The sequence below is a fragment of the Zingiber officinale genome, chromosome 3A, assembly GCF_018446385.1.
Source record: "Zingiber officinale cultivar Zhangliang chromosome 3A, Zo_v1.1, whole genome shotgun sequence".
Taxonomy (NCBI): Eukaryota; Viridiplantae; Streptophyta; class Magnoliopsida; order Zingiberales; family Zingiberaceae; genus Zingiber; species Zingiber officinale.
This window is the reverse complement of record NC_055990.1, coordinates 76,638,674-76,710,762: the sequence shown is the minus strand read 5'-3', so window position 1 is coordinate 76,710,762 and position 72,089 is coordinate 76,638,674. Positions and strand designations below refer to the sequence as shown.

The following is a 72,089-nucleotide window of genomic DNA, read 5'->3' as shown; positions in this document are numbered from 1 at the left end:
CAAGGGGTCGTGACGTTACAATAAAAAGGCGCGTCACGCCCCGAGGAAGTCCCTGTCCGAAGAAATTTCAGCAGCACCTCCCCTGTACGGGTGACAATCTGAAACATTTCTATAGACACAATATACATCAGCCATAGGCGGCTGGAACATACACACAACCATGCAGTTTATATGTAGCCTACACTGATGATACCACAAAAAAATACAACCACGCAGTTATATGTAAATCTAACTGCCCACTCGGCTGTACCAAAACAAATCACAGTGGAAATCCAATTGACAACACATACAATTATAAACGAAGACTGCTAGCCAGCTAGGCTTACACCACACAACAACACAACACTCCGGAAACAAAACTGGAACACAAAACCAAATACACACATATCATATACCAAGATAAAAATAAACAAAAATACGGAGACTAGTCTTCTAATGTGACGTGGGGACTGGCAGGTAGGATACTCCAAGCAACTCCATAAACAACCAGGTACCTGAAAAAGATAGTGTCCACGGGGGTGAGTTCAATAACTCAGCAGATACCAGTTGATATGTATAGTAAGATATAACAAATAGAAATAACTATGGAGTATAGTCTCCTTGATAAAAATTGGAAATGCACAATAGGAAAGGGCTGAAGAGAACTGTACTCACCAGGGCCTCCTATCAGAATGGTTAGGTCGTTAGACCGAGAGTATCATAAATCCTGTATGCATGTCAAACATATGCATCCATCCAAATGTAGCATATAAGTGCAACAAACACAATCAATATATGCATCAATGCATTGATGCCAATGACATGGTCACCCCTGACGCCAGTCAGCCATCTCACACACAATGGTGAGACCGAGTGGGTAGGGCTGTGACAACCGTGCACTCTGACGTCACTACTCCTGATGAGTGACCGAGTGGACGGGATGTTGTCGGAGTACACCTATCCTCCTACCCTAAATCATAAATGGGGGAGCGCAATGCTCTCATCTCCCGGTGCATAATGACGGGGAGGGATCCCGACGTGCTACCACGCTGTAGTACACTACCCATGAGCGTCTCAGCGGAGCACCACCGAGCAAACTGACGTGCTACTATGTTGCGTCACACTACCCATGAGCATACCAACAGAGCACCGACAGTGATGAAACTGGCGATGTGCTCAGTAATAATGGAGCAGACTATCGCGCAGCATGCAATCATGATAATGGTGCATGGCACTAAGCATGGCAATATCCTGAACCAATCCATATATATAAAAATGTGTACCCTAGTATCAATAAGTCAAATCCATAAATCTAGGGTATACAGGTCCGCTATGGTATAAATAAAAACCTAGGTCCTGAACATCATAAGGCAGGGTATGTCACTACCTCTATGAACAAATATATAATCATGTGAGTACTAACATAAAATGCATAATAGGTGAGCTAACAAGCATATAACAGGTATCCGGTAGCGACATATTAAAACAAGGACAAACATAATTATTACTAAAGGCTATAACCTACTAAACATATCAACATGACATTATCAAAGATAAGTCAAGGTACCCGCCTCCAATAGATCGAATCGAACAAATCTGATGTCGAGACGCCTGTCTCGAATCACAGTCCTGTAACAACATGATATACAGATTTAGCTAATTACATACAAATAAATTAGCTAAATCAAATCCTCGAGAAGCTAACATAAATCCAGATCCAATTATAAACCCTAATTGGATCATCTAACTCCTCAATTGATTCTAACAAATCCATTCGAATTAGGACTTACAATATGCATAATCAATCACAACAACTTATCCAATATACTAAATCAACAATATATCAAATCTTATGTCTTACCTCAAATCACAGCCTTATAGTAGTCGGGTCCAAAGCTGGAACCAAGCAACCGCACTCAACCCTCCACAACCATTTGCAAAACGATCCCAAATCCAACTAGTTAGGAATTCTAACAATAATTTACCTAAATCCACATCGCTATTGAAGTTAGTAAGGATCTTTACCTAACTTTCCTTTTCTTCAGTGATGGCAGCAGATCCGATCATATACTAGTTGCTAGCTCAAAGTTTTCGCCAAACTTGTAGCCGACACTATCCAGAACCAATCAGCCAGCAAAGAAATCAAGTCCGTCCTCTCATCTCCAACTGATCCAGTGCTCCAAAGCACTGATGACAATGGTGCCACCAATCTAAACACCAAGTAAGTGTTGGAGTATATACTAAAAGTCTAGCTTTTGTATAAACATTTATAAGAATCACATTGGTCAAGTGTCTACATTTATATATACCAAATGTAGATGTTCAATTAATTTATATTGTAGATAACATAGTGTGTGGTATCACACACAGAAGATTGTGTTATCGGTTCTTTATAAATTATAAACAGTAGCTCACGACTAAGATGGAAAGGAACAAACCATTGGAATAGTCGTAGTGTAATTAGGCATTAGTTTATTTTGACTAATAAATTACACTAGTACACTTTAAGTGTATTGAGCATGACCATTTAAGGTAAGTTCTTTTTATACTGATTTAATAAAAGAACTAGACCTTAGTTATTATGGAAGTGTGTGATCTTAATCCTAATATAATAACAAGCACATATATTTAATATTTATTTCTTTGACTTATCAAAGGGTGAGATTTAGTTCGATAAATCAAAATGCCCGATAAGTTGGGAAATGATGTTACTTATAGTGTGACTGTTGGATCGAGATCGCGCTAGAGGGGGGTGAATAGCGCTCGTGGCTATTTCGTTCGATTATCGGAAAACTATCGGAGTAATTAAAACGTAGTGGAATAAAATAAATAAACACAGAGACACAATGGGATTTACTTCATTCGGAGCCTAAGGCGACTCCTACTCGAAGGCCCGCAATCCTTGATCGCTTTCCGTGGGCAACAACTATAAGCTCGAAGAATATTACAAACTTAGAACAATTTGCTAATTAAAGAAATACAATACCGACAACAGAATCTAAGGAAATCGAAGTATCGGGTCGTCGAGTCGAGTTGAAGCTTTCTCGGGATGTCGCGTTTAGCAGCCAATTGAAGCACGATCACTTGTAATCAGATATCTTGAGGTGCTACTCGAAGCCCCCTTATAAAGGGTGTCCAAGGCGCCTTGGAAGCCTCCGAAGGCGCCTTCATTGCTCCGAGTCCACCGTGCAGATGAGCGCTGACCATTCTGCGCTTATCACCTTGAAGGCGCCTTCATAGGTCTTCAAGGCGCCTTCCAAGGCGCCTCCATAGCCAACCGAGGCGCCTTCAGCCCTGCTTCGCAGCCAGGTCAGCTTTTGCACCCGAGGCGCCTCCAAGCCCCATGGAGGCGCCTCGGACACTGTTCATCCGAGGGAAAACATCATTATTTTGTACCTGCAAAGCATGTTAGTCCCAAACAATATCCTACAACACAAAGTTAGCATAAAACAACAGTATAAATATGATAAAGCATATTATGACAGTCTCCGGACTATCCGGGTCTGACTTCGGATTTCCATCCGGAAATCCTAGGTCGACCCGACGCCTACTATTCCCTCTACGGGGAATGCGTCCTCACCTACTCCACTCAGGAGATTTACCTGCTGCCAGTGCGATCCTCCAGATCGACTGGACTTTTGCTCAGCACTCAACACGTCCGGACTTTCTACTGGACATCCGCTTCCCGGCTAGTCCAGTCTTTCACCTAGTTCACGACACCAGGACTTTCCACCTAGGGTTATCACCCCCTAGGACTTTTGCCTGAAGTCATCGACCTGCCAAGACTTTCCGCATAGGGTTACCACCTCCTATGACCTAGGGTTACCGCCCCCTAGGGTTTTCCCTTTGCCTAACCGCAGCTAGGACTTTTCTCCACCTAGGGTTACTGCCCCCTAGGACCTAGGGTTACCATCCCCTAGGGTTTTCACCTGCCTAACCGCAGTTAGGACTTTCCTGAAAACACTCATTCAACATGTTAGATAACAACACGACTTAACTTTGAACCCTTTACCATTATCAAAACTTGGGTTCGATTGTCGGATGCTTCCCGCACTAACAGTGACTTGTTGATTATAGAAGGAAACTGTGTCCTAGTAATCTAGGTTGATAATGTCCCCAAGAGGAGCTCATAAAAATTGTCATGTTAAACCCTGCAGGTGGACTTAGTCCAACATGACGATAAGGTTGAGTGGTACTACTCTTGGACTAAGATATTAATTAAATGAGTTGTCAGTAACTCACTTAATTAGTGGGCATTCGACATCTTAAACACAGGGAGACTAACACACTCATAATAAGAAGGAGCCCAAAAAATATAATTTGGGATTGGTGCAGTAGTTCAATAATAATTCTTTAGTGGTATGAATTATTATTGATGAAGTTAAGTTGTGTGTTCGGGGCGAACACGGGAAGCTTAATTTCATCGGGAGACCAAAACCAATTCCTCCTCTCGGTCCCTATCGTAGCCTCTTGTATATCAAGATTTATACCCACCACATACCCAACTTCTTACCCATCCTAATGGGACCGGCCAAGCTAGCTTATAACCCAAGCTAGGGCCTGCCAAGACCAAGTGGATGAGCCAAGTTGGTGGTCGGCCAAAGCTTGCGTCCAAAGCTTAGGTGGCCGACCACTAGAAAATTAAAAGGAATTTTTATTAAAATTATTTCTTATGTGGATATCATGGGTTTAAAAGAGAGTTTAAAATTTAAATATTTTCTTTTATAGCTTTCTACAAAAGATTAAGAAAAGATTTGAAATTTTCCTTATTTGTAGATTAAAAGAAGATTTTAATTTTGAGAAAACTTTCCTTTTTAACCATGTTCATGATTTAAAAGAAAGTTTAAAAATTAAATATTCTTTTTTATTAGTTTCTACAAAAAGATTAAGAAAAGATTTGATATCTTTCCTTATTTGTAGATTGAAAAGAGATTTTAATTTTTAGAGATAACTTTCCTTTTTAGAAATTATCCACATGTTTAAAAGAAAGATTTTAATTTATAAAATTTCCTTTTTACTAACCAATCATGAAGGGATTAAAATTATTGAAATTTTTATAAATTTCTGTAAACAAATTAGGAAGTTTTAATTCTTATTTTAATTAAAACTTTCCTTATTTTGGGGAGAAAGTGGTCGGCCATTGAAATTGAGAAAAGAAATTTGATTTTAATTAATTAAATTTTTCCTTTTCATGGCAAAAGAATTAAGGAAGTTATTATTTAAATTTCCTTATTTGCCAAGACCAAGGATTATAAAAGAGGGGGTAGAGGTGCCTTCATGGTGAACGACTCTATTCTTTTCTTCCTCTCTTTTCCTCCTTGGTGTGGCCGACCCTAGGGTCTCCTCTTCTCCTTCTTTTCTCTTCCTCCTTTGTGGTCGGCGGCATCAACTTAAGGGAAGTCCATGGTGGCCGGTTCTAGCTAGGAGAAGAAGGAGAGAAAGAAGGCTTCGTTTCTAGCATCCCTTGGAGCTTGGTGGTGGTGGCCGGATCTTTACTTCTCATGGAGAATTAATGGTGGCTGAATCTAGCTTGGAGAAGAAGGAGCTTGGTGGTTCTTATCTCGGAAGATCGTTGCCCACACAACGTCCGAGATAAGAAGAGGAATACGATAGAAGATCAAGAGGTTATTTTTGCTTACAAAGAAAGGTATAACTAGTAATTGTTTTCCGCATCATACTAGATTTTCTTTATATAGTTATTTTTGGAAATACCAAACACAAGAGGCATATGATTCAAGAGTTTTTCAGATTTGTTTTGAATTTGTGTTTCTTTTGTTTTATTTTTTGAATTTGTGATTCGATTGTTCTTTTTGGTTAAACCTAGAGTTATTTATGGAAATTAAATATTAGCTTTCCTTAAAAGGATTTGTCTAGGCGGTGGTGGTTGCTCCCATATCCAAGAAGGCCATGTGTCTCGTCATGCAGTCCTGGAATCCAATTTTGGAAATTAATATTTAATGGAATTAATAACATAGGTGGATTTGAATCAATAGTGTTAAGTTCCGCTTGCGATTCAAATCTAAACCATTAAGAACAGATAAGTTAAATTTGGAATCAATGATGTTAAGTTCCGTCTGCGATTCCTAATTTAACTTCTAAATAACACAATAGGTTATTTAAGGAAAGGTTCGACACTTGTACAAAAATTTTGTACAGTAGAACCGGTACGTTTTCCTAGGACTAACCAACAATTGGTATCAGAGCTAGGGTTTGCCTCTGTGTGTTTGGTTTTTAAATTAGGTTATGCACATGTCATACATAATTTAGGTAGGATAATAGTAGGATGTGCTAACTTTGTGGTTGTAGACTCCAACTATTATGGTTTATAGATGTTGTGTGTGATTGGACCCTTGGACATGTCAAGGGCATTATTTTGTGTGTGCATGATTGTATGTAACTAATACAACAGGAGCTATATTAGCCCTAGGATTTTAGAATTTTATTTTCAATCTAGATTACATGTACATTCCCTCATGGAATATAGGATCGATATATGTAAAATTCTATTTTTATCGCGGATCGGATTCTTGCGAGGCGTGGTACTTTTGGAGCACCAGAGGCGCAACGGAATAAGAAGCAAGATGGATGCGACGACTCGACCCGATGGCAGTGGCTAAAGATGGCAGCAGCTAGGGTTGGAGCACATTGAAGACGGTGACAGAAAAAGGCCATAATAGTTGGAAAAATAATATCCATATTTATTGCTTTTATTTACTGTGGTGTGTGTGTGTGCATGTAATGTATGCTAGCATAGGTTAAAATTCCTCACCATATATAACTAAGTGGGAGAGGGATTAGTATATAAATCCCACGGTCTCCATTACTGGTTTGTAAGTGATGCAACAAACTTGCGTGTTGGCTCTAAGTGTCTCCCTCCACAATGGATGGGTTTGTTTGCGGATCACTAGATCAAACTTCCTTAATGGATGATTATAGGAAGTTATTTAGGATGTGTGTGATCTTCTCCAACTGAAGGGGCACAATCTTATTTAATGGACTAAGTATCAAGTAATGGTATACACTTAGACACATTTAATAGTATCCTCCCCAACGGAGTCACTGCTATCACTTGTGTGACCAAAAGGGAAACCAACTATTAATTTGTCATAAAACTAAGGTGACAAGATAATAAAATTAATGGGTTGAAACCCCTCTTACAAATGATTGATTTTGTATACGTCCACACTAACGTGGCATACAAAATTAACGGTGTTTGAGATAATTTTATTTGTCATAAAGTTAGGTTGACAAGATAGTTAATGGGTAAAACCCTCCTCTTACAAATGTTGATTTTGTATATGTCCACACTAACGTGGCATGCAAAATTCACGGTTTTTTGAGATGTTGGTAAATTTAAATAGTATTGTTAAAGGAATCAATATTATTTTAAATTTAGAATCTTGACCAAATATTTGATCAAAGACAGACCAACTATTAATTTTATTTGTCATAAGTTGACAAGATAATAAAATTAATGGATAAAATCTCCTTTTAGAATTTGTATATGTCCACACTATCGTGGGATACAAAATTCACAGGGATTTTGAGATGTTGGTCTTGACCAAATATTTTTGTGATTCTTAGTATTTCAAATGTTAGTCAATCCCCTAGCTGTTATACTATAAGATAGACTTAGTGGTCCCAATTATAATGATTGGAAATAGGACTTGGACATTAAGGTAGACTGTCCTCTTAAAACTAAGAACAATATAGGTGTATTTTATTCATTAGTTGATATATGTTTAGTGGTATTATCTACCGGTACCTGGTGTGTAGATACGAGAGCCACTGATCATGTCTGCAAGTCATTGCAGGGGTTCCAGGAAACCCGACAACTATATGAAGGGGAAATCACCGTCTACATGGGCACTACTGCAAAAGTAGCAGCTGTTGCAGTGGGAGATGGTTATCCTCTGATAGGGATTAAAAATGGATTTCGAGAAAATTGTCTTTACATACCAAGTTTAGAAAGAACTTGATTTCTGTTTCTAAACTATCAAAGAATAGATATTCTGTCTATTTTGATAACAAACTTATTATCAAGAAAATAGGAAGGATATCTGTTCTGGTATGTTGGTTAGCAATTTATAAATCCAATGACTCCCACGATGCAATAAATAGAAATTAATAACACATCTTCTAACTTTAAAAGAAAGCAACCTTCAGAAATGAACCAATCATATTTTTGGCATCTAAGGCTAGGTTATATTAACTTGAGTAGGATTCAAAGGATAATAACCAATGAACTCTTGGGTTCATTGGTGGTAGAAATCTTTCCAACCTGCGAGTCTTACTTGGAAGAAAAAATAACCAAGAAGCTTTTAAGTCTAAGGGGTATGGAGCCAAAGATATGCTGGAATTGGTTCATTCTGATTTGTGTAGACCTTTGACTATCCAGGTAAGAGGTTGTTTCAAATATTTCATCTCTTTTATAGATGACTATTCGAGATAAGGATACATTTACTTGACACGCCACAAGTCTAAGTATTTTGATTAGTTCAAAGAGAACTAGGCTGATGTAGAGTAACGTCAAAGTAAAAGTATCAAGACACTACGATGAAATCGTAGTGAAGAGTACCTCTTAGGAGAGTTTAGGAGTCACTTATCAAAAGTCGGGATTTAATCCCAACTGCACCTGGTACACCCCAAGAGAATAGTGTAGTAGAAAGAAGGTATAAGGCTCTTATAGAATAATTAGATCGATGATGAGTTATTCATAAAATTATCAAATTCATTTTAAGGATATACTCTGAAAACGAAAGTGAGCATAGTACCTTCCAAATCAGAACTCTTTACTCATATAGAATTGCTGAATAGGTGTAAGCCTATTTTGAAGCATATTCAAATTCGGGTAGTCCAGCACATATGTTGAAGAGAGACAATGATAAGTTGGACAAGAGTTCACTTGTTTATGGGTTATCCTAGATAAACGAAAGTAGGTTTATAGTCTTAAAAATCAAAAGGTCATTGTTATCATCAATGACCGATTTTTAGAAGAGGACTATATAATGAACCACAAGCCCATAAGTAAATTTGTTCTTAAGAAAATAATAAAGGACACGTCTAATCTAGTAACAACTGTACAAGATGAAATATCACAAGAAACTGCAACACGTATCACAAATGATACACAATTGCAGAAAGTGTCTTGTCATAGTGGCAGGGTTGTTAGGTAACCTAAAAGATTCATGTTTTGGGAGAGTCTTTGGACTTGATCCCTGGTAGACGGACATATGACGAAGCACTCCAAGATAAAGAGGAAGTATCTTTGCAAAGAGCAATAAATACAAAATTAGAATATATGTATTCTAATAGATTTTGGGAGCTTATAGAATCACCAAATAGGTGTAAAAGCCATTGGATGAAAATAAGTCTACAATAGAAAAAAGGGATAGATGGGAAAGTGAAAAATTTCAAAGCAAGGCTTGCTGAAAAAGGGAAACCTTTTATCGGTAGTCATGCTTAAGTCTATCCGGATTATTTTATCTATTGCTGCTCATATAGACTATAAGATTAGGCAAATGGATGTCAAGACAGCTTTCCTTTATGGAAGTCTTGAAGAATGCATCCATATAAAGCAACCAGAGAGGTTCATTACAAAGGGCAAAGAGCATCTAGTATGTAAGCTCAATCAGTCTATGGACTGAAGTAAAGCTTCAAGGTCTTGGAACATTTGATTTAATAAAGTAATCCAGACCTATGGATTTATTTAATAATCGAATGAGTCTTGTGTATACAAGAAGTGTGATGGAAACGTGATGATATTTCTTGTACTATACGTAGATAACATTTTTGGTAGTTGGAAATGATATCAAAGTGTTGTCAGAAGTAAGGGTATGGTTGTCCAAACAATTTGATATGAAGAACTTAGGAGAATGTGCACACATTCTTGGGATCAAAGACATAAGGGATCGCAAGAAAAGAATGTTGTGCTTATCCCGAGCTTCATACAATCCTTGCTCGTTTAGCATGCAGAACTCCAAGAAAGGTTTCTAACCTTTTAGGTATGGAGTAGCTTTATCTAAAGAGATGTCTTCGAAGACATCAAAGGAGATAGAGGACATGAAGGCAGTTCATTATGCTTCAGCTATGGGAAGTCTAATGTATGCAATGCTGTGTACGAGACTGGATATCTATTTTTCCGTGGGCATGGTTAGCAGACATCAAAGTAACCCTGGTCAAGGACATTGGTCTGCAGTAAAGCATATATTGAAGTACCTTAGAGGCACAAGAGATTATATGCTAGCTTACAAGGCAGATGATTTGATCCCTGTGGATAACAAGGATTTTGACATCTAATCAGAGAGGGACAGTAGTAAATCAACCTCGGGGTTTTGTGTTTACTTTAGGAGGTAAAGCCATAACTATGGAGGAGTGTTAAGCATAGGTTCTTTTCAAATTCTACTATGGAAGTTAAGTATGTGGCAGCCTCAGAGGCAGCCATAGAAGCTGAGTAACTCAGTAACCTCAAGATGGACTTAGATATAATTTCTGGGTTGTCCAAAGATTATTACAATTTATTGTAATAATAATGGTGCAGTAGCAAACTCGAAGAAACCATGAGTCCATAAGGCAAGTGAACACAATAGAGCGCAAGTACCACATAATACGAGACATCGTATAACGAGGAGAAGTTATTGCCGCCTATATTGCATCAAGTAATAACCTGTAGATCTTTTCACTAAAGTCCTTAAGGCAAGAGTTTTTGATGGACATGTTGAATGGATGGGAATCAGATGTATGGCAGCATTTAATGGCAACATAGTCTTTTAGTATAAGTGGGAGATTGTTGGAGTATATACTAAACGCCTAGCTTTTGTATAAACATTTATAAGAATCACATTGGTCAAGTGTCTACATTTATATATACCAAATGTAGATGTTCAATTAATTTATATTATAGATAACATAGTGTGTGGTGTCACACACAGAAGATTGTGTTATCAGTCCTTTATAAATTATAAACAGTAGCTCACGACTAAGATGGAAAGGAACAAACCATTAGAATAGTCGTAGTGTAATTAGGCATTAGTTTATTTTGACTAATAAATTACACTAGTACACTTTAAGTGTATTGAGCAGGACCATTTAAGGTAAGTTCTTTTTATACTGATTTAATAAAAGAACTAAACCTTAGTTATTATGGAAGTGTGTGCTCTTAATCCTAATATAATAACAAGCACATATATTTAATATTTATTTCTTTGACTTATCAAAGGGTGAGATTTAGTTCGATAAATCAAAATGCCCGATAAGTTGGGAAATGATGTTACTTATAGTGTGACTTGTTGATTATAGAAGGAAACTATGTCCTAGTAATCTAGATTGATAATGTCCCCAAGAGGAGCTCATAAAGATTGTCATGTTAAACCCTGCAGGTGGACTTAGTCCGACATGACGATAAGATTGAGTGGTACTACTCTTGGACTAAGATATTAATTAAATGAGTTGTCAGTAACTCACTTAATTAGTGGACATTCGACATCTTAAACACAGGGAGACTAACACACTCATAATAAGAAGGAGCCCAAAAAATGTAATTTGGGATTGGTGCGGTAGTTCAATAATAATTCTTTAGTGGTATGAATTATTATTGATGAAGTTAAGTTGTGTATTCGGGGTGAACACGGGAAGCTTAATTTCATCGGGAGACCAAAACCAATTCCTCCTCTCGGTCCCTATCCTAGCCTCTTGTATATCGAGATTTATACCCACCACATACCCATCTTCTTACCCATCCTAATGGGGCCGACCAAGCTAGCTTGGAACCCAACCTAGGGCCGGCCAAGACCAAGTGGATGAGCCAAGTTGGTGGCCGGCCAAAGCTTGGGTCCCAAGCTTAGGTGGCCAACCACTAGAAAATTAAAAGGAATTTTTATTAAAAGTATTTCTTATGTGGATATCATGGTTTTAAAAGAGAGTTTAAAATTTAAATATTTCCTTTTATAGCTTTCTACAAAGGATTAGGAAAAGATTTGAAATTTTTCCTTATTTGTAGATTGAAAGGAGATTTTAATTTTGAGAAAACTTTCCTTTTTAACCATGTTCATGATTTAAAAGAAAGTTTAAAAATTAAATATTCTCTTTTAATTGTTTCTACAAAAAGATTAAGAAAATATTTGATATCTTTCCTTATTTGTAAATTGAAAAGAGATTTTAATTTTTAGAGATAACTTTCCTTTTTAGAAATTATCCACATGTTTAAAAGAAAGATTTTAATTTATAAAATTTTATTTTTACTAACCAATCATGAAGGGATTAAAATTATTGAAATTTTTATAAATTTTTTGAAACAAATTAGGAAGTTTTAATTCTTGTTTTAATTAAAACTTTCCTTGTTTTGGGGAGAAAGTGGCCGGCCATTGAAATTGAGAAAAGAAATTTGATTTTAATTAATTAAATTTTTCCTTTTCATGGAAAAAGAATTAAGGAAGTTATTATTTAAATTTCCTTATTTGCCAAGACCAAGGATTATAAAAGAGGGGGTAGAGGTGCCTTCATGGTGAACGACTCTATTCGTTTCTTCCTCTCTTTTCCTCCTTGGTGTGGCCGGCCCTAGGGTCTCCTCTTCTCCTTCTTTTCTCTTCCTCCTTTGTGGCCGGCGGCATCAAATTAAGGGAAGTCCATGGTGTCCGGTTCTAGCTAGGAGAAGAAGGAGAGAAAGAAGGCTTTGTTTCTAGCATCCCTTGGAGCTTGGTGGTGGTGGCCGGATCTTTACTTCTCATGGAGAATTAATGGTGGCCAAATCTAGATTGGAGAAGAAGGAGCTTGGTGGTTCTCATCCTGGAAGATCGTTGCCCACACAACGTCCGAGATAAGAAGAGAAATACGGTAGAAGATCAAGAGGTTATTTTTTCTTACAAAGAAAGGTATAATTAGTAATTGTTTTCCGCATCATACTAGATTTTCTTTGTATAGTTATTTTTGGAAATACCAAACACAAGAGGCATATGATTCTAGAGTTTTTTGGATTTGTTTTGAATTTGTGTTTCTTTTGTTTTATTTTTCGAATTTGTGATTCGATTGTTATTTTTGGTTAAACCTAGAGTTATTTATGGAAATTAAATATTAGCTTTCCTTAAAAGGCTTTGTCTAGGCGGTGGTGGCTGCTCCCATATCCAAGAAGGCCATGTGCCTCGCCATGCAGTCCTGGAAGCCAATTTTAGAAATTAATATTTAATGGAATTCATAACATAGGTGGATTTGAATCAATAGTGTTAAGTTCCGCTTGCGATTCAAATCTAAACCATTAAGAACAGATAAGTTAAATTTGGAATCAATGATGTTAAGTTCCGTCTACGATTCCTAATTTAATTTCTAAAGAACACAATAGGTTATTTAAGGAAAGGTTCGACACTTGTATAAAAATTTTGTATAGTAGAACCGGTACGTTTTCCTAGGACTAACCAACAGTAAGACACCGAATAGGGATCCGACGCGGTCTTGCAACAATAAGTAGAGGAGGAAAAGGTCGATCGGAGTAGTGAAACCTGAAGATCCAAGATGCGATGCATAAAGATATAGCAAGGAAAGATTAACGCTAGGGCTCACCCTTACCCTCTCTTGGCCGAACAGAGACCGTCAATGACTCCCACAAAATCATCAGTCGTTACATCAAGAAGCTAGGGCATGGATGAAGAAAAACTAGGGCCTGTAGGTGGCTCGGCAGAACCTGGTGCTAGAGCACAGGGTAGGCGATCGTCTATCGGCGCTAGGGCAGAGGACAATCGGAGTGGCGTCAGGCAATGAAGTCGGCGTCGGACTGGGTAGTCGGTGGCAGCACAAAAGAGACCAGAGAGGGCGTCGGCGGCTGTGGCGACCGAGGGCGACGGCAGAGGGGGAAGTTCAAAGGGTTCGTTGGCCGCAGCGCGATGAATTTCACGGTGCTAGCGTGAGGCGCCGGCACTCAGATCAGAAGAGGGGGAAGAAATTCGGGAGAAGAAGGAGAAGAATAAATCATGCGGCGCCGGTTGGTAGAGCAGTTAGGGCATGGAGAAGATGAAGAGGAGGGGAAGGAGATGAGGAAATCGGGAGAAGTAAGGGATCGGCGCCAATGAGGGCTCGGGTGAGGGCACGGGGGAGGAGAAGAAAAATAAAAGTAAAGGGAAAATGCAACTTTTCCTTGTTTAAATGGAGTAGCCTAAACAGGCTTTCCAGGGCCCCGTTTTTATCCCCGTAATCGAAGTCATACGGTCTTCGAAAAATTCCCAGAAAATTTCTAAAAATTCCAAAAAATTTCCTTATCATTATTCGCCATTTTTTGATATTTTATAGATCCTATATTCCACAAGGGAATGTACATGTAATCTAGATCGAATAGAATGTAAAATCCTAAAACTAAACAGATCCTGCTGTATTTAATAATTACAATCATGCACACACATAAAATGCCCTCAACATGCCAAAGGGTCCAAATCACACACAAACACAATAGGGCCATAATAGTTGGAACTAGGATGCCTGCAACCACAGAGTTGTAAGGAAATAGGTTGCTAAACACTCAAACACATAGCGAAAAAACCTATTTCCTCCAGAAGATCCATGCGAAGGGAGAAGAAAAATATACTAAGTTTACATAGGATAACATGAGAGATTATACCTTTGTAGCGTGCTCACGGACTCCCGACAGCTTGGATCACAGCACGATCTCGCATTCGTGCCTCTACGGTATCCACACGAACAAGCGTTTGTTTGTCTCACAAACTCACAAGATGGAGAAAGGTTGTGCTAGAAACCTATAGAATGGATTTTTGGCCAAGAGAGGAGAAGAGCAAGGAGAATGAAGAACTAAGCCAAAATGAAGAGAAACACACTTAAGTATTTTCATCCAATGAAAACACTTAATTAGCATTAATAGCCTTAATGAGCATTTACACTCCATTAAGGACCACACACTTATAACTCCTCATTTCAAATTCAATTTCAAAAATTGAATCAAATGAATCATTGAATTTCAAAATTCAATGAATATCTCATTAATCCTCACTTGAGTCTAACTCAAGTCTCCTCACTTGAGTCTAACTCAAGTCTAATTCACTTAAGTCTAACTCAAGTCTAATTCAATCGAGTCTTACTCAATTAATCTCATACATTCAAATTCAATGAATCACATTTCATTAATTTGAATTAACTCCTTGAGTCTAGTTTGAATTGGACTTAATCCAACAATTAGATCCAATTGAGTCTAACTCAATAAGTCCCATTTGGATAAGACTTAATCCAATGATTCATCATATGAACCCATCTCCAAATCTACTTATTCTTTGTGTATGACCCAATAGGTTCTCGTAACGTTGGCAATGTACCCAAATCAACATTTAGATACATAAGCAATGAGTGACATCTAGCAAGGCATCATTGCTACCCAAGTGACGAGAAGGTCAAGATCCGACCTAACCTATCCGTGGCTATTATCTTGTATGACTTGGTCCCTCTATCCTTGATATCTAGATTGATCAATGAGGCATAGACCATGTCATCCTCTTATCAACCTTTGTGTTTCTTGATCTCTAAGTAGACACACTCAATCAAATAAGCTCAATATCTCATATTGACTCATTTGAGCATGGTCATGCTTTCTTTGTATCCTACTAATTAAGGGGTCCATAGATATCACTTCCATCATATGGAAGGGATAAATTCTATATACATCACTCACATCCCTCCGCATAATTCATTGCATACCTAATGATCGACTTTATTGTCCACCTTATTACAGGTGACGTTTGCCGATAGTAAAGTACACAACTCCTTATGTAGGGAACCGTAGTGACTTCAGGTCTAAGGACTATTCATACCAATAGTCACATGAGAATGTTTATGACACTCATATAACGATCCATGAAACATTCTCATGGCGGGTCATTCAGTATATATTCTCTAATATATACCCATGTGTCAACCTGATATCTTATATCCATGACTTGTGAGATCAAGTCATCCATTGGCCTACATGCTAGTCTCAACGCATTAATATTGTCCTTGTATATTAATGTTCGACTAGGAATAGTTAAGAGTAGTGTTCTCTATAATATCTCACTATCAATTCAACCAATTGATATACTATAGATAAGAACCTACTACCCAAGGACATTATTATACTTATTCAATTGGTGCTAAACTGAAATAAATATAATAAACAACTTTACCTTTTATTAATAATAATATATGATACAAAATGAGCCCTTTACAATCATCTCATAATTGATACTAGGGCTAATACTAATAAGAGTTATCTATTTGCACATCCTACTATTATCCTGCCTAAATTTATGTATGAAAAGTGCATAATTTAACTAAAAACCAAACACACAGAGGCAAAAAAACTAGCTCTAATACCAATTGTTGGCGCTACTCGGAATTCCATTTTGTTTCTTCTGTACAAAAATTTATACAAGCACAGAACTTTTCCTAACAACACATGTGCTTTTCAAAAGTTAAACTTGGATTGGAAACGAAACTTAACATTATTAATCCAAGTTCAACCCATGTGTTCATCAGAAGTTAAACCATATTACAGAAGTTGATTAAATATATATTTCAAGGATTGGCTTCCAGGTCGTTGGCGAGGCACTCGGCTTTCTTGGGTATGGGATCATCCACCACTTCCTAGTCAAAGTCTTTCAAAGAAATTAAATATTTAAACTCCTTATAGTAAACTCAAGGTTAAACTATAGAGACCTCAATCAAAGCACAAGATCACTAGCCTTTTGTGTTGGTACTTCAGGATCCATACAAAGGAAAAAAAATAAACTAGTACACAGCGGAAACAATTAACTAGCTATACCTTTCTTTGTAACTTAAAGACCTCTTAATCTTCTGCTGTATTCCTCTTCTCCTCTTGGACGTTGTGTGGGTGACGATCTACCAAGATGCAAAAACCACCCAAGTCCTTCTTTCTTCCAAGACTTTCAGCCACCAATGGATCAAAGCTAGGAACACCACCTCTTGTTCTTCTTTCTTCCTTGCAACCCGCCGGCCACAAGATGGCTGAAGCCTCATGATGTCGCCGACCTTAGGTGAGAAAGCAAGGGGAGAATAAGAATATGAGGGGGTCGGCCATAAGGAGAATAGAAGAGGAATAGAAATTGTGTAGATGATTATTACCTCTAAGGCACCATCTATTCTCTTTTATAATCCTTGGTAATGGCTAAAAAGGAAAGGTTTTAACAACAATTAAAATCTCTCTTTTAAATTTCCTATTGTGGATGGCTACAAAAGGAAAGTTTTAAAATTAGAAACCCCTCTTTTAAACATTGTAGATGGCTATAAAAAGGAAAGATTTTTAAAATTAAAACCACTCTTTTAAATCATGGTTACAAAAAAGGAAAGTTTTAACAAAAATAAAATCTCTCTTTTAAACCATTGTAGATGGCTACAAAAGGAAAGATTTTTTAAATTTAAAATTCTCTTTTAAAACCATGTGGATGGCTTCAAAAAAGGAAAGTTTTTAAAATTTAAAATCTCTCTTTTAAAAAATTGTAGATGACTACAAAAAGAAAGATTTAAAAAATTAAAAACTCACTTTTAAACCCATCTTGGTCGGCTCCTTGCTTGGGCACCAAGCAAGGATGTGGCCGGCCATAAGGATGACTTGGGTGGATGCGAGGCTTTATACATAGAGGCTACAACATGGACCTAGAGGAGGAATTGGTTTTGGCCTTCTGATGAGCTTGAGCTTCCTGTGTTCGACCCGAACACCCAACTCAAGTTTATCAATAATAACTCATACCACTAAAGAGTTATTATTGAACTACCACACCAATCTCATATTACATTATAGGCTCCTTCTTATCATAAGTGCAAAAATCTCCCTGTGTTTAAGATATCGAATGTCCATTAATTAAATGAGTTACTGATAACTCACTTAATTAACATCTAGCTCCAAGAGTAGTACCACTCAACTTCATTGTCATGTCGAAACTATGTCCACCTGCAGAGTTTACATGACAATCCTTATGAGCTCCTCAAGGGGGCATCACCATCCTTATAAATAGGGCACAATTTCCTTCTATAATCAACAATACACCATATAAATAATATTATTTCCCAACTTATCGGGTCTATTGATTTAGTGAATAAATCTTACCCTTTGATAAATTAAAGAAATAAATACTAAGTACATGTGCTTGTTATTATATCGGGATTAAGAGTATGCACATCCATAATAACAGAGGTTCTGTTCTTTTATGCAGTCAATATAAAAGTAATAACCTCAAATGATCCTGCTCTATACACATATAGTGTACTAGTGTAATTTTATAGTCAAGTTAAATTAATACCAAATTACACTGCAATCATTTTGATGGTTTGTCCCAATCCATCTTGGTTATAAGCTTCTATTTATAATTTATAAGGAACTGATAACATAATCTTCTGTGTGACATCACACACCATGTTATCTACAATATAATTTAAATGGACAACTGTATTTAACTAAATGCGGACATTTGACCAATGTGATTCTCATTTCAAAATAAATATTTATATAAAAAGCTAGGCTTTTAGTAATCATTCTAACACCAACTTGATTTAATTGTGAACCAAATCAAGGGATTAATGAGCTAATTTTTTGTTAAGGCATAATGGATTGGATTTGGGCTTTATAATCCAACTCATTAAAAAAGCCTATATATTGATATGGTTAAGAGAGAATTAATACACAATTTATTATTGGCTTGATTAGGTTTTGGAAGCCTAAAACCAATACCTCTCTCTCCCTCTCCCTCTCCCTCTCTCTTGTCGCCAACCACAACAGAAGGATCTTCTCTTGTTGTTGTGAGCCACCCAAAGGAAGAAGATCTTCCTTTTGCTTCTTCTTCCTCTTCTTGATTCTTCTCCTTCGCTCGTGGCTAGTACCTGCCAAAGGCGAAGTTTGTTCTCTTGGAGTTGTCTTGAAAAGCTCGGCGTTGATACAAATAGAGGTGAGGTTCAATAATGTTATAAATAGTTAATGCCCTTCTCGTTATAAGTTATATGTAAAATATATCTAAAATAATTGTTATTCAATTTCATTTTTTTTTTATCTTGTCTGCGTTATTGTATCTTGCATGTGTGTGATATATGTGATGTAATAAACTAGTTTATTTATCGTTAAGTCTTCTGATGTGCATGTTTACAAAACATATTTTTAGCACATATTGCATCGGGCATATCCCAACATTGGGTATCAGACGAGAGTTGTATATGATCGGGTGATGGCTCATAGGGCCAAGGGTCAACCCAGCAGATCATCTAGCGGATCCGGAACATCTACTAGAGTAAATGCCTTAGAGTAAGAAAATCAAGATTTGAGAAATCGACTCTTGGCATTGGAGAAAGAATTTCAAGAGGAGTGGCAATCCGAATAAGATATGAGAAAATTGGATGGGAAATGTGGGAATTCATGGCATGATGAGTCAAACGCCGCATCATTTTAACTCTCAAAGAGACTCAAGACCCTCAGGACTATACTGATCAATAGCTGACTCAGAGGTGTGTTGACTTTTTACTTTTCTTTTTTGTTTTTTTTATCACTTATGAAACATGCAAAATAGATCTATTAATTTTCATATAAGATGCGACTCTAATTGATTATATCTTTTTAGGAACATTGTTGATCTATTCTATATATCACCCATCAGCAAACATCGAAGCTAGCATTCAAGTGTGTAAAATAGTTTTCTATCCAAACTATTCATATTATTAAATTCAATTTATTATTCATGATTCTAATGATGTATCATTAGTTTGTTCGTTGTTTTATTAATAACCTATCGTATTATATTTTTTTGCAGGATTGAATACTACTAGCTAATTTTAGAGTGGATTGTCTTAGCTAGGAGACATTTTATTTCATATTTTTTGATTCAGATATATTATATTTTATTTGAGGTGTCTGGATATTCATTTTTGTTGTTGGATTAATTGAATACTTGCTTAGATTAGATTTGATACTTTCTATTTTGTGAATGTATCATTTTATTGAATTTCATCTTTATGAATGTTATAATGTGTTATGTGTTTGTGAATGTCATTATTATGTTTGAGAATGTTTTACATTGTTTGTGAAAATGTGCAATGTACGTTTGTGAATGTTTAATATGACTGTTGTGATGATGTCAATTGATGTATATATATGTAAACAGGGTAAAAAAAATATGAAAATAGATAGTTGCTGTTGAATTTTTCAAAAATTAGCAACGGAATTTTAAAATTTTGTGACTAATTGAAATTTTTTATTCCGTCACTATTTTTAAATATGAATTTTTAAAAGGTACAATAATTATATAATTATCAACGGATATTTAATATTCCATCGCTAATTATAGATGGAATATTAAAAATTCGTCTCTAATTAGAGACGGAATTTTAAAATTCAATCGCCAGGTTTTATATGAAATTTTAAAATGTTACAATAATTTGTGACGAACATTTAATATTTGGTCTCTAATTAGTAATGGTATTTAATTATTTCGTCTCTAATTAGAGATAATATTTTATTTTTCTGTCACTAAGTTTTGCTAAGTTATGATGACACCGTTAACAAATTTAGGGATGAAATTAAATATTTTGTCGCTGCTAGAGATAGAATTTAATATTCATCTCTAAAATTAGTGACGGATCAATAAACTTCGGTCTCTATTTTAGTGACAAACTATTTAATTCCGTCACTAAAATTAGAGATGGATATTAAATTCCATCTCTAGTAACAACGAAATATTTAATTTCGTGACTAAATGACGTCAACAACCAATTGCACAGCAATGGCAATAATCAATCGCTATGTTTAATTAGCGGCCGATTAGTGACGGATAATTCCATTATTGTACGTAGGTGCACATCTCTATCTATCCATCACTAAACTCCTAATGTATCTGATTAATATACTGTGATATGGCTACTCCATTCCTAACCAGAGCTAATGTGATAATATATCTGTCCCGGGACTATGGTATAGCGGAAAGGTGTCAACTTGTCACCAGGAATCTATAATTTGATTTTCCAGTTATGACGTATTTGTAGAAATTTTTCATCCAAATAGAGCGCGAACCATAGGATACTAGGTTTCTAGACCGCCCATTGTAGGTGCTTCCCAATTAACCCTAATAGTCGGTAAAAAATTTCTATGGAGTTAAATCGATCATCCCAAATTTAATGTTATTTAGTTCAATATTTTTTTTAATGTTCTGACATGTGTGGAGAAGATCAAATTACAAATTTTTTTTTACTTTAAAAAACACACCACTTTACCAACATTAAGAAATATAACATCCCTAGACCTTAAAAAGGAGTTACTCCTCTTAAATTTTATTTATTCATAGGAAAAAAAAGGCCAAAGTATTAGGCTTGTATATTATTCTATCATTCGTAGATCGCCTCCTAAATCTTACGAATTCTCCTTTTGCCCATTAGCAAAACTTATTTATTGTTTCTTAATTAGTTTAATTTAATTTCAATCTAATGTAATTTAATGGTCTTCATGAAAACATTTTTATATCTATAATTCAATTTAATTTTGTCGGTCATATATTGCTATCTTTGATAGGTAGTGTAATTCATAATTTAATTTTACTTTAAAATAAATAAATAAATTAAATGGAAAAACTAAATGAGTATTCTAGCCAAATAATATTATTATTGTAGTCTAAACACTGAAAGTATAATATAATTAATATATTCTTGTAGTGTAGATGGAAATAAATATTTATGTTTTTTGTTTAAATTATTGTTTTAGTTGAATTTAAACTTAAATTATCTTATCTTATTCAATTGTTTAGGTATCATGATTTTTTTCTCATTCTTTTATTGTTAACCTAATTTATTCTCCAATGCTTTGCCTCATACTTCAACCATGAAAAGAAAATTTTAGACTGAATAGTCTTATATATAATTTTTTTAATATTCTAAAATGTTTATATTTTATGGGAAAAAATATTTCTTTTTTACAGATTTCATTATAAAATATATATTTTTAAAAGTTATATTTACTTTTTTATCGTTTTAGTTTTCATTTTTTTATTTAAAAAATATATATGTATTCTTTTGAATCCAACTAGATCTTAATTGATTAGTTGTCTTGTTTGGCCGTACTCGCCTAAGCCGGAATATTGTCTGAGGGTTTAACCAAGTTGGGCTTTGCCATCACATGTTAGATTTGTAGAATCGACAAGAATTGGTTCCCATGAAATCGACGAAAAAACTCTCCTATCTTAGTGGTCTGCTCGAATTTTATGATTTAACTCTCAACGTAAAAATATAAGACACCCGAGATCAACGTATCACCTTTCAGTGAAATGAATCATCATTAATATTATTTTATTACCTTCATAGCCAAGAAAACATATTCATATTTATCAGTTCCTACATGAGCACATTCTCATAATGTAAAATTCTAAAATAAACAATTGAAGGTGTTAATAAATAAATTTATTCATATATTATTCATGACAAATCAAATTTACTAGTGTTCAATTATATATATATATATATATATATATATATATATATATATATATATACAAACAAACTATGGAACTAAACACTAATAAGTTTATTTATAATTATCCGGTTCACTGACATCCCCAGGAACAATGTGCGGAAAACTAAAAGAATAAAAGAAAATTGCAGAAAACCACTTAAATGAAGGTAATTCTAACTCTTGTACTTGTTAATGGAATTCTATTGTCATTGATATTTGTCAGTTTGGACTTACAACAAAGTTATAAGGCATTAATAGTACAAAAATGCTATAGTCAATAAATTTTTATCAGTGAAAAAGAATGGTAAAATGGCAGAAGAAAATTAGTATCTGGGGCTCGGAGACTACGACTAGAAAGAATCTAAAAGAATAGAGAAACCTGTGCTGCTATGCATCTAACCTGTCACGCCTTTTGCTCCATCCAAAGATAATTCCAAGGAGAAAGAAGAGCTCGTGTATCAGGATGTCAACTTGGTTTCTGTACGAAGTCCTAATCAAATAGTTTCTCAGACTGCATCAATCCTTTTTGGTCGGCCTCTTGATCACTGTAGGAACAATATATATTTTGATCCGTGCGGATAAGGAATCTAGGGTTTCCTATTGTGATTTCTTTGTCTGTCCAAGGGATTTCTGCTTGTAGCCATGTTTATGTCTCTCTAACAGCTTTTCCTTTGTTTTTTTCTTTTTGTCCATCTTTTGCTTTAACCTCTCCTCCCTTTCCCTATCAAGGATTCCTTGCCAATGCACTTCGCCAGTTAAAGGCCACAACCACTTGTTATGCGGATGCATGCCATCATCGGCTCTCTCAGCCAAATCTTCATCCAGGCTCTTCAGTAAATCCAAGTTGAAGTATTTCACCCACAGCTGTCTCAGCTCAAGAGGGTGCTGTTCCTTTAACTCCCCAGACAAGGGGTCAAGGTAAACCATCCTTCTGCCACTATGATACGCCCAGACATTCACCAACACTTCCAATACCCGGCAGTAGCAGTTCCTTTTCTAAGATCATGGATGATCCAAGGAAAAGGAAAATGATTAAATAATCACACAGTTACATCACAAAAAGCTAAATGTAATGTAATCAATTTACCTCCAGCATTGATGATCCAAGAACACAAGAAGAAATCATGCTTTTGTTGCTCTGATTTAAGCTATCAAGTGAGTCCACAAACATTCTGCGGTTCAACAAGTAAAACAAATAAAAAAGAGACACATTTAGAAAGTTTTGAAAAAAAAAATTACCTAGTGAACATAATAAATTCTAGGTAGGATGGTGTTGGCATCACCCAGCTGTGGAGAATAGACCAATGGTCACCATCAAGAGGCATTGGGGGCAGGGCTGCATTTCCAGAGGGTATCCCATACATTAGTCTGAAAGCATTCTCAAAAGCAGCACTGCAACAATTTTAGAAAGTGTAAAAAATTATATTGCTTTGTAAACCATGTAGTTTGTACAACTTTCTACTATAATGCAGCATGGAGGCATAAAAAAAATAGCCATGAAATTTTAGTTAAACACATGAGCTTATCTGCGTCAAATAATTAATAAGCTAGTAGATGCTTCCATAGAGCCAATTGCAGTTCTATTGTGACAACCAATGTTGACGTGCATATAAATTCTAATCTAATTTTCATGAGAGAATAACACAGTGATCAATTGCCACTTCGTCAAAGAGAAAGTGCAATTTAATAAGATCATCATCTCATTTCTCAGATCTAATGATTAGCTACAGATTTTCTAGTCAAATCCTTAAAAACCTAAATTTTAGTATAAACAAGCTAGGTTTCCAGAATATTTTTGAATCAACTAGATGGAAAGTGTCAGGCCTAAAATGTAAATACTAGTTATATCAGGGGCCTTCTTGTAATATTTATATGGATTATAATATACAAAGGTAGAGGAGACTATCTAGGGTAATATAATAATTATTCCACAATAACAAAACTCATATAAGTTGACATTTGATTTAATCATAGTTTATTTCAAGTATTTGTTTCACTGCTTATGATTTATTGTAGAACCTTTATAAATTTTGTGTTATTATGGGTTTCTTGTTGGACAATTATAAGGTAGCACATACAAAAAGATAGTAGGGTGAAAGTAAAAAAGGCAAAGACAAATGTTGGGTGACTACAAAATATAAAATTAAGAATAGGTCAAATCCCGGCTAGTAGCCGGGTGCCTACCCTCCCCCATGCCACTATTCAATTGCCCATGACTAGTAGCTACCCGTGATTTACCTCTTCCGTGTTCGTCTGGGATGGGCTGACAGAGGTGCTAGGGGCGAGCGAATCGCCTTTTGCCGCCAAGAATAATATTCTATGAAAATAATTTAATGAGAAAGGACATCCAACATGTTTATACATGACTAGTTTTCAGTTAGTCAAAGTTAAATTTATTAGAGTACAAAATATAACAGATTGAAGAAATCAAAGAACTTCAACAACTGAAAGATAAAATCATAGGTAGTTAGGATGAACACCGCCTGTTGTATAAGCTATATGAAATTTTAACTTTTGGACTATGCAATTTCCAAGCATTATGAGGATAATAACACGAAAAAAAAAGAAACTAAAAATTACCAAGTATAATGTTCACATAAAATAAGGTCGTATGCCAAGGATACTCAATGAACTGTCACCATATGTGCCTCAAAAGTTAAAGACATCAGGAGATGTTTCGTCTCTCATTGCATTTGATCAATAACCCATCTTTCTTTATAAGTTTCAAAAACTTATTTTGTTCAATTGACATACCCATTGCAATTTTAAACACAATTTAAAAGAGCAAAGATTTTACCAGCAACCAAACAGCTAGATGACAAATTCCAGCACGAAACTATAGCACTGTCTTAGTCAAAAAAGAAGGCTAAATAAATGAAAGATAAATCACCTGCATTGGTCAGCATTTAAATGGTCGCACATTGACCAGAAATTAAGTTTCGAGTTTGTCTTCTCTTTATCCATGTCCATTACTGCCCAATAGTACATTATATCCCCTTCTCTTTGTTCTTGAATTGCCTTCTCCAACACCTTCTCAGCAAAATGAGACAAAGAAACCTGTGCCAAGATAAAGTTAACTTTCTCCAGATTTGTTACCAGATGTTGCTAGCACTTATTGCCCTAAGAAACAAGATCAAATAATTGTTTCTCCACTCATTATAAATGCCAGGTTATGTTTAAAGAACCTGATTTCTGGATAAGGAAGTTTGAACTAAGCTTTCTTAGTCACCAGGATCTAGAAACATTTAAATATGTTCAATGATATGTGTCATCATATTCCAGGTATCTAAAGAAAATTAAAGACCCAACTTATCTAAGGATTGGCATGGAAAAGTGCAAACAGACTAAAATTATGGTCAAATCAAAGCAAATATAAAGAACAAAATGAAAAGAGAGAGTTCCTAAGGGTACAAAGATGACACTATAGTGCAAAGGAATGGAAAGCAATAGCTAGTGGTATAGAACAATAAGAAGTCAGTCTTGGATGTTTGATGTGGGATTTAGTACAGATTCTGTAAACATCCATGATCATGAGATCATTATCATAGTTCTATGATGATTGCTAGCATTTAACACAACTCAACAATTTTCGTCAAGTTAGAAGCTCACATTATTGATTTAATTAAATGTAATATCATATATCCAAATTAAGATCACTTAACTATTTAAATTACTTTATTGAATATTTAATTGAAAATAAAGTTTAAATAAGGACCACATGCATTTTTCTCAAATCCAGTAAACATAAAAGAATTCTTCTTTCAGATATTTTATAATGATTTTATAATGATTAAACTATTATAACAAATTGACTCAATATTCTAATAAAGGCAAATAGCTGTAACATCATATTTGAGTTGAGTTGAATTGAATTGAGACTATTTAGGCTAAATTGATGGCATTGGTTTATGTAAGGGTGATGATTTTATTAAAAACCTTCCCCTCTCCATTTTTCTTCTGATTGAGTGAGCAAACTCTACCCCTCAAGCAAACAACACCCACCCCGGCCTTCTCCCTTCTTCTACCACTGTTTACTTGAGTTTTATCACGCTACCAGCAGGCCATGCCTATCTCTAGTGCCAACTAAGCTCTCTGCCACTAAAAGATATCATTTGGGAATGTCGCTTGTTGTTACCTTGACCGTGCATTGCTTGTTGCCAGACAAAACTTGGTTTCCATGATTGGAAATAGGAGAACCTTACTCACTCCTCCCATCTCCCTTTGTGTGTGTGTGTGTGTGTGTGTGTGTGTGTGTGTGGAGCAATAGCAGCTCCCACCCCCTTTTTCGCAAGTCTCTTCCTTTTCCTCACATGAGCAAACCCACCAAAACCCCCTATCTGGCAACCCTCTCGTCTCCTTATGGAGAATCAAGCCACAGCGGATTAAATTTCCATGTTCAGACACTGAGAATCTGAGTTGTACCTGCACTGTAATTTCTGTGTTTTGTTGTGTTGTCCCCTTAAAAACATTGTTTCCTCATTGTACGTCATTGCTGGATGAGTGAAAATTGTCTGTGGCAACAACGAGGTATTCTCATTCCATCTATAGAGGCTTATTTGTTATGTCAATGAATCACAGCTCAGGAGATAGGTTCCTTCCTTCTCTTTCCACATTGAGTGGAGAAAAATTGTTAGGAAAAGTACTCTAGTTTAGCCTCGCTAATGCAGGGAGAAAAACAGATAACACAAAAAAGAAAATAAAATTAAAGAAATAAATTACGCATCCTCAATTAAAATAAATTGAAAGTATCCACTTACAGTGGCAATCAATGAAGTATACAAATAGAAATTAATCAGAATTTTTGCGAGTAATCATGGAACTAATCCAACATCAACAAATGCTTTATACCTAAAAAAATTCAACCTGGTGATTGTTTAAAATTATATAAACACAAATTGATATGTGCGACTTCAATTGAAATCTAACATGTATAAAAGAGAACACAAACCTTTCTCCCATAAGCACGCCATGACTGAAAACCAATCCATGGTAACTTATGAATGCTATCCACTCTGTTTGCAACAGCAAACATTGCACCGGTCTCACAAAGAAGATCCTTATAGTATGTATTGTTCAACAACGGAAGACGGTTAACAGCATCTATATCATCTGACTTTGATCTTCTGGCTCTATTTGACTGAAGGAAAAAAAATAAATAAATATATATATATATATAACATTAAGAATATAAAGAATGATCTGGCCTTAGACTTTAACAACTTATGCAAGAAGAAGAAAATTTATACTAGACCAAAAAACAAAGATTACAAGGGCAAAAAAACCAACTGACAACAAATTCAGGTGACAGTTATGCTCGTGAAAGTTGTGATTTATGATTATAGTCTTAAAAGATCCCGTCGTTTGTTGAATCCACCGTCTCACAACAGGGCAACCCCTCCCTCCTAATTTTATTCTCCCACTCTATCCTCCATTGAGTAATGACTCGCAAAGTCATATGCCTTAAGAAGCCCATGCAGTAGCACCAGCACCACTTGCAATCTACTTAAGTCACCACGTCACGTCAAACTTTCCTAAAACAGTGCCATGGTATCTTAGCTCAAAACGGATCAACCTAAAATCAGTGTCATGGTTGCAAAACTGGCAACTGTAGATTAAAATTGTGTTATGACGTAGGCGTTTTTGGTAATTAAGACATTTTCAAGTTCACTATTTCTTTCAATTTATCTTCTTAATCTGGATCAAAAATTGTTTGGTTGTTTATTAAAAATGTTTTCTCCTATTATCCATCATAAAAATCAATCATATATTTTTGTGAAGGGAAAATAACGATGGCAACAAAGAAAATGAAATGAACAATACAGAAAGAAATAAATTTATTTATTTTGGTTGTCTTTCATTTCATAGTCTATTGTGAGTTAAACCTAAAAGGTTGTAGAGTTTGCAAGAAGATATTCCTTTAGGATTTTAATTGTTCTATTAGATCGAACAAGTTTTGTGTAACTATGGATTGGAATCAACAGTAAAGTGTTAGGGCAATGGTTCTTCCTTTATTGTTAGATTTCACCATGGTGTTTCAATGGTTTAGTAATACAATTTAAATTAAGAGTATTTAATGATATGCATTGAGTGTGCAAAATATCATGTGACTTGAAGATCAAGTTGATCAAGCTTGGGTTTATGTGACTTGAAGATCAAGTTGATCAAGCTTGGGTGATAAACTTATTGATTAAGTGTGAAAGCAATTGGGGCTGAGAACACAAAGATGGACATCAAGCTTCACAAAGAAACTGAAGGCATAAATGTTTATACTATCTATGATATTATAATATTTGGTTTGTTTTCAAGTATAGATTGTATCAATGTTGTAATGACCAAAGTAGAGGTTAGAGTACCTAGAGTTTGAATTTTATAGAAACCTTACAACTTTAGAGTGTTTTCAAGTCATATTTGTCAATCATTCAAGTCTTGAACCTTAAGTCGATTTACAAGATGCTATAAGACGAATAAGGGGACAGTCCTGACAGCACCAGTTAACCAGAAGTTGGTTTAGTCAATTAGAACATGCTAGTCAATTTCATGTAGAGGTGTGGACAATAAAATATTCCTAAGTGAGCTCCACTTGACAGATGGCTTTTCTAATCACTTAAAATTATTTAAACGATACGCAATCGACTAGAAGAGTAAAGTATTGCCGTCAATTCCAACAGTTATATTCTGGACATCCAATTGACTAGACCATATATCAGATCAATTAAAGATGTTTCTTTTAATTTTTTCAAGTGACCATTGAACCATGAAATATATATCCTTTGGAGATGGTTTGAGCACAAGGATTGAGGAATTGAGCATTCTGCATCATTTATTATGCTTCATAGAGATAAATGTCCAAAGCATATTCAAAAATTTGAACAAGATTTATTATTCAAAAACTCTATCAAGCTCTTTGGTAACCTCTTTTATCCCTTATGCTTTTATTTCACCTCTTAGGGAGAGATTGTAAGATATTATCCTTGAGTGGAATTCCTTATTTGAGTCAAGCTTATGAACTTACATAAATCCCATTGGTGTGGATCAAGGTGTTTTCCTAGACTCCATTACCTCTTGTAAAGGGGTAGCTTAGTAAATTTGTTCGAGGGGTAATGCATTGGACATATCTTAAGCCATAGTGTAGAAGCGAAGCAGAGTTTTTAAACCATGTTACATCTTTTTATCAACATTGTGTTTCAATTCTTTTGTTATTTGTGTTGCATAAAATCAACTTTGATTGATTACAACACACACTTGAATTTAACCTTGTGTTGAGTTTGTGTTAATTACAAAAATTAAATCACAAAATCAACTCTTCTAGTCAGATTATTTGATACCACAATTGGTATTTGAGCAACTCCAAGCCTTGAATTAGCATTCAAAAGAGAAATAGCTCTTGAAGAGATAATCCACCGCAAAGCCATCATTATTTGATGGAGTGAACTTTCAATATAGTAAGAATAGAAATATAGAATGGAGTTCTATATCACTTTGATTTGTGGATAACAATAACGATTAGAGCTCCATTTGATGATCATATCAACCTTATTAGAAGAGAAAAGTGAACAAAGAAGCAAGAGTGGAAAATAAACCAGCCAAAACAATATTAAAATGTGAATTTTTAAAGGAAAAGTTGAGCAAGCTTATTTCACGAATGTGAAAGAGTTATGGAACAAATTGATAGAATTTCATGAGAAACCCTTACAAATTACAAGATGCCGAAAATATTAAAGTGGTTGAGTTTAAAGACAACTTGAGATGTACAAAGATGATAAAGATCAATGCTCAATTGTAGATAGCAAAGAAAGTGATAATAGATCACCATCCTCCTTGACCCCATCCTTTGACTTAGAAAAATGAAGCATTAACATCGTCTAGTAGTGAATCCACCCCCACCGTCTCCCAACCCCAAGTATCATGCATTCATTGACATTACACGTGAAGAAAAGAAACTTTAAAAGGACACAAAAATATCATATTTTTCGAATGCAAAAGGAGTAGGCATTATACAAGTGAGTGTCCACACCTCAAAACAAAAGATAAAGAAGAGAAAAACCTTAAACCATCTTCTCACAAGCACTCATAGCCACAATTCATAAAAAGAATGGGAGCTCAAGAGCAGAGTGAGTTTCACGTGGAGAGAGAAGCAACAATGAGGTAAAGGACTTATCTCAAAAATAAATTGTTAAATTTAATAATTTTGTAAAGCAATTAGCAAAATCTAAAGAAAAGTTCAAAGCCTATGAAAAGGATCTAGAAATACTTAAGACTAAGATAGCTTCCTTTCTTATTTAGAAACATAATAATTCTAAGGCTGAACAACTAGATCTAGAAAAACAAATCTTAAAATATCAACTCGATGAGATGAAAATAGTCATAGAAAGTTCACCAAAGGCTCCTAATACTATATATATGATCCTAGGAAGTCAAAGGGCAAGTCATGATTTAAATTACAAGCAAATAGGGAAAAGCCTTTGCACCTTCAATATGCAGGGTAGAACAAATAATAAATCATAAATCATAAAGACCATTAATACCAAGGGATGCCATTAGAGGGATTACAACTACAACCATAATTAAAATGTAAATTTTTAAGGAGCGTTTAGTTAACTTAATTAGTTCTAACCTGTTTTGGGTATCAATATCTATTGGTTTAAAATTTCAAGCCATAACGGAGTTTCAATGTATGACCGAAAGGATACGGTTTTAGTACCATATCGTGCATGCCGATATGGTTTGGGTATTTTTTAAATATAAAATATTTAAAAATAAAAAAAAATACATATGATAAATAAATAACTCTTGTTATATATTTTTAGAATTAAATAATATATATATATATAATTAATGTGATAGTTTTATTAGGGTTTAATAAAGTCTGTTTAAATTATCCCTACTATACCTAGGAGTTAATTGAAATTATTAAACTATGGTTTAATTAAAAAATTTACCAACGCGCAACCAACCTCCCGCCACCTCTTCGATGCCATAGCTGGGGTAGCACAACCTCTCCGGCGCTGCCGAGATGGTCGCAACCCCTCGGGAATGAGATGTTTCACCAACATACAAGGGAAGGATTGTTTGTTCTTCATTTATGAGTTACTGTGCCCAAATAGCTTTTTCTCCTGCAAGTTGATATATGATGCAACCTTTTATCATGCTTAAGGTCAAAATTTTATTAATTTGGTTGATTTTCACACTATATATTTTGGATCATGTTTGAATGATTTGACTGCTAAGGTGTAAATATCATGATGACATAAGTGTTTGGCACAACTTTGATACAAGCATGATAATTTTTGGTACATAGATGGACACAAAGTACTAATATAAACGTGGACATAACTTACAATTATGCTTGCTAAACCATGAGTTAAAGATATGTAATTCACTCATAAATATATAATTGGATTATTGGGGATTAGTAATTTACAATAGAATATGATACATAGCTTAGCGCATAAACAATTGATAGTTTTAACCCTTTTTTACTATGTGTCAAAATCATTAACAATAAAAAAATTATATAGAAAAATAATTTTTTTCTAAGTTTAGAGCATTCAAATACACTTCCTAGCCAAGCTTTTATGATTTTTAGATTTTTATGAAAAACATAATTCAAATTGACTAAAAATAGTGTCATCGAATAGTAGCTTGCTAATCATGCTTTTAACGATTCACTACATCATAAAATGTCTTGATAATATGCTTAAATATCATAAAGGTATATATTTGTTGCAAAAGACAAGTCTTAGCATGTACTTGGCACCTTATGATGCGCCTTTAAAACTTTTTAGCTAGAAATTACAATTTGATTATATGCCTAACTTAAAATTTATTCTTGGAAATTACCCCATAACCAAGGGGTTATAACCAGCAAACATGATTAACAATAGAAAACAGAGAAGAGGAAGAAAATGCTCGAATCGCTTGAAGAACTCCTCTTAAATGCTCCCGATATCTCCTTTGTGCATGGATGACCTCGGAACAGCTTCAAAGTCTTCTTCTCTGCCGCCTTGGAGTCATTGGGCGACTATAAATCGAGCTCTCTGGCTTTGATCAACGAATTGCCTTTTATAGTCGCTGTATCGAATGCTCGCCACGGGCCGTGGCGCTAGCCACGGCCGCCTGTGGCGAGGCGTGCGCGCTAAGATCCCGTTGCCACAGGCTGTGGCGCCCGTGGCACAAAGGCCGAACTCGCCACAGGCTGTGGCACTGCCACGGCCGCCCATGGAGTGGCAACAGAGCCTACCATGGGTCGTGGCACTGGCCACGGCCGCTCGTGGCGCTGGCCACAGCCGCTCGTGGCGTGGCACTAGCCACGGCCGCCCAAGGTAAGAAGGCTCCTTGACTTGGTCATTTTGCTCCCGTATCGATCCAATCTTTACTCCTATCATTCAAAATAAACGAAAGCAATATCTAGGAACAATAAAACATAGAATCAAATTACCTCAAATTATATATGCAAAAATGGGTCGAATATTGTACGAAAACATGATAAAAACCTTATATACTTCACACTTATCATATATATTTTATTTATTTATTTTAATTCTAAAAAAATATAATGAAATTTTTATTTATTTATTTATTATATGGGATGCCGCAATCCCATTTTTTCTTTTTTACTTTTTAAAAAAATATTTTTAATTTATTTTATTTTTTATATTTTAATTTTTTTAATATTTAGATTAATTTTTTAATTAATATATTTTATATTTAAAAAATACTAAAACCATATCGGCATAGTATAATACGATACCGAAATTGTATTATTCCGATCATAAACCGAAACTCCAATATGAATCAAGATTTTAAATTATGCTTGAACAAGTTGTATGCTAGATAAGGGGACTATCCCAAGGCATGTTAATTACTAGAAATTTTTGAAGGTGTGGCATACAAGGGGTGACACAATGGACGCGTCTCAGGCTGTGTAGTAGAAATAGGTCTTCAAACCATGTTATTTCTTATTAGCATTGTGTTTCATTTCTTTTATTATTCAATTGCATACAAACACTTTAATTGATTACTTAATCCTACATAAGGACCTAATAATAGTATGAAAAATAGCTAATTTGACATTTTAGGAGTTACTAATGCAATTGGAAACCATCAATAGGGGAGGATATTCATTAGCTCTTATGAATATTGTCTGGTTTCAACTCAAAGAATATAGACTCTCTATTACTTAACCAAAAATGACAAACTACATGGTATCAATTGAATAAAATAACTAATAAAAGATGCTAGACAAACATGTATGTGGATTTATAGTGTCCACAATCTTAACCTGTGATACTATTTAAGACTTTGTGAAAAGATTCTCTTTTGAAAAAAAAAATAAATCTTTTGAAAAATTAAATTATACAAGTCAATTTTTTGTTTGATTTTATTGGTTGTCCCTATTAGGCAAACTTGAACGCTCAAAATTTTCTTAGATGGCAGAGTAAGTAACAGAGTTGAACCCTAAATTTCAAGGATAAATGAGGCTGCACAATTGACCATGTTAAGAAGTTAACTTAAGAGGTTAGAAACAATGTAATACATGCAGTAGAATAAATACGGAGGAAAATAAGGTAAAAGTGAGAAGCGTAAACATACAAGAGTTATCCCACGATATATAGATCCATGATGTAAGAAAGACCAGGCTCCTAGTCCAGTATAGATTTCATATATGCACAGTGGCTGCCCTGTCCTCTCCAATTCCCCTTCATCACGTTCATAAGCATCAGCTTTCTGCTTTTCTGATTTTCTTGCATTGCGGTAAACATCTTCCCATGATCCTGAAGTTTTCTCCATTCTTTCATCCAGCTAAAAAAATAAAAGAGAACATTTAGAAGCTGACTTCAAGTTGATCTTCTCATTCTGAGTCTTATGAAATTTTCAGAATTTCAAGCATGATATATACCTCTTGAATTTCTAAACTTTCCAAGTCTTCAATAGCTTCCATTTCATAAACATCAATCCAATCTGATTGATTAGGCAAGTCTTCTTTGTAAGTCTTGTTCTCAAGCTGAGAGCCTTTATCCACCAGCCGCATTAAAAAATGTTCCTCTAACACATATACAATGCTTGATATTTGTCTGGAACGTTCATATCTTAAAGAACTGTTATTTACCATAGTATTATTTTGTTTAATTTCTCTCTCAATGTTCCACCACCAAGTCTTTTGCTGAATATGAGAGGTGGAATATGGAAGCAGTGTATCCGAAGGAAAGTGAAGAATGCTTTCAAGAAGCTCAGCATAACCAGAAATGCATTCTGAAGCAAGCATGTCCATGGAGAGTGACCTCCCATGTGAAGCAACAGAATGAGCTATATTTGACAGCGTATTATCTGTTATAAGAAGAGAGAATGCTCTCTCCAATGTATCTAGTCTGCTGGGGTGAAAAAGAAAACCATGGACACTATCAACAACCTGAAATTTTATTTTAAAAAAAAACTTTAACAAGACTGAAAACAAATCTATTGAACAGATGTAAAGTTTCATGATTGTGCTCACATATTTCTCTATTGCAGTAAAATTAGGAGCAACAATGGGAATTTCAAATGACATGGCTAGCAACAATAGTGGAGGAAAACTTTGTTCCCTGTTAAATGGCCAATATAGGACAATATCAGCCATCAACAGAAAACATTTCACATCCTGATCCATCCTGTATTGTCTCACAGAACCATCTGGAAAACCCATGCGGGAAGCAATTTCCTGTTCAGAGTAAGTGAATCAATTTCACATAACCTCAATACAAATATTAGTAACAGTATTGAAGAGATAATTATAGTATAGCACAGTAAAATTTATCCAAAAATAAAAGAATTAATGGATTATGGACTAAAATGAGCAAGCACAATAGATGTGAGAAAAATTAAATAAATAAAAGCTCGGAGAATTTTAAGCAGGTGTTGAAGAATATTAGAGAAGAAACAAATCAGCATTGAGTTACAATAAATCGTGAATGATCTTTTATAGTTTTTTCCAAGGTTTGAAGTGTCGAGTCATGCCATCCGAAACAGCTAGAATTTACCATTCTAGTGAGGAAGCAAAATCGGCACAGCACGCAAACAAATTTTGCATTCGTCATCCGCCGGCAATCGACGTCTCCGCACCGCCAGAAGTGTCACAGGACGCTTCCGAAGGCAGCGGAGGCGGCACACAAGCGTTGCTCGTGGGATCGCTGTGTTGCGTACACGTATTGTTACAAAAGAAAAAAAATAATTAATTTAAATAATTCTCAATTAGAGATGTGATATTTTGAATAGGGACTTTTATAAATCCTAATTAAATTATCCCTATAAAAAATATATTTAAAATTTTAAAAAAAATATATTAATTGATATTATAAAAAAATTCTTTTTTACTGTTTTAAATTTATTTAAAAATTCTAATAAATCATATTTATATTCTGATAATTTTTTTTTATTATTTTATATTTTTTTTACTTTTTAATTGACATTTTGATTTTTTTTTTTACTATTTTAAATATATAAGATTTAAACTAATAATTAACTAAATGAATAAACAATTAATTTATATAATTATGATGTATCAATTTTAATTTGAGTAATTAATACATCTTTAAAGAAAACTATATTTAATTATTTTTTTTAACCATATTAAGTTGTTCAAATAATTTATAAAAAATCAATATACAACTTATTTTTAAATTATACACAATAAACATATTTATCTAATAATTACTATATATATAAATAAAAAATACCAAAACTATATCAGTACGATACGATACCGAAACCATATCGTTCTAGTCTGGGACCGAAATCTCGACATGAGTCGAAATTTTAAACGTTGGTTTTTTCTATAAAACTTAAAGGGAACATCTAGAAGATGATTTCAGGCAAATAAGAGTGGTATGCAACCATCACTAAAAGATAGATTCTTCCTTTGGCCTCTACATCCAGAGAATTAAATGTAAGATAAGTCAGTCAAAATCAAATGACTGGATACTATTATTCAGGATTCACCCTCAGCTCTCACAGTGAAAATCAGTCAATGATACCTCACCTCTCAACACCCAATTCTCACTAATGACTTGACTCTCCTTGACATGCTGGATCATTCTCTACCAACCAACAGCTATCAAGATGGCTTTCCTCCAAGATGTAATTTCATGACATGTTTTATGAAAATCAATATATTTATAAACATTATAGCCCATATCTGTCAATTTCTTGTCTCATTATGCAAAGCTAAATGGGTGTTTACAATGCAAAATTGCATTCAAGTAAAATTCAAGCAGATAAAGGATGGACATTGAAGAGTGATAATCATGTATCTTCTGTGTGAATTTAGACTAAATTCTCAAATTTTTCCATCACAATACAGTAGCTAAGCATAATTATGCACACAGAGAAACAAAGATGACTGGTGCCAAGACATTAAATACAGATAAATTCACCAAAAAAATAATAAGTCAATGCTGTTGTAAACTTGTAATAATAAAGTCTTGAAAGCATAAGAAAGATTTGATGTAATAGTCTATCTTAGATTGATATTTCCAACTAAGCCAAAAGTCAAATGAGGAAGGTAGCTATCCATAATTCCAGTCAGTTCATTCACACTTAAAATAATCATCCACATGCAAGGAAGATTTTTTGAAGTCCAGTAGAGCTATGGATATTTAAGCAGTCGATCAATGAGCTCTCAATCATATTGAGTAAACAGTATAAATAACAACAACCAGTACTATAATTGACAAGCATTTACTTGAAACTAATTTGTGCAGATAGCTAATTGTTGCCCAAGTTTTGACTAATTTCTAATTTGTTTCATACAAAAAAAAATAAAGACAATAAAGACAATGGTTTGTTCGAATAGTATCCTGTCAAAGCATTTTGCAGAAAAAGCTAAGTGCAAAAGAAGAATTAGAATGAAAGGGGAAAAAAACCTCAATAACTCAAATGAAAAATAAATAAATAAATAGCCTCTAAATAGAGTTTCAAGTAAAACCTTAGTTCTCAGAGGAATAAACCATGATATTTCTTTTGGAGATTATTTTCTTGTGGCAACACATTGCCATTTAGTACATTAGGATGAACACTTTCAATAAGTTCCATCATTATGTAATTTATGATGTTTATTATGGACATTGACTTTGCAGCAACACATTAAAAAACAGAATGAATGGTGCAAACTTCAAATATACTTATTAGTGCACAATCATATATATATAGAATTGTGTTATTTATGATGTTTGTTATGGGCATCTCTGCATATATGTGTGCATGTGTATATCAATAAGATACACTGATTGCTCAAACATGGCATACTATGAACCTATGAATTTACCCAATACCTGAATAGTGGAGATAGGGGCATTTGTTGAATTACTGCACAAAAGGACAAATTTTATTATTCCACTCAAATCTCTAACTTTTTTGACCTGAGATAAGGCATGCACTGCAGTGTAATCCCATGATAGATCATCATAGACAAAGTAGTCACTAATAATTAGAATCAACAGGTCACTCTCAGAAAATTCAAAATCTTTCCGCAATTGTTTTCTTGAGTGACTTGCAATATAGTTCTCAGTCTCCTGAACATCCACTGGATACCCAGGAATCACAAAGAAGTTCCCATTATCCAGCAAGCTGTACAGAATCTGACAAAGATATAATTAGTTGTCAAATAAAGTGTTGATAAATCCTAAAGAAGTTAATGATTCTCACTAAGTGCAAGAATGATAGGGAGGTTCATTACTGGGAAGGAGAAATCAGGAAAAACAACAACATCAGCCCTAGCAAAAGCACTTCTCCATTCACCAATAAGACCTTCCCAGCCAAACTGAACATAAAGTGGGAGACGCTCCCCAAGGATGTCTTCATGAATAAGCCATATGAGTGGAACAGATGCAAAAGGCTCTTGTATAAGCCTGCAAACGTAGAACAGAGAAGTAATTTTTCTAAGTATAAAATAGCAAGTAGTTAAGCAAATAAGAATTCTATATGCTGAAAAAAGAAGTCCTTTGTACCAGCATTTTTCTTTTGTCTGTACAGAGCCCAGCCCATCCACAAGAGAAACAGTATAAGTTACAATTATATCAACCACTCAAGTCGTGTTGGAGTTTCAATCATTGACGATACTAGTTTGGTATCGTACTAACGTTTCAATATATAGTATTGTTGGCGAATTGGAGATGAAAGAAGGGCTAAGGATAGCCCGGTGCACAAAGTTCCCGCTATGCGAGGTCCCGGAGAAGGATCCATTGTACGCAGCCTTATCTTGCTTTTTACAAGAAGCTATTTCCAAGATTCGAACTTGTAACCTTTAGTCACAAATCAACAACTTTACCGTTGCGTCAAGGCTCCCCTCCAAATGAAAGAAGGAAATAACAAAAATAACAAAAAATAATAAGACAACTATATGCTTAAGTTTACACTTGATGTTACATATGGAATGGTACAGTTTTGACGTTATCATGTATGGAGACAAATCTACAAAATAATAATTAAAAAAAAACATTATTTCAATTTATGTTGACCTATATTAGCATGACATGATACTCATCAATATGATTAACACAGTGACACAGCAACACAACAAGCATTATCAGTGCACACACTAGTATCAAGTTTCAATAATTTATCAAAATAATACGTTTCAAATGTGCCACCTAACACAGTACAAGATTTCAAACTATTATTTAAACACATAAGTAAAAAAAAGCCATCATTCTGTCAATTATTTTAGTTGCAATTAACTCAAGCTTTCTGCAATTCATAAGATATGCTGTGTCAGAATGCCCTCCAAATGACAAACCTATTGAGGTATGATTGATTCCCTCAAATTTATTAGTTAAGATGCTACCTATTACAAAATTTATGATTCGACCTAGATTAATATCTTTAAGTAATTGAAATCATTACATAGAACCATAGCATCAGTCCAACAGAAAACTAGTCAGTTTTCCAGTTTAAAAAATAATTAGAAGGCAAGGAAGTTGCTACAATAATCATGAGAGGTGGCCTTTATCCATTTTATCCAAACAATAGGAATAATTTCAATAATCTCATATATCTGTAATGTGGTATTCCATGTTGATACGAGAGACCTTTTTGACTAAAGAGACACAGGAAGCTGTCTAATTAAAGATTTAAAAAAAAAAAACAAGTACCTTGAAATGACCTTCCTGCCTCCAAGTGAACTCACAATCACACCTTCATAACTAGGTAAGAGAAATCAAGAAAGCAACAATCATAAATAGACTCACAAAATTGTAACATAAGACTATCCAGCGCATAGTGATGATATATTTACCATAAGCATCAATCACTAGAAGTTGAAAAAAGGAAACAAATCAGAATTATCATGATTCACAACTCACTTTGACCAATCGACAGAAGATAAATTTTCAATATTCAGAAATGTTAATTGGCAGCCAATATTTTGCCACAAGAATTGGGAAGTGTTGTCCTCTAAAATGAATACCTGATACAGAATCATTGAAAACAGATAAACCATTGGGGGAAAGAGAAGTTTCAACTAAAGATTAGATTTAATCAAGAAACATGACAGGTAACCACTAGTATGTATTGCAGAAGTAGTGAAAGATTTACGCCTTGTTTAGTTGGACTATTTTCACCCAGTTTTAATTTTTCATTTTTTTTTTAAATAGAAAAAGGTTTCTAAAAAAAGTGTTTGATAAGGTAGGGGTGTAATCGAGTCAAGCCGAGCCGAGCCGAGCTCTTGAGTTTGGCTCGTTTATAATCGAGCCGAGCTTGAGCTTTATTTAACGAATATATTCATGGTTCACAAGCTTATTCGAACTTTTATCGAGCTTAAACGAGCTTAATAAACATAAATTATAAATTTAAATATTTATTAAAAATTAAATTATATATTTAGAGAAAATTATAATATTCTTATTAAAATTTATAATTTTATTCTAATAAATAAATTTAATATATTTGTCTATATATTTCATAAGTAGAGTGTAAAATTTATAAATTAAATATCAAAACTATTATTTTTTTATTTAAAAGTTGATTCATGAGCTTAACGAACATGTTCACAAGCTAACGAGCCGAATATTGTGAAGTTTGAGCTTGGTTTGTTTATCTTAACGAACCTCATTAAATAAGCTCAAATGAGCTTTTATCAAATCGAGTTTCGAATAGCTGAACGACTTGATTCATTTACACCCCTTATGATAAGGTGATTTCTTTGAAATGAGATTTTAAAATATAAGATGAAAAAGTAAAATTTAATAGTCAGAGAGATAAAGTAATTTTATAAAACTTTATTTTATTTTAAAATGTCAAATCAAGAATAATAAACTTATGCAAACAAAATAGTAGTAATATTTACTATTATATTATTATTATTCACAATTATTTATATTATTTAATTGTTTATTATTATTATCATATTATTTAAGTTTTATATTATTAAAAAAAAATAGTCTGGTGCATGAAGCTCCTGTCAATGTGGGTCCAGTGAAGTGTCTATTGTAAGAGGTTGTTTGTAAAACTCGAATCCGTGACTTCTAGCTCACACGGTAGTAATTTTATTGTTGCGGCAAGACTCTCCTTTTTAATTCTATATTATTATTAACTATTATTCATTATTATTTAAATTTTCTATTATTATTATTTAAATTTTCTATTATTATTATTTTAATAGAATAGCATAATAATAACATAACAATATATTAAATGACAAGTACTATATAATATAATCATATCATATTATATACTATAATAATATAATACTATATATGTTATGTAATATAAAATGTATTTTTTAATTTAATATAATAAATTTAATATTATAATATAATATATTATTTACGATCAACCAAATAAATTTGCAATTTTTATATCGCTACAACTAAACAGGTTTTCACATTTTTTAATTCTTAAAAATTGAAAATTATTTCCTCTTTTCATATTCTCTGTTTCATAGAAATGAAAAATAGAAAGAAAAAAAAAATTCAAGAAGCCAACAAATGCTTATAGACTACAAATAATTAGAATCCAATGGTTGGGTAGATCCTTGATTTCAAGATACATAGTAATCATGAAACTATTCAGATGCAAAATTAACAGGAAAATTAACAAGGTGAATTATCATTGTTTCTGCAAATTAATGAATTGAGAAAATATGTATGGATTAGTCCATTTACAGAGAGTTTAAGTTTTAAGATATGTAGTCACCAAATCATATTTAGCATGTACTAGAGCAAAGAGGTTCTTTTATTGAATCCTATTCAGTATTAATTAAGCACAACTAAAGACTGATCAAACCAATGAAAGTGTTGGTCTTGGACTAGTTTTGTTTCTCTGCCAGGAGTTATAAAACATAAAAGAAAAAAAAATGGGAACTTTCCTGGCTTAAGTTTTTAGGATAATAGTTTAAGAATATAAAAGATACAATGGCATGACAAATTAAACAACAGGAATACGATTAACTATTAGATTCTCCAAGAAATGCTTATGCACTTCAAATTTATAAACAAGAATACAATGCCTTGGTAAAACCAAAGATGATACTAGGATATGCATTCCACGTTGGTGTATGAATGCTTGTAAATTTTCTACATTCAAATAAAATGGATTAGTTTGTAATTTCAATTCAAAGTGGACAATCTGTTGTCTTTTGCCCCAATTACAGCAGCAATGACTTGAGCGTTCATCACATTTTAGGGTCACAAACCAAAGTGATATACATTATTACATTCCACATTGGTGTATGAATGAATGTAGATTTTCTACACCCTAAGTAAAATGGATTAGTTTGTAATTTCAATTCAAAGCAGGCAATTTATTTCTTTTTGCTCCAATAACATTGAGTGTTTGTCGTATTTTAGGACCACAATCCAAAGTGTCTGAATGAAGAATTAGGGGAGCACATTTTGCTAAGTGTTAGTTTGATTCTATACACGAACGATCAACCATTGAAATATGTGGATATTGTGGAACAACAAATATGCCTTCAAACTGGTGCTACGGGAGAATACATACAAGTAACCCCTAAAAAAAGTGATCATATAGGCATTATAGGTGTATAATCATATTTTTTGATCTATAATATTCAGTGCAATCAGTAACCAATACTATACTCAGAAGAATGTGAACAAGGTTTTCAGTTTCACAACATTTCCCTTTGTGTTCCATAAATAGCAATATACCTCAATTCATAACAAACTAACAACACAAAATGTTTTAGTCAATGTGAATTGAAACAGGAAGCAAACCTAAAGTGACCAATACATGTGCCATCACTTTGTTCCACAACATGCCAAAAGGTTATCTCACATCAATTTCGTGTGCTACTGTGAAAGTATTATACATGTGAAGAGCTCTCAGTTAGAATTGTGAAAGAGCTCTCAGTCAATCAGTCAGGATGGTCCATTTCCTAGAGAGAGAAACTCCAACTTCTCTCTAGCATTTCCGGTCATCTTCCACACGGTGAGGTGAGTGACTCCTAGGCTATTTCTCCGACGACTTTGGAAGGCTCTTCCCCAGTTTACTCTTCCTCTTGGTGGCGGTCATCCACTCGTGGTGGGTGGTCTCTCTCCGGGGTGTCTTGGGTGGATTTGGAGGGTGCGGAGAGGATATCCTACTGACTATATCGGAGTTTTCTTCTCCGGCATAGGGGTTGTCTTCTCACCGGTATTACCATTCATCTATTCGGCAAACTTGTTTCCTCTCCTCTCCCTTTTTACTTCGATTTTCCTTTGGTTTTCCTCGGTGTCCCCTCCCTCCTCTTTTCGGGCTCCCGAAGGAAGGGTATTGTTCGGTCAACTTTCATTGCAGCACACATCTTTGGAGGTTTTCCGGCGAATAGCTTCTCAGGCCAACACGTTCCATGAAAGGAAACTCCCTGGAAATTATTGAGCATTAATGTTCATTAATTGCAAACTTTAATTGGAGTATTGCAATTTTGGGAAGTTAGTGTGGCAATTTTGAATTGGTTTCGACTGGGACCACAAGTCCTATTTTGCTTGATCACGGTGATTGCCTCATCTGATTGGTTTCAGCTGGGACCACAAGTCGTGTTTTGCTTGATCACGGTGTTTTGCTTGAACACGGTGATTTTGTTTTCAAACTTGGTGAGTGGCTGGCTTTTCTCCTTGATTCATTCACGTTAACTACTGTACCTAATGGGGAAAAAGAAAAAAGGGTTCAAGTATTCACCTTTGAGTCAAACCAAGGACTCATTTGAAGAGTGTAGATTTAGTAAATAGAATTGACTTTGACGAAGGCGCTCCTCACGTTGGCGTTTCTGCTGATGAGGTGGCTAGTGATTTGGCAAATGTTGGGGCTAGAAATGCAGCTTCTAGTGACCTTCCAGACAGCCTGTTGAGCAGCAAGCTGCAGCTGCAGCTGCAGCGTCACCGCTAGAAGGAGATACTATGTCGGAGGTTGTGCAATAAGGGGAGAAAGCTACTCCATTGGAAGCCAATGACGCTGCAGGAGCTTATAACCATCCTACTCAACTAACACAAAAGAAGACTTGGGCAAGCCTATTCAGGAACAATCGGAAGCCAACATCAAGCATGTCTCTGGAACAATACAAAGCTCAAGGCGAGAGACTATCTTTCGATTTTGATGATATTGATGACATTGAAGGCACCCTAGGATTTTGTCTTGTTGGTTGTTTCATGGACCAACATCCAAGAAGAAACGAAGTCTATGCGATAGCCAATCAATGGAAGGTTCCCTACAAATTTTTCATGCACAAAAGTGAGTGGATGGTCTATCATTTTGATACAAAAGAGGATCGAGGTGGAGTCTTACAAGGAGGGCCTTATTTTGCTTTCGGATTTCCCATTTTTTTTTAAGATTATGCCAAGGCGCTTTCTCTTCCATGAGGATGGCCGACTTGTTCCAGCTTGGATCCAAATCCATGGTTTACCACCAGATTATTGGTTACAGAAAGTATTGAGTTTGATTGATTCAGAGGTAGGGAAACCTTTATATACAGATAACTTGACACGATTAAGGGAGCGACAGGAGTATGCTCGTCTCTTGGTGGAGGTTCCGATCATTGGGGTAGAGTTTATGAGGTACCAATCACGTTACTTACTAGAGTGCAGATTGATCACAGAATTGTTTATGAAATGGTGCCCAAATATTGTGAGATTTGTAAGAAAATTGATCATCGGAAGGAAGACTGTGGTGGTATGTCTCAATCAAATATAAATGCGCCTCACGCAAGAAGACCGAGGTCCAAATCAACGGATCACTGGGGGAGAAAGAGATCGAGATCGAGATACAGAAGTCAGGCAAGGCAAGTCAATCAATAACCGCATAATGTGGAGGTCCGGTAGCACAGAATGGATTGGAAATTGTGGTGGTGCATAGTCCTAAGCCTGTGGCGGTTGAACCTCCCCTAGATCATGAAGAGGTGGTCGCGCAGGATGTACATCATGAAGAGACGCCGAATCCAGAAGAGTTGTCTACTATTCCAAAAGTTTCAAGTAGTAAGAAGGTCTTTTCCTCTCCAGCGGATCATCAATCCCAAATAGCTAGTAGTGGTGCAACTCGATCCCTCATCTTCCGCTGCATCAGTGACCCTGGGATCGACCTCTTCAGCATCCTCTCATGCTAATTCCGTGAGTAATAGAGTGAAGAACAAGGAAGTGATTGGAAGTACAACACCCCTATAAAGTGGACGACAACTACGAGTCCGAACAGCCCGATTGGAAGGTGTCAAATAAAGGTAGCCGCATGGAATATTAGGGACTTTCACAAGTCCCTAAAACATGAGGAGTGCACCACTTCCTCAAGCAAAAAGATATTCAAGTGATAGCATTATTGGAGACGAAGTTGGACGGCCATTCTCTTGATCCTATTATGCATAGGCGGTTTTCATGTATGGGGCATATTCAGAATTTTGATATGTCTAATCATGGACGTATTCTACTTCTTTGGGACTTATACAAAGTTGATTTGGATATGCTCTCGATGACCAAACAATTCATTCATTGTCGGGTTTGGCGTCGGATTTCCGGGAGAGACTTCTTAGTGACACTTGCTTATGGACTTCATTCCATTGTTACTCGGAGACCGTTATAGGAGACTCTTACAGATCTTAGGGGGTCCATATCATAACCGTGGTTGATTCTTGGGGTTTTTACTCTATTATATCGACACTAGATAAACAAGGGGTTCTTCGGACACCAATTATGAAATACGGGATTTCTAAATTTTTACTCAAGTATGCGGTTTGATAGATCTTCCCTCCATTGGATGTCGACTCACTTGGAAAAATTATACAGTTTCTTGTAAATTAGATAGAGCTTTGGTGAATTCTTTTTGGTTAATGGCAGATTTTGATGCTTATACGGAGTTTACGGTGCCCGGGTGCCTCTCGGACCACTCTTGCACCATAGTGCACACTCTAACGATAGATCTGTAGGATCGGAAAGAACGCTAGAGGGGGTGAATAGCGATCGTCGAAAATTCAATTAAAAACATATACAGGCGGAAGAATAAGAAGCAATGCTAATACGACCAAGTTTTTACTTGATTCGGAGGCTTCAACGACTCCTACTCCAAGGTCCGCACTCGTCGAGTCCTTTCGTTGGGCAATCCACTAATAGTTCGAAATGGTTACAAATTGCAAGTACAAGAACTATAAAACAGTGTTACCGACAACAAAAAGAAAAGAATCTTGATCGCCAGTTGTCGGAGGAGCTTTACAGCATCACAGGAGCTTTTTCAGATCAACGAGCAGAAGAGAAAGTCATTGCAGTTGTCGTTCTGAAGCTCCGAGTCGAAAGCCTTTAAATAGGTCCATTCCGGACGCCTAGAACCCCTCCGGCCTGGAACCCTTCCGAGCGTCTCCACGAGACCAGAGCCTAGTCAAGATCTCAACTTAGGTTTTTCAAATGGACCTAAGTTGGATCGACGTTTACAATTCCCTCAATGGGGAACGCGTCCTCACAGGAAATCTCCTCCAGTTGCTTACCTTCACTTACCACTTGCAGTTACTTGACTTGCCTTCGACCCACCAAGTCTTTCCACCAGTTGTCAGGTCCGTTGACCCAACTGGACTTCGATCGGTTGTCAGGTCCCGTGGACCCAATCAGACTTCTTGCCAGATATCAAGCCTCACGAACCTATCTGGACTTCCCACCAGCTATCAGGCTCGCAAACAGCAACCCTAGCTAGATTTCAGCCTGGTGTCAGGTCCCACAGACCAGTCAACTCCTGCACACTTGGTATAAAAGGTTAGACAAACAACACATCTAACATTAACATATTTGTCATACATCAAAACCAGATTATTAGTGCAACCTGCACCAACAAGATCGACCTTCAAACCGGCCTTTTAAGTGTTAGTACCCTGAGGTAGTTTTGATATGATCAACCAAGTCAAGTTAGGTTCTGTTATGTTTTGATGCTCTGTGTTTAAGTGTGCAGGAACTTAGGAGCACAGAATGTCAAGCGAAAAACGCAGCTAGTAAGAAGGACGGCACGGCAGAGAGTCGACGGGCTCGGTGCATCCAAGGAACGAGGTGCTGCAGAAGAGTACGCTAGCGGACGAAAAAGAGGCGCATGGCGTCTCTGAGGGACGAGAAGTCGAAGCGGAAGGTTGCTCGAGAAGGCCAGAAAATAAATTCGGGAGAGCCCTATTCCGGATGGCCGAAATCACCCAAGTAAGGAGAGCCGAAGCGAAAGACCTGAACCCAAGCGAGCGGAAGACCCGGATTGAAAAGTCAACAGGAGGTTAACTTTTGGGTCCGAACGCCTAGACGAATCCAGGCGCCAGTGTTCGAAATTGCGTCCTAGGCGGACGCCTAGGCGCCGCCTAGGCGCTATGCGGCAGGATGCCGCGCCGAAAACCAGCGAGGCGGAAGCCCTAGGCAGTTGGGCCACCTAGGCGGTCCTCCGCGTGCTTCGGCGGGCTTCGGCGGGTTCGGCAGGCTCGGCGGGCCAAGCTTTTTAAGGCATGTTAAACCCGATTTTTAGGAATTTGCCAGGCGTTCGTTTGTTTCATCGCCCCGACTCTTCGCCGACTGTTCGTCTTCCCTGATCGCATTGCTTCCGGTAAGTTTTTGTTTCTGTTCATTTTTGTTTCATCGCACTTTTTTTGTTTCTCAAATCTTCGTCGCAGCAACACCGGACGCATCGCAGGTGTCAGACGCTGCCGGAAGCTTCATCAGACGCGCCGTAGGCGTCAAGTCCGGCGTTGCTTCGAGCAACGCCAGTAGAGTCGCGATGCTTCTGGTTGTGCCAAAAGCTTTCCGCGCGATGCCACCGGCGCCGTCGCGCGAGTCGCGAAAGAGACGCGGTTTTAGCTCTTTTTTTTTTAATTTTTTTAGATTTAATAAATTAAAACAATTCCTAACTCCTAACGGGGATAATTTTAATAATAAGGTTGAGTTCATAAACCCTAATAAAATTAAGATCCAAATTAAATATATTTAAAATTTATCTTTTTTATAATAAATATTATTAATTTATATAAAACAAATTTAAATATATAAAATTATATATAAAATTCTAATAACCATTATTAATTTATATAATCATATTTAAATATATAAATAATATATTTAATTTTTTTAAATAAATAATATTAAATATTAATTTATATATTAACAGATTTAAAAAATTATAATAAATATTATCATTTATCACTTTATCAGATTTAAAAATATAAAAATATTTAAAATTAAAAAACATACAATACATATTAATAAATTAATAAATCATATTTAATTATTTATATATTATAAATTTATATTAATTGGATTTATACATATTAAAATTTTAAAATTTTCAATAAGTATTATTAATTTATATAAATCATATTTATAAATTTTATATATTATAAATGTATATTAATCGGATTTATAAATATTAATTATTAAAATTATATTATATATATAAGTATATAACAGATTTAATAATATAAAAAATATATTTAAAATTAAATTTATTTAAACAAATATCTAATAAATTTTATTAATTAGATTAAGATATATAAAAAAATATTCTCAGACTTGTTAATGACTTAATGTTATATTTCATATTTTCATTATTTTGTATTGTATATTTGTATGGTATAATTAAATTTTATTATCATATTATGTCTTGTTATATATAATTTTTTTTCCTTCAGATTATCTGTTATCAATGACAACCAATCCATCTTCGACAGCATCTGTCACTCAACCCAAATCCGGAATTCTTAGAAGAAAATCAAATGACATCGGATGGGAGTTTGGGATATTTATTGATCCTAAGAACCTCGACAAAATTAAATATAAGTTATGTGGAAAAGCAATGTCAGGAGGAGTGTATAGGATAAAAGAGCACATTGGAAATATACCTGGAAATGTATCGGGTTGTCGAAAAGTATCTCAAGAAGACAAAAATAAGTGCAAACAGACTATTTTAGAAGGGAGGAACAGAAAGAAGAACAAGATAATGGAAGAACAAAGTTGTAGAGCAGAGGTGGCTATTTCCCTAGATGAAGAAGGTCTTGAAATTGAAGGGATGGATGGAGTTAAAAAACCTCTTCCACTTGGCCCCATGGATAGATATGCATCGGCAATTGCTCCAGAAAATGCATGCTCCAGTGGAAGTAAAGTGTTTCGCCAAAAAAATATAAATAAGGCTCTTTTCAAAGAGAGAACTCAACAAGTTCAACAATATGTTGGGAGATGGGTTTATGAAAATGGAATCTCATTCAATGTTGTTAATAATGATAGCTTCAAGCAACTAATGGACCAGGATTCAAGCCTCCAACTCAATATCAACTTAGGGAGCCACTATTGAAAGTCGAAGTTGAAATAACAAAACAATTGCTAAAGAAACATGAAGAAGAATGGGCAAAGAATGGATGCTCGATCATGACAGATGCATGGAGTGATAGAAAAAAAAGAAGCATCTTAAATTTGTGTGTTAATTGCAAGGAGGGTACTACATTTTTAGAGTCTAAGAGTCTTCAGAGGAGGCGCATACAGCTGAACTTATTTTTGAGTATGTTGACAAGTGTGTTGAACAAGTAGGAGCTCAGAATATTGTTCATATTGTTACAGACAATGTCACCAACAATATGGCTGCAGCTAAATTGATGAGAGAAAAACGACCCGAGATCTTTTGGAGTTCATGTGCAACTCACACTATTAATCTCATGCTTGAAAGTATTGGCAAACTTCCACGATATAAAAAGGTGATTGAGCAATCCAACGCTTTTACCATTTTCATCTATGCTCACCATAAGACTTTATCATTGATGAGAAGTTTCACGAAGAAGAGAGACATAGTCCGACCAGGAGTTACCAGGTTTGCATCAAATTTCCTCACATTGCAAAGTTTGATTGAAAAAAAAGCTAGTTTAAGGGCCATGTTTACAAGTGATATGTGGGAGAAATATAAATGGTCAAAAACAAACAAAGGAAAATTAGCTTACTCTACAATGATGAGCATGAGTTTTTGGAATGGTGTGACACTTTGTTTGAAAATATTTGCTCCTTTGGTAAGAGTTCTTCGATTGGTAGATGGAGATAGAAAGCCATCGATGGGGTTTCTATATGGGGAGCTTCTTCAAGCTAAAGAAGATATCAAGGTGGCTCTGAATAACGTGGAATCAAATTATCAGCCTATCATAGTCATTATTGAGTCAAAAATGAAGGATAGACTTGATACATCATTGCATACCACTGCATTTTTGTTGAATCCTTATTTTTACTACAAAGATAGTTCTATTGCTCTTTATGAGGAGGTCGCGATGGGGATTTTTGAATGCATGGAAACTTTGCATGCCAATGAGTTAGATCTACAAGATACAATTATTAACAAGGAATTTCCAAAATATAGAAATAAGACTGGGTTATTTGGAAAAACATTGGCAGCAAAAGCATGTGAAAAAAATGATGATACATTTGATCCATGTGCATGGTGGAGTACATACGGTGCTCGGATACTTTCATTAACTACAAGTTCATCCCGGTGTGAAAGAAATTGGAGTACATTTAAAGGAGTAAGTTTTAAACTTTCAGCCTACTCTTTAATTAAATTAGTTATAATTTTTAACGTCTATACTCTATATTCAGGTACTAACTATAGTATTTACTTTCTCTGTTTTTTTTAGATTCACACAAAGAAAAGAAATAGACTGAATGCCAACAGATTGAACAATCTAGTATTTGTCCAATTTAATGCTAGATTGTTGAACAAACAAAAAAGAGAAAAAGAAAGAAATGTTGATGTCCTTCTTGCAAAAGATGCTTCAAATGCACAAGGTTAGATTGTGGATGGTGGGGAAGATGATGAAGTTGAACTAGGTTCCGGGCTCACTTGGCAAATGGTTGATGAAGCAAGTGGAGCAGATGAAAATCTACAACCCCGAAGAAGCTCTAGAGTGGGAGAACTCCATGAAGATGATTTTGAATCCGAAGAAGAAGACGAGGATCACAATAATGATATTGAGTTTGTGTCCGATGAAGAACAAGTTATTGAAAATTATGGAGAAGAAGAAGCAGAATAAATATGAGTCTATGAGATATTATTAGTTGTGTAATTTTGAACTCATTTTGTTAAGACATGATTTATGTTATTTAACAATTATATTTTGCTTAGTGGTTACTAGTTCACAATGCATTGTAATCTTGAATTGAATTATTGCTACTATTTTCCAATGTTCTACTGTTTACTATATGATTATGATAACTTACTGCATGTTCTATTGTTTAACTATTTCTTTTACTCATATTTACTAAGCCTAGTATATTTCCTTTGCACAAAACTATTAGTTTTCTTTTATAGTTTTTCATTTTTTGGTATTGGAAAGTATGTATTTATTTCAGCATACATAGTTAGATCTTCATCGCTATGAAATTGTTTAAGACAACATTTAGAGTTGCATATGACATTGTCCACAGTTCACATGAAACAAGGGATACCGAGGAATCCGCCTAGCGGCGCCTAGTCCCCGCCTAGACGGCCTAGGCAAGAGGCGCTGGTCTGCCGCCTGACTAGCGCCTAGCGAATTTTAGAACCTTGCCAGGCGCCCAGGGGCGCCTCACCCAGCGGGAGCTGTGTCGACCCAGTCTGGCGCCCGGAACCCTTCCGAGCACTCGAACTAGAAATTTTATCAAAACACGACGTGGCACGTTCCGTTGTGACGAGGATATAAAATTCTATCTACGTCCAAGCGCCTGGAACCTTCCAAGCGCCCCGATCAGGCTATAAATATAGCCTTGATCCAGTAGTTGAAAAATAACACTTGTAAACAATTCCTTTGTCTGTTCTACTATTGTTTCAGCTGTCAACGCTATAAAAGGCTTCTCCGTCTAAAGGAGACTTTGATAGTGATCTCTAATTACCTTAGATTAGCAATCCTCTGATTGTAAACCAAGTAATTCCTTTTGTGTCTCTGTCTTTAGTTTACTTACTATTTCTTTTTATGCAAGTATTGGTTTTAATAAAGCTGTAAAGTTCGAGGAATGTTCGTTTTTATTTGTAGGGGTATTCACCCTCTCTAGTCTGCCGCTAGGGGACCAACAATTGGTATCTGAGCGAGATCGCTTCAGGAGGACTAACCGCTGATCGAAGCACAAGAGATGGTCGGACCCAACATCAACCCACCGAAGTTCTAGAGGGAATTCGCAAACTAGAAGAAAAAGATGGAGGTATTTTTAAGATAGATTTTGATTTATTACTAATTATGAAATTTAGTTTTGTAGCACCAGAAGGCAAAGAAAAATAACAACGGACGAAAAAGGAGCAAGCCAACTTCGTGACAAATGGCAAAGCAGAGTTTCACCTGCTTAGCGTTTTACCACCTCAAGAAGTCAACTGGATCGGAGCCTACGAGTAAGCCAACGAGCTCAGGGAGAAATTCTTGGAAGAACTACATGAAGGGACCTCAGAGGCAAAAACTATTGAGACGGGATCTGCTCCAAAACCATATCAGTAACCTCCGATTAGAAGAAGGCAAAACCGTTGCACGCCTTCACTCAAGGATCAACGAACTCATCACCAAACGAATCTCGGAGAAAAGATAATCAACCGAGATTCGCTAAAGTACGCGCTTAACGTCTTTCCTAGGACTTCTGAATGGGTATCCTTAGTAGATGTTTATTATATCTCTAAGGATCTAGAGGTAAGTACTTTAAAAGAGTTATTTTCGACATTTGAAGTCCATAAAACAAGATGTGCAGATCTGAAGGAGCTTGAGAACAACATTGCATTAAAGGCAAAAATGGATGAACTGGAATCCGAAACTTCTCTCAATGATGACGAAACGACGTTCATGGTAAGGAAATTTAAAAAGTTATTTAAAACTAATAAATTCAATCAGATGCAAGATAAAAGAAGAAAAAGAAAAGTAAGAGCTACCACAGCAATGAAGAAGGGCACGTGAAAGATAACTGCCCTAAATTGAAGAGCAAGGACAAGAACAAGTACAAAAGACCAGTCCAGACAAAACATCGAAATCTGAAGGCGACGTCGAACGAAACGTCGTCCGAGTCAGAGATCGAAGCCCTCGCCAGACTTGCGCTAGTAGAAAGTCGCCAAGAAGAAGAAGGTGAAGCAAGCTCATCCTTAATGAACATCGAGAGCATCGATGAAGGGAGAGCATCATCAAAAAAGCAACACTACAGGGGGAGCATCAGAAATCAACAAGGTAAGTCAGCTACGGTCTCTACCTCCTGACCAATTATTTAAATTTATAAAAATGCTGTCGAAGAATTCTTGCAAATTACAAATAAAAAATAAAAAATTATTAAAAGAAAATAAAGAGTTAAAATTAACCTTAACAACATCTTGTTGACTAGAGGATTTCGACAAAATAAAAATGAAAAATAAAAATTGAAAGAAGAAATTAAAAATTATGCAAACTCACATGTTCGACAAGTTAGAAAATATAATGGACTAAATTGTCATTTTAGATACCATAAGGGTCAAATTAGAATAATATCACAGAAATATGTTCCTAGAAAATTTTTGATTAATCCGGTAGAAAGGAATCTATTTTGGATTCCAAAATCATGTTTAAATTAAAATTTTGTTTATGTCTTATTTTTTTTATCTAATTCTCTCAAATAAATTGTTTTGCATAATTTCTATTAGAAATTAATTAGAAGTTAATTTTTTTTTAAAGAGAATTATATCACTTATCTATAAGAAAATTTCCAAATTTTTCTAACCATTAAATTATTTTTTTATGAATTATTTAACAAAAATCATATTTTTCCATTTAAAATTATTTCGCAGAGTTATTGCTTCAGACTTTATTTTTATGAGAAAGATTATCATACTCTCTGTTCAAACAAAAAAAAAATTATTTTTTGACCATTGTTTTAATTTTCTATGATTTTTTTCTAAAATCATATTTTTTATATTAAAAATTCTAGAAAATTTAATTTTTTAAACTTTATTTTTTCTACAAAGTTACTTGCTATAATGCATTCTCAAAAAATATTTCAAGATTTTTTTAGGTTAATAACAATTTTTAAGCATTTTTTTTAAAATATATCTTTATATAGAAAAGAATTTATTTCTGCTTAAAATAATATAAATTTTTTTTTGAAAATTTTATATCTACTTTATATATGACCATTCAACTATTATAAAAATTTTCAGAATTTTTTCAGTCTAAAATTTTTTTAATTTAATTTCCCAAAAATAGTTTATAAATTGAAAAATCCAGATTTTTAAAAGTTACCTACCTGATCTTTTCTGGATGATTGTTAGTTTTTTTTAAAACCCTTAGACTTTATTTTTATTTCAAGTTATTTTCATGAAAAACCCCTATTTTTAATGTGATCAAAGGGGGAGAAGTGGAGATTAAGTCTAGGAGAAGAGTAATTTATCTGGTAATTTATCTAATTTTTGCATTTTGTACTTGTAAAATTTATTACCTTACTGTTATTTGTTTCTTGATTTACCCTAACTTAACTTGGGATTGCTCACATCAAAAAGGGGATATTGTTAGTACCCTGAGGTAGTTTTGATTTGATCAACCAAGTCAAGTTACGTCCTGTTATTTTTTGATGTTGTCTAAGTGTGCAGAAACTTAAAAGCACAAGAGGTCGAGCGAAAAACGCAACTAGCGAAAAGTAGGGCTGTAAACAAGCCGAGCCGAGCCGAGCCGAGCTTTAGGGTGTTCAATCTTGTTTGATAAGATAACCGAGCCGAGCCAAGCCGAGCTTAAAATGAACCAAGCTTTTGAAATGAGTGTTCAAGCTTGGCTTGGTTTATTTTTTATGAGCTTGAGGTTGTTTGAAGCTTGGCTTGAGCTTGGTTCGTTTAGATGTTATCAAGCTCTCAATTCAAGCTTGGCTTGAGCTTTGTTCAAGCTTGGCTTAAGCTTGGTTCGAGCTTGGTTCGTTTAGATGTTATCAAGCTCTTAATTGAAGCTTGTTTGATTGTTTGAAACTTTTAATTGTTTAATTGGTTATTAAGATTGATAATTTAAATTTATTTATTTATTTATTTTATTTTATTATTTATTTAGCATATTGAAAAGAGTTTTATTAATAAATATGGTTCGTGAATATTGTTCACGAACGTTGTTCACGAACATTATTCACGAACGTTAACGAGCTGAACACATATGTGTTCAAGCTTGTTTGTTTAGCTTAACGAGCTGTTCAAGCTTGTTTGTTTAATTAATTTTATGTATATTGAACGAACATAAACAAGCTCTTACCAAGTCGAACACCAAGCTTGTTCACGAACGCTTGGTTCATTTACAGCCCTAGCGAAAAGGACGGCACGGGAGAGAGTCCATAGGCTCTGTACGTCCGAGGGACGAGGTGCTGCAGAAGAGTACGCTGACGTACGAGGAGGCACCCGACGTTTCTGAGGGACGAGAAGCAGGAGCATAAGGTTGCTCGAGAAGGTCAGAAAATCAGTTCGGGTGAGCCCTATTCCGGATGACCGAAATCACCCAAGCGAGCGGAACCGGAATAGAAGACCCGGACCCAAGCGAGCAGAACCGAAGCGAAAGACCCAGACTAAAAAGTCAACAGGAGATTGACTTTTAGGTCCAAGTTGGACGATCCGAGCGCCCGAACTTGGTCCAGGATCAGGCGCCTCACCCAGCGGGGGCTGTGTCAACCAGGTTCGGGCGCCCGGAACCCTTCAGAGCGCCCGAACCAGAAACTTTATCAAAACGCGATGGAGCGCATTCCGTTGCGACGAGGATAAAATTCTATCCACGTCCAAATGCTTGGAACCCTTCCAGGCGCCCGATCAGGGCTATAAATACATCCCTGATCCAATAGTTGAAAAACAACACTTGTAAACAATTCCTTTGTTTGTTCTACTACTATTTGAGCTGTCAACGTTGTAAGAGGCTTCTCGCCTGAAGGAGACTTTGATAGTGATCTCTAATTGCCTTGGATTAGCAATCTTTTGATTGAAAACCAAGTAATTCCTTTTGTGCCTCTGTCTTTAGTTTACTTACTATTTCTTTTTATACAAGTGTCGGTTTTAATAAAGCTCGAGGAATGTTCATTTTTATTTGCAAGGTTATTCACCCCCCCCTCTAGTCGGCCGCTAGGGGACCAACATCAAGTTCCTTAATATGTGGTCACTCAATGAAAGTTTCACCGAGTTTGTGTTGGACTCATGGTTGGCCCCGGTTATTGGGAATGCTCAATTTATTCTTAAAGTGAAGTTGACCCATTTGAAAGGAAGATTAAGGGAGTTAAATAAAAACCATTTAGGCACATTTCGAAGAAGGCAAAAAGAAACAATGCAGAATTAGAGGAGATACAGAAAGAGGTCCTAGCAGGAGGAATTATTCCCATTAACTATGATCATATACGGAGGACAACCACTCCACTTGCAGAGGTAGAGAAACAATTTTATCAACAACGTGTGAAGAATGTTTATTTAAGACGCTCCGATAAATGTACTAAATTCTTCCATAATGTAGTGAAGCGGAATAACAAGAGAAATGTCATCATCATACTCAAAATGAAATGGGGAGCAAGCATCAAGCTTGGGTGAAGTGGCAGATAAATTTGTAGGCTTCTTTCATGATTTACTTGGGCAAAAGGTGGCGTGTGACCCTATGGAGCGGTGGTCTTCCTGGAAGAAGGCTCGCTCATGGTCAATCTAAGGACTTAATCAGGCCGGTGGAGGTAAAGGAAATTAAAGCAGCCTTATACGACATTGGGAGTGACAAAGCACAGGGTCCAGATAGATATGGAACGAAGTTTTTCATCTCATCTTGGGATATTGTTGGGCTGGAGTTTATCGCAGTCATTCAAGATTTTTTTTAAGAGTGGTGAGCTACTCACACAATGAAACCATTCATTGATATCTTTAGTGCCAAAGGCGGACCATGCCCTAAGAGTTTCATATTATCGGCCTATCTCCTGTTGCAATGAGTTCCACAAGGTCATTGTAAAGATACTAGTCAGGGGTTTTGGGGGACTTGTTGGATCCGACGCAAGTGGCTTTTGTGAAAGGGTGATCTATTGGTGACAACATTAATCTCACTCAAGAGTTGCTACAGAAGTATGCACGTAAAAGAATATCCCCGTGATTATGATCAAGGTTGATTTGTAGAAGGCATTCAATCCAATAGATTGGGATTTTCTCATAGTGGTCCTTGTTGGTTTTAGTTTTCCCCAACGATATTGTGGATGGATTAGGGAGTGTGTAACTACGGCCTCCTATTCTACTTCTCTAAATGGCGGCATCTATGGATTCTTTAGTGGCCGTCGCGGTCTAAGGCAAAGTGACCCCCTATCTCCCCTACTTTTTGGTCTGTGCATAGAAGTATTATCACGTAGGTTGCAGGTCGCCTCCTTGATGCCCTCTTTTCACTTCCATCCTATGTGTAAAGAGATTGGCATCACCCATCTTGCATATGCCGATAATTTTATGTTGTTTGCATGGGTGGATGAGTCCTCAATAAAAGTATTGGCAAATTGTTTGGAGGTTTTTGGCAATGAAATGGAGCTTCGAGCTAATTTATTGAAATCTCATATGTATATGGCGGGGATTGATGATAGAATGAAGGATCAATTGCTCCAACTTATTGGGTTCCAAAAAGGAACATTTCCATTCCGTTACTTGGGGATTCCACTAGCGGCGGAGAAGTTATGGATTGTAAACTATGGGTCATTACTTGATACTATTACAAAGAAGATTAATTCTTGGTCAAAGCATGCTTTATCATATACGCCCTTGGAGTTGGTGAAGACGGTACTTCAAGGAGTGGAGTATTATTGCCTTTCTATGCTCCCTATTCACGGCGTTGTCATTGAAAAGATAAAAGCAATATGTCGCACGTTTGTGTGGTCTTTAAAGCATCCTCATATTTCTTGGGCCACTATGTGTCTTTCTCGACACGACGATGGTTATGGACTTTATGACCTTCATGCATGGAATGAAGCTCTTCTTAGTAAGACACTATGGGCAATTCAAACCAATGCGGATTCGCTATGGGTAAGATGGGTGCACCAACATTACCTCAAGGGGATTGATTTTTGACAATAGGAGGTCAAAGCCTCGAACTCTCCTCTTATCAAACAGCTTGTGGTCATTCGGAACAAAATCCAAGGGGCTACAAGTGGAAGTGGGGAGGCGAACATGTTGTTGTTTGAGTGGTTTGCGGTGGGAAAAATGGGACTGCAAATGCATATGGTTTCTTCATTCCGAGAGGTCCTGAGGTGGCGTGGGTATCATTGGTTTGGAGGCCCAAGATTATGTCGAAGCATGAATTCATTATATGGTTACTTGCTCATGGGAGGCTACAAACAACGAATAGAATGTCATACAAGGAGAACAAGACTTGTGTGCTTTGCCAATGTCAAGACGAGTCAAATGATCACTTGTTCTTTAAGTGCCCTATCACATGTGCTCTTTGGAACAAGGTGAGGAGTTGGTTAAAGATAAATTATGAAGTTAACTTTGTGGCGGAGCTATTTCACATTCTTGGCCAACACTACAAAAGTGCAAGTCGGAAAATGAAAGCTCAGCATCTTAGATTTTCCAGTATGATCTATGTTCTGTGGGAAGCCCATAACAGGTGTCGCTATGAGAAGATGTTGCCTGATGTTGATAGGATGCTGCGCAAGATCCAAATTTGTACCATTTTGTGGATATGTGCAAACCGTGGTGGTTGTAGTGTGCAAAGTTCGAAGCTTTTACCTCAACTCCAGTTTTTAACTACCGGTGGCCAAAGCGTGGATTGCATTGCGTGGCTTGCTTGCTTGTTTCCGTTTTGTGCATGGATTTGGAAATGCATGGATATGTGATTGGTGTAGGGGATGTGTATGTTATGGAATCTATGTGATGTGCATGGACATGGATAATGTATGTTTTTGTGATTGGTGTGTGTGGAGTCCATGTGATGTGCATGGACTTGGGTGTGCATGCATGTGTGTGTGCCCATGTGATGTTCGGTGGAGTTTTATCTCACATGTAGAGGTAAACAACTCCATGCTATGATTGTATTTTGCTCTCGCTGACGGAGGCAACAACCTCCTGGCGCTTTAATACATTTACCTATTTCTGTGAAAGTACTATATATTGCCATATATGTTACATTACATTCTGATTGAAAGTGGAATACTACATATCAAAAATAATCAAATTGGAGGAAAGGTGTGCTAGCACCTGCATAAAAGGCACAACTGTGGATAGACACATTAACTGAAGCAGGTAACAAATATTAAACATGAAGAATACTATCTTATAGAAAGACAAATATTCTAACCATGAATGTATATCTCAAATCCATAAGACTTTTCACCAAAGTAAATAGCATCACCAGATCTGAATCCTTGTATGCACCTTCTATAACCTGAGGCAATTAACATTGTGGTATAGTGTCATAAACTGGTTCATTCCAATTTTAAAGTAATGTAGGGAAAAAAAATCTAATCATTCCTGAAGCAAAGCAAAAGCAAAAAACAACGAATGGATTTGTGAAACTACACCATATATGCATTTCTCATGCATCTGTAACTGGTGAAACAATTAAGTTGGTCATTATGGAACAAGCGGAAGACAACAATGGTTCAGTTAACACAAAAAAAAAAAAAAATGTTCACCACACACATGCACACAAAGCCATTAATTGCTTGGTTAAGAATAAAGAAGTCACATTTAGATCTTTATAAATATGGATTTCACATTGGAAGATATTGTAAAGTAAATCAGAGTTTTTGTGTACATCTATGGAAGATCAGTCTAATGTCATTGAAATGGATAAATTTAGCTGAACAGTCCAGTTAGGTGCCTCCAAAATAATTTGGTAATTTACTAGGTTGGGTACAACTTAAAAGTATCCAGATCATGCCTAAGGAACACTGAATAAGCTTCCCAAAAAAATCATAGTAACATCCATTTAGTATATTCACTAGGAATAGATCCTCTGCTACAGAAAAGAAAATGTTTTAACATCTATCAAATATAAGATGCAACTGGTGTGCAAAGATAAGGTGTCAGAAACAAGTATTATACTGTTTTATTTGGAAATATTATGAAGCGGTGTTAACACAGTTCTTATGAGTAGATAAATTTTCTCTTTTACAAGGAAAACAAGACCAATAGTCATGCTGACAAAATGATTATTTAAGGATTGAAAAGATGAAAGGTAATTCATCAAGAGAAGTAAGGGGATACAGAATGACAAGAGCAAGGGAACTACCAACAAGAACAAATAATAGAAGAAATTCAAAGCTTGGAGTGATGAAAAATTAGCAATGAAATAGCAATTGTGGATTCCTGGTAACATTTTATCTAATCAATAGTGTTAGTGAACAAAGAGAAGGTCATGAAACATATGCACTACTTGTAACTTCAAGCCTTTACCATCAGCAGCCCTTACAATTTTCTTCCTAGTAGCACACTATATTGTTTTTTGAATAACTGACCCATCATTCCAGTAAGCAAATGTTTGGGGTAAAAAGAAGATGAAGCCGCATGAAAAAGAATACAGGATAGAACCAGTAAGCAAATTCAGTTCCGGCATGAAGCACCGCCCCCGCTGTCCTCCATCAAAATTATAACCAAAAGAACCACAACTACCCCTGAAATTTAAACTGAAGATTAAACGCTTACAAGAGCCAATCTTGGTGGCCGAAGGCCGAGCCTACTTTCGGATCTCCGCCGATAGAGAGCTAGGCGATGTTCCTCAAATCTCCTCGCCAGATCTGACGGCACAAATCTAATCACACTACCAGTCGGTCGCCGCCTACCGCCAGTAATGCTGGAAGGGAACTCGCTAGGCCCCTCGTCACCGGTCGTTAATGAAAGTTGCCAAGCCCCGAGGACAAAGAACGCGAGAATAACGAGAGATAGCCCAAGCATCAGGAGGTGCGACCACCGGAACCCCGTTCCCTTGCGCGGAGTTTGTCGATGCCTCCGATCTGGCGACGGACGCCCACCGACACTATCGATTTGGTGCCCTCGCGAGATGTCCACATGTAATCCCCTCCTGGAGAACGCCAAACGAGCCATTCCTTCCTCCCCGTTTCTTCTTCCCTCTTCCTTCGAGCTCGCAGCAGTGAGTGGAAGGTGTCAACGACAAGTTCCGATCCCAATCGCCGACCAGGACACGAGAAAGACAATGGACTGCGATCCATTTAACGTGTTCCTTTATTCGGATCGACCGACATAGTAGGTTATTTGTATTTAAATAAATAATTAATATTCTGGGTGACGGGTTTGGACCTAAAGAAATTTTTTATCGGTCATTCAAATAAAGCAGAAGCACCAACGATAACTAAAACGTACAGTATCCTTTGATTATAAGTCTTATTTAAAAAAAATTCTTATAAATACATTTTAAAAATGATAAATTCAGTTAATTTTACTTGGGATAATATATTAAAAAAATAATAAATCTAATTAATTCCATTGGCTAATCCTCGGGATGATTATCTCGCACAAAATTTTTTCATCGGTCACTAAAATTAATCAAGAAGTAAGTCAAGAAATTCAACATCTTTTAATTGCACGTCTCGTCTCATTTAAAAAAAAATATTTTATAAATTTATTATAGCTAGGGAGAAATTACCGATTCAACCATGGGATAATACATTAGAATCCATTTAAGTGGATAATATATTAGAAAATTAATAGCACATTAGAATCCATTTAAGTGGATAATATATTAGAAAATTAATAGCTCCATTAATAATAATTTAACATCATCATAATGTGAAATTTAGACAATAATATCTCTTCAACACTGAATTAAATTAGATGAGGCAAATTAGAACTATAATTATTGTATAATTATTAACACTCCACCATAACGATCTACCCACCATACCTATGTGATCCTATCCTAGGTCAATGTATCACTTGTACATTCCAAGACGACCCAAAATTAAAGGAGTTGACCTCTTGAACTAGGTTGGCACATCAACATCTATGACTATAAGTTGACTTTTAATCTCTTGGAAGCATATCTAGACCTTCAATCTTCCAAACTAGATCGGCATGTCGGCATCTCTAGGCCAACTTTCGAAGTAGGTCTCCATGAGCTCTCCACTCTATGCTCATTTCTCTAAACTCTCTATTTCGAATTTATGATAAATTTTATTAGTCAGAATCTGATCAACTAAAAATGAATTGTAATATATACATGTAATTAATATATAAATATGATATTACTAAAATGTCTTTGATGATGACTTATAAAATGTATTATGACTAGTCAAATTCTAATCATTTAGTACTTTCCCCGAATTTAACTCTCAAGCTCTCCACTTTGAGCTCAATTATCACTTCTCCCCACTATAAGCTCATTTTCCAAGCTTTGTACCTCTCACCGTGGCAAGACATCAACATGGACCATGATCCTTTTGCAATCCCTCCATGATCTCTATGTTGTCCTTCCATATGATCACTTCTAGAATTCATAGCCGCCCATGACTAAATAGTTGACATTAATGAGAGCAACTAAAATTAATAGTCATCAAGTTGGGATTAATAGCTAAAACGACCAAACAGTTCAAGATTTCCTAAAGATCGTGGTCACAATCTAGATCCATAGGTATCGTTTAGCCTCGTACCTTTAAATTCTCATGTGTCATTTAGGAGCTAATCAATCTCTTGCTTTTATATATACTTTTAATTGCTCACTATATCCTTAATGATTTTAAGAATTTGCGGAGCTTTATCGAAAAAACACTTTCAGCGCCGCGCCCTTGAACATTTGATCTCAGGTGTCAAGTGGTGTAGCTAACAGTATGAAACCAACAAAAAAAAATGTAAACACTTAGAGTGATCTTTCCAAACGAACTTGATCACCGCTTGACATCGAAAGAGCAATCACAGATCAAAAATCTCTTCTCAAGATCACAAGTTAAATCCTTCTCGACAGATGTTCTCCTTTGCCTGTGACACCTCCAAATCCTCTCTCTATTTTTCGCGATAACTCTTAGACGCTATATATAAGAGGAGAATCTACTGATATGCAGTTGATGCATTAATGACACGTAATAGAGGAAGATGAAGGTGAATGGGCACACCTTCATCTTTCTAACATTGCAACAAATGCAATGTTCAACATCTCTCACTCGTCCAAGTAAATTCATACAGGTTATATGGTCACATAGACTATGTCAGTCACGTAGACTACAAATAATTATGTCACAAAGACCAAAGCAATACATTAATTAGTCACAAACACCAAATAAGTCACATAAATTTTATGATGATCAAGTCACAAAGACCAGAGCAAAAATTAATTAGTCACAAAGATCAAATGAAAACATTCATTCCATACATTAGGGAAAATGGTTCGTGCGACAGCAAGCATACTGAGCAATTATTGCTAAAAAGATTATTACACTTTACATACCTACTCTATAGAATGAATCAAAGACATCAATAACTTGCATTTACCATACATTAAATCATTTACATTAATATAAACATCTTTAATTTCTCATAATGACCATTATGTCAAGAAGATGTTCAATATATCCAATCAACATAGCTATTCATAATTACATTTTATGTACTGAATAAAAATATAACTGGTACTAGTGAATAAATGTCACAGATATAAATCAATCTTAATCTTCCACTTTAGTTGGAATATATTCATTCTAATCAGTCGTTTTCCTAGTTATGCTCCATAAATTGAATCATCTATAGCCAATAGAAAATATGTTAAAGTAGCAGACACTGATCAGAACTTCAAGTAGACAGCTAAATAGTTACTTAGGGTAAGATTGAGATTAACTTATAAGCTCAAGGGTCTCACATAGTAGAGTAGCAAGGATTCATTCTCCTACTACCCTTATTATCGACATAGCACATGTAGCATGAATCACATGTTACGATGTTATTCTCTTTACTAAAAAAACATATGTTTTTCTTAAAATTTAACATCGTACAAATTTTGATTTAGGCATACCTAATGTCTAATCCTAAATTCAACATATGAATTCCAATTTATCCTTGAGAAGATTCAGTAAATGGTGGATTCATTTACTCTAATCATTACATAAATAATATTATCTTGACACAATTATCAAGATAACCTTAACTTATGGGTATGTCTCTTTTCATAGTTACATAAGTTGTCCCATAAACAATGGTCTTACCTCTATTTATACTTAACAAATAGAGATGATTGTCCATACGAGAGGACCAATCTTAATATGCTAACATGCTTATCGAGACTTTTTTTTTCAAATATAACAAAGACATATACACTGAATAGATCATGACATTTTACCACGTATTATATTTTATGAAGTCACAAAGACTTCTCATATCTTTGAAATGAATCTTTAGTCAATGACTTAATAAAAGGATCGACAAGCATATTACATGTAGGGATGTACTCAAGAACTATCTTTTTCTTGTCAATAATATCTCTTACAAAATTATACTTAATTTTTATATGTTTGCCTTTATTGTGATATTTGGGATCTTTAAAAAAAACTATAGTAGCTTGAATGTCACAATACACTGCAACAAGACTCCCACTGTCCTCAGCAATCTTTAGATGCTTCAAGAACCTTCTTCACCAGACAGTCTCTTACACAGTCGATGCATAAGCCACACTGCTTTCATTGTCAACAAAGCTACACAAGTCAAGCCATATATCTTCTATTGTCGACAAGGCTACACAAGTCAAGCCACACAACTTCTATTGTCGACAAAGCTACATAAGCATGCTTTTTGCTATTCCATGAGATAGTGTCACCATTCAGTAAGAAGACATAGTCAGATGTGGATTTTCTGTCATTAAGGTCTCCTACTCAATTTGCATCTAGATAACCCTTTAGGCTCATCTTAGATTTTTGGAAATAGATACATTAATCTGTGGTCCATTAGAGGTATTTTAATATCCTCTTCACCGCTTTTTAGTGTCTCGATCCTGGGTTTGACTAGAAATGACTAACTAAGCTAACAACATACATTAAACTACCAATAACACTCTACATATGATTTTTTTTTATTTCAACTATTTCTTTAGGAGTTTTGGGATATATACTTTTGCTTAGAACAATACCTCTCGGTATAGGTATCTGTTCAATATTGCAATCTAATATATTGAAGTGTTGTAGTATCTTGGTGATATAAGCCTCTTGAGACAAACCCAAAAGTCTTTTTGATCGTTCTCTAATAATCTTCACTCCTAAGATGTACTTAGCTTCTCCCATATCTATTATGTCAAATTGTGATGAAAGTTATGATTTAACTTCTATCACACACTTTATATCACTTCCAACTATTAGTATATCATTAATATATAATGATAAAATGATAAACTTTCCTTTTTCCTTTTCTTAGATAAACACAATAATTCTCATTAATCGTTTCAAAATCATAAGACAAAATGACTTCATTAAATCTTATATTCTATTATCTTAACGCTTGCTTTAGCCTATATATAGACTTTTCAAGTCTACATACTCTATTTTCTTAACCTTCAGCAATGTAGCCTTTTAGCTGTACCATATGGATTTCCTTGTCAAGATTACTATTAAGGAAAGCTATTTTTACATCTATCTAATGTAATTTCATGTCAAATTGTGCTACTATAGCTAGGATGACATATATTGACACAAACTTCACAACTGGGGAGAATGCCTCTTCAAAATTAATACCCTTCAATTGGGTATATCTTTTTACAACTAATCGAGTTTTGTATCGACTAATCGATCCATTTGCTTTTCTCTTTATTTTGAGAATCCATTTATTCCGAATATCCTTTTGGCTCGGAGGAAGATCCACTAAATCTCAAACTTGATTCTTTCTCATTGACTCCATCTTCTCATCTATTGCAATTTTTAATTTTTCTCTTATTGAGCTTCTCAAAGCTTCCTCAACTATTCGAGGTTCCTCATCATCAACTGAGAAAATCATCAATGCTCATTCTCAATGTCAAACCTTCTCCAAGGAATAATCTAATAACTACTTATTCGTAGGTTAGACCATTGAGAAACTGACTCATTCAGTGGTAAATTTCTTCCACTAGGTTGATTAGATTTAGACATCTCCTGATATGTTGATAAAGGAATATTATCCTCCTCCTCTATCGTATATAGAGGAATTGTCTTATCAACTCCACCTCATGTTGGAAACTCAGTTTCGAGAAAAGTAGTATCTCTTAATTTTATTTCAGAGATGGTTGAAGGATTGAGAAAGTGCAATAGAGGGGGTGAATATCGTTTTTTAAAAAAATCTTTTCTTTTTAAGTGTTTAAACCAAAGTAGTGCAATAGGAAATAAAGAACATGATTCGGTTACTTGGTTCGGAGCCTAGGTTAACTCATACTCCAAGATCTGTGATCCTTGATCACACCGTTAGGCAATTCACTAAAATCTTTCTTTCCGAAATCTTAGGAAAGAAGTAATTCATGTTGGTCCCTTTGGAGGCCGGCAAGAGGGGAGGGGTGAATTGCCCTACAAATTAAAACACGAACCTTTCTTGGATTTCAACTATATAATGAACACTTGTAATAAATAAATAAAAGAGACTAAGTAAAGAAAAACAGACACCAGAGTTTTACTTGGTTTGCAATCAGGGGATTGCTAATCCAAGGAATGTAAGCGCACTATCTGATTCTCCTCTGGGCGGAGTAGCCTCTTACAGCGTTGAACGTACAAGAAGAAAAGTAAAGCACACAGAAGTTGATTACAAGTTCGTCGTTCTGATTAATTGATTTGCTTTTGGACCAAGGTTATATTTATAGCCTTGGTCGGGGCGCCTGGAAGGGTTCCGGGCGCCCTGGGGGGATAAAACTTTATCCCCCAACATTCAGATCGAGTTTGACTCGATCTGGTCAAAAACCTCATTCCAGGCGCCCCGGACCCCAAAAGTCAACTCTAGTTGACTTTTTTCGTCTGGTCGCTCCGCTTCGGTTCAGCTCGTCTCGGTCCGGGTCTTCTGTTCCGGCTCCACTAACTTGGGTGATCTCGGCCATCCGGAATAGGGCTCACCCGAACCCATGTTCCGGCCTTCTCCTCGAGCAGCCTTCCTTCCCGGTTTCTCGTCCCTCGAACGCCGCACACGTTCTTCTCGTCCACCGGTGTACTCTTCCGCGGACACCTCGTCCCTCGGACGCACCGAGCCCGTCGGCTCTCTCCCGTGCCGTCCTTCTCGCTAGCCGCGTCTTCCGCTCGACTTCCTGTGTTCCTAAGTTCTTGCACACTTAGACACAAGGGTTAAACAACGCAGGACCTAACTTAACTTGTTTGATCACATCAAAACACCTCGGGGTTCCAACAATCTCCCCCTTTTTGATGTGAGCAACCCAAGTTAAGTTAGGGAAAAACAGATGCAATAAAAATAATTTATTTGTAATTAAGTCCAAAGATATTTCATAAAAAAGTTTATATACCTCCCCCTAGACTTAACATTCTTCTCCCCCTTTGATCACATTAAAAATAGGGGTTCTTTAAACAAGTCTAAGGTAAAAAAAATTTAAGTGAATTTTCATAAAACTTTCTAAGGCAATTAATATTAATTTCTAAGGCAATGTTTCAAAAGAGAATATTTAGTAAAAAAAATTCTAAGTCAATATTCAGAATATCTTTTATCTAATTTCATAAAAGATTTCTAAGGTAATTTTCAAAGGAAAATGTCTAAGACAATATTCATAGAAAAATTTCTAAGTTAATAAAAAAATATCTAAGTCAATAATTATCAGAAATTTTCTAAGTCAAAAAAAATTTATTATTATTATTATTATTATTTTTTAAATATTTTCTAACACAAATTGAATAACTCTTTTAAAGCATTAGGTAAATTAAATTAATATTTTTTCAGTTAGTCAATTAAACTTTTCATTTCGATACTTGACTTCCAGGTCGTGGCGAGGCACTAGGCCTTCTTGGTTATTGGAGCAACAACCACTTCCTTAGACAAAGCCTCATAATGAAATTAGTCGTTTAATTTCCTTGCTGAAAATGCTAAGTCTAATTTTAAATTAAACAAGTTTTTGGAACCCAGTAGAGGTTCCTACCTACAGGGTTAACCAAGTATTTTCTAGGTACATAGATTTTTGATATATTTCTAATTTGACTTTGATGAAATCTATAGTACCAATTTAAACCTCTATAATTTCTAAAAGTAGAAATATTTGAACTTTTATATTTTTTCAATCTTTCTATTTCTTCTTTTAGTTTTTCATTTTCAATTTTCAATTTATCAAAATCCTCTATAAGACATGATTTTGCTAAAATTCTTTTTGTTTCCAAAATTTCATTTTTTAATTTGATATTTTCATTTTCTAATTTATACATGGATTTAGTCATTGCCTTAATGCAAGAATAAAGTTGATCAGGGGGTAAGAGGCATACCTCACTTACCATGTCGGACTTGAAACCTGAATCTCCCCCTGCTTCACTGCATTCATCCGAGGTCGCTCCCCCTTCATCGATGCTCTAGGTTCTGATATACTTTGTCTATCGTAGCTTGCCATTAGTGCTATCCCGGCATATTCTTGAGCTTCTGATTCGGATGAAGAAGTGTCGTCCCAAGTTGCTTTTAGGTTGTGTTTCTTGGGAGACTTCCTTTTGGCCTTTTTGAGTTCTGGGCAGTCTTCTCTTAGGTGTCCCTCCTTCTGACACTGGTAGCACCGTACCTTTCTTCTACCTTTTTGATTCTTTTGATTCTGCATTTTAAATTTATTAGCTCTAAAAAACTTTTTAAAGTTTCTTACCATGTACGCTTCTTGATCGTCTTCGGATTCTGACTCGGGTTCATCCTTGTTGGTTGCGTTCAGCGCCATAGTTGTGTCCTTTGATATCTCTGCATATCTAGTTTCGTGTAATTCAAGTGTAGAAAACAACTCTTCTAAAGTACTTACCTCCAAGTCTTTTGAGATGTAGTAAGCATCGACGATTGATGTCCACTCTGGAGTTCTTGGAAACGCGTTGAGTGCGTAGCGTATAGTGTCCCGGTTTGTCACCTTTTCACCAAGGTTTTCGAGATCAGTAACTAGTTCTTTTACCTTTGCATGTAGACTGGCTACTTTCTCACCTTTCTCCAGATGGATGCTCATCAGTTTGTTGCGGAGGATGTCCCTTCTAGCGAGCTTTGCTTCGGACGTGCCTTCGTGGAGTTCCAAGAACTTCTCCCAAAGTTCTTTAGCAGATAAATAGTTTCCGATGCGGTTGACCTCTTGAGGCGGTAACACGCTCAGCAGGTGATGTTCCGCATGGCTGTTTGCTACCGACTCATTTTGCTCCTTCTTTGTCCAATCGCTCTCTTCTTTTTCTTTTCCATCTTTATTTGTTGGAGCTACAAAACCATATTTCATAATAAATCGAATTTCAAAATCTGTTTTTAGGAATACCTCCATACGACGCTTCCAGTCTGCGAAGTTCCCCTCGAATTTTGGTGGGACGATGCTTGGTCCGGCCATCGTGTTGCTTCAATCAGCGGTTAGTCCTCTTGAAGCGCGCCTTGCTCTGATACCACTTGTTGGTCCCTTTGGAGGCCGGCAAGAGGGGAGGGGTGAATTGCCCTACAAATTAAAACACGAACCTTTCTCGGATTTCAACTATATAATGAACACTTGTAATAAATAAATAAAAGAGACTAAGTAAAGAAAAACAGACACCAGAGTTTTACTTGGTTTGCAATCAGGGGATTGCTAATCCAAGGAATGTAAGCGCACTATCTGATTCTCCTCTGGGCGGAGTAGCCTCTTACAGCGTTGAACGTACAAGAAGAAAAGTAAAGCACACAGAAGTTGATTACAAGTTCGTCATTCTGATTAATTGATTTGCTTCTGGACCAAGGCTATATTTATAGCCTTGGTCGGGGCGCCTGGAAGGGTTCCGGGCGCCCTGGGGGGATAAAACTTTATCCCCCAACGTTCAGATCGAGTTTGACTCGATCTGGTCAAAAACATCATTCCGGGCGCCCCGGATGGTTCCGGGCGCCCCGGACCCCAAAAGTCAACTCTGGTTGACTTTTTCCGTCTGGTCGCTCCGCTTCGGTTCAGCTCGTCTCGGTCCGGGTCTTCTGTTCTGGCTCCACTAGCTTGGGTGATCTCGGCCATCCGGAATAGGGCTCACCCGAACCCATGTTCCGGCCTTCTCCTCGAGCAGCCTTCCTTCCCGGTTTCTCGTCCCTCGAACGCCGCGCACGTTCTTCTCATCCACCGGTGTACTCTTCCGCGGACACCTTGTCCCTCGGACGCACCGAGCCTGTCGGCTCTCTCTCGTGCCGTCCTTCTTGCTAGCCGCGTCTTCTGCTCGACTTCCTGTGTTCCTAAGTTCCTGCACACTTAGACACAAGGGTTAAACAACGCAGGACCTAACTTAACTTGTTTGATCACATCAAAACACCTCGGGGTTCCAACAATTCAAACAATGAAATCTGTAAGATAGTAACAACCTACTATCTTACTTGAAATAAAGTATAAAGCAAGCTAAATAAAATATACCGATACTAAATGTAGGATGAAGCTCGGTCGATACTTCTTGGATGGAGCAGCAACTTGCTTGGAGATGAGTGTTTGATCGAGAAGCGCTAGAAGGGGGGGGGGGTGAATAATGCTCGTGGCTTTCACTTATCGTATTCGAAAACGTATCGAGTTAAGTAGTGGGAATTAAAACAAAACACACACACGCAGAAGCACACCAATATTTACTTGGTTCGGAGTCTAGGACGACTACTACTCTAAAGCCCACGCTTGTTGAGCGTTTACTTTGGACAACAACTATAATAGCACAAAGTTACAAGTATGAAGTATAAGTACAACAATAATTAAATTATACTAACAACAGAAATACTAGATTTGAAGCTCTTGGTCATCAGGGTGTTGCTACAACACTTCTGGATCGTTTCTTGAGCAGTACACGGAAGAAGAATCGCTTGGTATTGAATTCTCTGAGTTGTTGGTCGAAACCTTCATATAAAGGCTGTTGGAGGCACCTCAAAGTCCCTTGAGGGCGCCTCCATTCGCCGAGTCAGCCGCGCGTGGATAAGCTGAGAAGAAGTCTTCGTCTATCCTCTTGAAGGCTCCTTCATACACCTTGAAGGCACCTCTAATGTTGTCCGAGGCACCTCAAGCCACCATGAGGGCGCCTCCAGCCTGTTGTCTGAGGCGCCTCAAGCCTCCATGAGGGTGCCTCCAATGTAGCTTCCTGCGCAGCTTCTACCTTGCACCCAAGATACCTCCAAGCTCCATGGAGGGTGCCTCGGGTACTGTTCATCCGAGGCATAATATGCTCTTTTGTCCCTGCAAGATAGGTTAGTCCACAAAACAAAAATATATCCTGCAAAACAAAGTTAGCATATAAATAACATGAACAAGAATATCTAACAGTCATCGGACTGTCCGATTCTGACTTCGAATTTCCGACTGGAACCCCTAGGTCGAACTGACGCCTACTGTTCCCTACGTGGGGAACACGCCCTCACCTACTCCACTCAAGAGAGCATACCTGATGTCAGTCTCATCCTCCAGACCGACTGAACTTGCTGCCTAGGGTTATCACCCCCTAGGACTTAGGGTTACCACCCCCTAGGGTTTTTCGCCACCTAGGGTTACCTCCCCCTAGGACCTAAGGTTACCCCCCTTAGGATTTTCCTCCACCTAGGGTTACCACCCCCTAGGACCTAAGGTTGCCACCCCTTAGGGTTTTCCTCCATGTAGGGTTACCACCCCTAGGACCTAAGGTTACCGCCCCTTAGAGTTTTCCACCACCTAAGGTTACCACCCTCTAGGACCTAGGGTTACCACTCCTTAAGGTTTTTCACTTGTCTAACCACAGCTATGACTTTTGCCTAAGAACACTTAGGACTTTCCTACAAAGCTCATTCAAGCACATTAAATAACAAAACAACTTAACTTAAACCCTTTGACATAATCAAAACATAGGTTCAATTGTCGAATGCTTCCTGCAACAACAATCTCTCCCCTTTTTATTATAGCAATACAGTTCAAAGTTAAGTAAAAAATATGACAATAAATAAGAAATTTAAACATGAACATAAATGTAAAAATTTGTAAAACTTACTCTCCTCCTTATGTTTAAATTCTTAATTCTTAATTTTCTTTTACTTTGACTTTTCTCTCCCCCTTTGACAAAAATAAAAAAAAAATAAGTAGAGAGAAAAATAGAAAAAAATATTTTATGTAATTCTAAGCTCCCCCTGAAGAGTAGCACTTAGATGAATGAAGTTTTTAAAAATACTTAGCCAATTTAGAATGCTTAACTTTTTCAACAAAACTTAGATAAGCATAAGTTTTGAAACTTTCAAATTTATTTTT

General features: G+C 35.9%; 1 protein-coding gene across 7 annotated transcripts; it reads right to left on the bottom strand.

Annotated features, from left to right (window-relative positions):
* Nucleotides 1-22,618: 22,618 nt before the first annotated feature.
* On the bottom strand, nucleotides 22,619-60,964 carry LOC122052005. Of its 7 annotated transcripts, none has more exons than XM_042613376.1 (14): nucleotides 60,446-60,962; nucleotides 59,097-59,183; nucleotides 39,772-39,875; nucleotides 39,562-39,612; nucleotides 38,148-38,319; nucleotides 37,744-38,049; nucleotides 34,932-35,135; nucleotides 34,338-34,847; nucleotides 34,031-34,240; nucleotides 27,387-27,575; nucleotides 25,329-25,495; nucleotides 23,678-23,830; nucleotides 23,526-23,610; nucleotides 22,619-23,434 (listed from the first exon to the last, which is right to left on the bottom strand). In XM_042613376.1, the coding sequence occupies exons 1-14, from the start codon at nucleotides 60,842-60,844 to the stop codon at nucleotides 23,036-23,038; spliced, it is 3,036 nt and encodes a 1,011-aa protein (XP_042469310.1). In that variant the 5' UTR covers nucleotides 60,845-60,962; the 3' UTR covers nucleotides 22,619-23,035. The 7 variants fall into 7 exon arrangements, 3 of the variants coding, with proteins under 3 accessions (XP_042469310.1, XP_042469311.1, XP_042469312.1); XM_042613378.1 differs by having other exon boundaries at nucleotides 23,232-23,429; nucleotides 60,446-60,963; XR_006131664.1 differs by having other exon boundaries at nucleotides 23,293-23,434; nucleotides 23,722-23,830; nucleotides 60,446-60,963.
* Between the last annotated feature and the right edge of the window lie 11,125 nt (nucleotides 60,965-72,089).

What these genes read in the sequence shown, in the direction of transcription:
- LOC122052005 (XM_042613376.1), bottom strand. Translation starts at nt 60,844, where the DNA reads ATGGCTCGTTTGGCGTTCTCCAGGAGGGGATTACATGTGGACATCTCG. An exon ending in ATTTGAGATATACATTCATG is followed by an intron (nt 39,876 to 59,096) that starts GTTAGAATATTT and finishes ATTCTGTATCAG; the next exon opens with GTATTCATTTTAGAGGACAA. An exon ending in TTACTGCAATAGAGAAATAT is followed by an intron (nt 34,848 to 34,931) that starts GTGAGCACAATC and finishes ATAAAATTTCAG; the next exon opens with GTTGTTGATAGTGTCCATGG.